The sequence below is a fragment of the Erinaceus europaeus genome, chromosome 10 (genome assembly GCF_950295315.1).
Source record: "Erinaceus europaeus chromosome 10, mEriEur2.1, whole genome shotgun sequence".
Taxonomy (NCBI): Eukaryota; Metazoa; Chordata; class Mammalia; order Eulipotyphla; family Erinaceidae; genus Erinaceus; species Erinaceus europaeus.
This window is the reverse complement of record NC_080171.1, coordinates 25,755,563-25,826,454: the sequence shown is the minus strand read 5'-3', so window position 1 is coordinate 25,826,454 and position 70,892 is coordinate 25,755,563. Positions and strand designations below refer to the sequence as shown.

The window sequence follows — 70,892 nt, the reverse complement described above, 5'->3', positions numbered from 1 at the left end:
AGAGGAGCTGGGCCTCTAGACCCAAAGCCCTAGTGGAAGCACTTCACTAAGAGCCAACTGGACACCTGAGCCTCAGGGAAACAGGGTAGAGGGTGCTCTCCACTGCAGGTGTCACACCCCAGGAGAGATGGCACCCTCAGGATGTGGAAGGGTCCCTACCTGCACCTAGGTAACTCCATGCTCAGGTGGGGAGAGCTACATCAGCCCCCCCCCCCCGCCCCCACCAACACACACACACAGGCCAAGGAACAAATGAGGTCACAGGAGTGCAGCGGTCTGGGAAGAAGGAAGCACCCCACTGCAGCGCAACATTATTAACTCCATCTATTACCGGGGACAGCCCTCACAGCCAATTCCATTCCAAAGGAGTTCAGCCGGGAAAATGCAGCAGAGAGTTAGACACTGGGAGTCTATGAGGCTGTGAGATTTGGCTTTAAGGCGCTGCTTTCAGTGACCTTCTTCCGAGGTCTGCAAGTCTGCCTGTGGTCAGTGGAATAGCGGTCCCCAGATACCAGACAGCTGATAGGAGAATTCAGATTCATTCAGATTCAGATAGCTGACATGGGAATTGGGCTGCTTACATTCAGGGCCTTTAGTGTGACGAGGGGTGCTAAGCTGCGAGGTGACCCTGGGTTATCCCAGAGGGTTCAAGCATCTCACGGAGCCTTAGAGGAGGAAGACAGAGGAGTGTTTGGCACAGACACATATGGAGAGACCTTGAGAAGGTAGAGCAGAGATGGAGTGATCAGGCCATCAGTCTAGGGACACTGGAGAGAGAGTCCCCAGGAGGCAGGAGGGGCAGGAAGGACTTTCCCTGAGAGTCTCAGGAAACAGGCCTGCTCACACCATAACTGTGATCTTCTTTTATTCTTGTTCTTTTTTTTAAGATAAAGGCAGAGAGAGAGAGAGAGAGAGATATCATAGCATCAAAGCTTTCTTCAGTGTATTGGGGTCTGGGGCTTGAACCTGGGTCCCAGAGAGCTATTTCACCTGCCCAATGTTGGACTTCCGACCTCTAGAGCTGGGGGATGGTCACTTCCTGCTATTTTAAGTCCTGCACCCTTTGTGAGAGAAGCCTCAGAAATACACACTATCTTGGGCTGGGCAAGTCTTGGGTGTGGGTGGAAAGTTCTCTAGCCACAATGACCCAGGGCTTCCCCACTGCAGGTGTGGATAGCTTGGGCATGGGGGAGGAAGGGTGGCCTGTCCCAGGTTTACTATAACTCTCAGGTTTATAGCTCCTGATTTGAACCCCCTGGGGGCCATTCTTGTCTTGCCCACTTCCTGAGACTTTGCCAGCATCTGAGAAGAGAGGGCAGCCTGCAAACCTGAGCCAGGGGGCTGGGTCCTCAAATAAGACCCAGGGAAGGAAAGTGGAGGCTCTGAGGGCCAGGTGTTAGTGCACCCAGTTAAGCAAGGACATATTACCAAGTACAAGGACTCAGGCTGGAACCCCAATCCCCACCTTCAGGGAGTCTGCTTTGCTAGTGGTGGAGCAGAACTAAAGGTAGTCTATCTTTCTCTCCTTCTCTCTGTCTCCCCGTCCTCTCTCAATTTCTCTCTGTCCTATCTAATAAAAATTAGAAAGGAAAAATAAGAGAAAAGAAAAGAAGAGAAGAAAAGAGAAAAGAAAAGAGAAGAAAAGAAAAGTGACTCTACATGGCTGCCTCTCCCTGGGAGCGAGTGCCTCTACCCACCAGCCTGAATGGGGTGACTTCAGTGGGCATCACGGGAGCTTGTGGGGCTTCCTGGATGTTGTCCAGGGCTGTACCAGCATCCACCCCTCAGCCTGTGTCCTGCACTGCCTGGTGACACTGTCCTAAGTCGACCTGTGTCATCCATGCCCCTTTCCGTTCTAGCAGGGCTGTGCCCAATGGCTGGGTTTCAGCTGGGTACAGAAAAGAAGGAAGGGACTCGGATGTGGGATATGAGTTAATGCCACGGCTGCCGGTGCTTAGGAGGCTGTGCTAGGGGGCTAAGCAGTGGTGCACCTTGTTGAGCATACACATTACCATGCACAAGGACCTTCAAGCCCATGCTCTTCACTTGCAGGGGGGATGTTTCACGAGAAGTGAAGCAAGTGCTACAGGCATCTCTCTGTCTCTCTCCCTATCTCACCCCCCTCTTTCAATTTCTCTCTGTCCTATCAAATAAAGGAGAAAAAGAAAGGAAGCTGTGAGGAAAGAGAAAGTGTGAGGCAGACATAAGCCTCACACTTTCTGCACACTCACTGGCCTAATGGTGGGCAGCACACTGCCCCAGGTCAGGGGGTTCCTTCTGTCCCCAAATGCCCTTACAGCCACCAGCAGCTCCTTCCATGGCACAGGGCTTATTCCTGCAGCTTTGTGTGGCTGTTAAGTCTCTGTTTCATGCCATGTGGCAGCAGGAGGGATGGCAGGGCATGGTGGGTCGCCTGGACTCTTTGAAGTCAGACTCCCCCTCCCAGGGCTCAGCCCCACAGCTTGTCGCTGTCCCTCTCTCTGGTTCCTCTGAATTCTGCCCTCCACCTAGTCTCAAGTCACCAGTGACCCCAAGGCTGGAGCGCTCTGGCCTCCCAGCCCACCTACCATCCCTCAGAGCTTTCAAATGCCATTAAAGGCACCCACCCCACCAACTTCTGCCCTTTTGAGCCTGCTGCCATCAGGGAGAAGGTGTTTAGACAGCCAGCGATCCACTGAGCATGAGTTTCCAACAAGCTTCATTCTCATGGGATGGATCCTGCACTTAGACCTCCTAAGCTCCAGAGTATGTCTGGAGGCAGCAAAGGATGGAGGACAAAAGACTGACTTCATTTTCTGCAGGTGCTCTTTCTTTTCTTTTTTTCTTTCCTGTTTGCGCAGTTGGGTCTAGGGCATGCAGAGGCAAATACAGTGATCATTGAATGCCGCTGGTTATAAGCCTCTTTCTTCCTTGGATTTCAAAGCCTTTTCAGGCTGAAATATGAGGTTTTCTGGGCAGATTGGGTGCTCCTACAGGCCATCCTTCATCTCCCCGCACTTGGAATAACAATAATTATAGCAATAAAGGTGATATTAGTTCGTGACTGTAAGGTGCATGATGGCTTCACATCCTTCAAGGTGTCTCGTTCCAGCAGCTGGAGACAGAGAAAGCAGACAGTACCAGTGTGCATGTGTGTGCGTGCGTGTACGTGCGCATGTGCGTGGGGGTGGGTGGGTGGATACTATTCCCAAGACTGCTCCCTGGAGTGCAGGGATGAGAGAGAGGGAAGGGGGCACTTGCTCCATCAGGGCAGCCCTCTCTAATAGCCTCAGCCTTGAGTGGGACATTTCCAGTGAAGAGAAGCCCTTTCAATATGGGTTTATTATTGGAGTACAGCCTCTAATAGTGCTGGTAGATTCCACTGGGGAACCTGGGGTGATGGGAACTGGGTGGGAAGTCTGGGTGTGCAGTCTGTGTCCTCTAACCTCCAGTCTCCTTAAACCAGAGCAGGCTGGTTGGTCAGTCTCCAAGATGCTCTCAGCTCTACAGAGAGGGGACATCCCAGAATATGGAGTCTGAAGGTCTGGGCCACCTGTGTGTCCTGCCTTAGGCTCACCTTTGGGGTGTCCCAGGAAGCCATGGAGGAGGGGGCGGCTCCCAAGCCAGAGGCTGGGCAGTGCTAGTCAGAGATAGACATGGCAAAATGCCCTGCCTGACAAGCACCCACACTGTCCGGGAGAGGTGCCTAGGCCAGACCTAACTGAGAAAGGCAATGACTGTGCATTAGCTTGGGTCTCTACTCCACCAGCATCTGCATTTCTACGCCAACCAGTTCATGTCAGCTGAGAGAAATGCATTTCCACAGGGTCTGATTGGGGATGAAATATTTCCATCTCACTGCCTCCCTCTACACACTCAGGTTTGCTGGGCTGCACCATCAGAGGACCTGTTTGCTTCTTCTGTTTGCAGAGAGAGAGCAAGCATGGGGCAGAAGGAAGGGAGAGGTGCATAGGGGAGGAAAGCCAACAGGCCTGCACCATGCAAGGTACCTGCTTCTCCCCCCCCAGTGAGGACCCAATAAAGAACAACATCTGTTAAAGGAATAAATACTCTTGTGTTGCAGCAAATGGGGATGGATTGACCTGCTCAGAGAATTGAATGGCTCAATCAATACTCTTTCCCTGTGACAAAGCACAGCCCATTGCATAAACCTGTGCCTGAATATGGACTCTGGACTTGGGAACTGGATCCTGGGGAGACATTCATGCAAAAACAAGCCTGGAAGCATTGTCGGCAAAAGAGAGAGTTGGCCATCCACACCCCCATCTGCATCTCTGTCTCCACCCTCATCTCTCTCCCACATTTCCTTCTCCATCTCTGTGTCTCAGTTTAGCTCAGACCTGGGTAGAATCATGGAAGGAAAGGAGTTACAACTCCATATCCAGTTTCAGGAATAAAATCACCCCTCTCTTCCACATCTAGCCCATAATGGAATGGTTAGGAAAAGAGACAAATAAGCCATCAGGGTCTTCAGAGGCAATTGCCTGGCCTGGCGGCACTCCTGAAATATCCCATAATTGCTAACACCCCACCTCTAGTTCTGGTTTGTGAGTAGTTTGAGAACCTTAAAACTCTCTGTAAGCAGAAAGCAAGAGACCTCATAGGCCCAGCAACTGAAGTGTTGTTGGTGACACAGGGGACATGTCTGGGGGGTGGCCACACAGACCTCTAGGACCCAGTCCTTTGCAGATGTTCCATTCATTCTGAGTCAGAAGGACCAAGATCAGATTCATGGTTTAAATGCTGTATTTTGTTGAACGGGCAGGATTCTGAAGGAACTAGTGACAGGAAAATCAGAATAAAGAAGAGACCATTTCTAGAGTTAAATCAAGTGGGGGAATGAATTTAGCACAGGAGAGCCTGGGGAAGGGGAGAAGAAGAATGAGGGTGCACTTAAGTGATCACACAAGTCTTGTTGTGAGGACAAGATGAGAGAGATACCCATGCCTGGTCCCTGGTGACTCACCATGTGCATTGTCAGAGGACATCTTTGTGACCCTCATGTGGTGAGTGGGTAAAATAAAGCAAATCAACACCATCTACACTAGAAGTACTCCAAGTATAAAGACAATATAGGTTGGAAGTAAGTGGGTAAAAAATAAAGATCATGCAAACAGTAAGGAGTGGATAGCTTTATTAATATCACATGAAATAGATTTCAAGACAACAAATGTCAGCAAAGATAAAGATGGACATTTCATAAAAATAATTGATCAAAAAGAAAAAAAACAACCATAGTTGTTTGTTTACTTAATAACAGAGCCTCAAAATACATGAAACAAGCATTGATAAATTTGACGAAGGAAAAACAATTCCACCATCCTAGTAAAGTATCTTAATGCTCCTTTCTTAGTTATTGACAAAAGAGCTGAAGGGAGAAAGGTCAATAAAAATGTAGAGGATTTGAAGAACACTATCCATCACATAGACATAATTGATATGTATTGAACACTGAACCCAGCAACAGAAAAATATACATGCTTCATAAGTGTGTGTGGTCTGATCACCAAGACAGAGCATATTCTAGGCCAAGAACAAGTTAGCTACATTGAAAATGACTAAAGGAAGACAGAGTGTATTCTCTGACCACAAAGGGGTAAGTTAGACATGAATAATAATGTGTTGAGAATTCCCAAACTTATGGATGTCCACAACATCTAAATAATCTATGTTTAAGGAAGAAATCATCAAGGAAACTAAAAGTACTTCACACTGAAACCTGATGGAAAGACAACATAACACAGTTAAAACTGCTAAGAGGTAAATTTATAGCTTTAGTTGGCTTCTTTCAGAAATAAATAAAGGTCAAAAATTGTTGGGTAATTGTGAGGATGTGTTTGAGCTTGGCAGGGCTTAACTTGAGGGGACATCCATCCTCTCTCTGCCTCACAAAGCACCCTGCATTCCTGATACTATGGCCTGCTCCCTTATTATCTACATAATCATAATCATTATTTTTCCGGAAAGATCCCCACCCATTCCATTCCTTTAATCTATCTTCTTTCTACCCTCAAGACCCTCCCTGCCTGCAGGGTATTACTAATCCTACCAGTTAAAACCCTAGCAACAGTTGCTAAGGAAGTTCCTACTTTTCCCAGCCCTTTTGCCTTTCTCCGCCCCTTTCCAAACCATGTCAAGCCATTTCCATTTCCGACTTGCCGCTTTCGTGTCTGACCTTAAAACGCCTGGACTCTCTGATCAATAGAGAACTAAATTGCCTCACCACCATGAGTCTGTTCCTGAGTCATCTCCCTCCTGTCACTGAGTGAGTAACAGCCCAGGCTGGCTCCGGTCACATTTTCTCCAACCCAGAGAGTATGTGTGCTGGAAGAGTCATACCCACACTAGCCCAGCAAAAACTCAATAACCTAAGATTCTGTCTCAAGAACTGAAAGTAAAGGAAAATAGATCCAGAGTAAGAAGAATGGAGAAAAAATAAATATTTGAAAAAGAAAGAATATTAACAGAAAAACAAGCAAAACAGAGAATGTTAACTAAGCTAAATACTTAATCTTTGCAGTGAAAAAAAACTGATAAAACTCTCCACTGATGAAGAAAATAGATGAAAAAGCACACAATTCATCATTAATATCAAGATTGGAATGATATTTCCTGGAGGCTTGGGTATGGAATAACAGTGGTCTCATTTTTCTCTTCCCAATCAATTAGAAAAAGCAACAAAAATCAGCTGAAATACAATGAGTACTTTTTCAGAAGCTCGCTAAGTCACAGATGAGTGCTAACATTTGCAGTTAGTGGGTGGAAAAGGGAAAGAAGAGATTCTCAGGACTCAAAAATCCATATTCAGCTGATGCCAAATTGGGATTTACCCAGTAGAGCACATGCTGATGGCAGAAAAGTAGATCTGGGTGCTTAACCTGTGAAACCAGGGGCAACAGGATATCGAACTGTGCACAGGGACCCACTAGTGTTAAAAGAAAAAATATGACTGAAATTAAAGATCTCTGGTAGGCTTAGACTCCCACAGCCAACTAGAAAAGTAAGTCTCAGACAACTTCCAGTGGCATGGCAAGTGATTAGCAGCTGAAGTCCATCATTGCAAGATGGAGTGATGAGTTGAAACAATTGTTTTTTTTTTAATCACCTAGTGACTTACCAACTTAACAACCATACTTCTTAAGTAACTATTTAACCTCAATTGGGTATAGGCAAGCTGATCAGGAGTGAGGGAGAGGGTGGGGGTAGATAGCACAATGGTTATGCAAACAGACTCTCATACCTGAGGCTCTGTCAAGTCCCAAGTTCAACCCCTGAGTCCTCACCTGCAGGGGGAAAGCTTCACAAGTGGTGAAGCAGGGCTGCAGGTGTCTCTCTCTGTCTCTCTCCCCCTCTGTTACCCCTTTCCTCTCCATTTCTGGCTGTCTATCTAATAAATAAAGATTTTTAAAATTTTTTTAAAGTTGAACAATAAATACAAAGCAGAACTTGGACTGAGTCTAGTGTATTGCAACAAAGTAAAGGACTATGGGGTGGGAGTGAGGGGTTCAGGTCCTGGAACACGATGGCAGAGGAGAACCTGGGGGGGGTTGAATTGTTATGTGGAAAATTGAGAAATGTGAACAGGGGTAGGTGGCATAATGTTTATGCAAAGAAACTCTTATTCCTGAGGCTCCAAAGTCTCAGGTTCATGGTGAATTCACCTTCTTTACCCCATCTTGGGTGGAGCTTGACAGAATCATGTTAAGTGAGATAAATCAGAAACAAAGGATGAATATAGGGTGATCTTACTCATAGACAGAAGTTCAAAAACAAGATCAGAAGGGAAAACTCTAATCAGAACTTGGACTGAAGTTGGTTTGTTGCACCAAAGAAAATGACTGTGGTGTGGCAGGGGGGTGGGGGTGGCAGAGGGTTTACAAGGTCCTGAAACATGATGGCAGAGGAGGACCTAGTGGGGTTGCATTATTATGTGGAAATGTTATGTGTGTAATATATACAATACATTATTGTATATAACTGTTGACTGTAAGCCATTAATCCCCTAATAGAGAAATGAAAAAAAAAAAAAACCACCTCTCCTTCCCCACCAAGTTATATAAGTAGAAAAATAAAACACCTTAGCTACAGCACCTCTTGCTGGCACAACAACAAAAAAGCTGCACTAAATATGTAAATGGAAATACACAGACAACAATGACAGAAACCCCAAATGACCAGATAGGCACAGATCTAGAAAGAAAAAAAAAAAAAGATAAATTTCAGAAAACTAATTATAAAATCAGTTAAAGAAACTAAACTTAATGTGGTCCGGGAGGTGGCACAGTGGATAAAGCATCAGACTCTAAAGCATGAGGTCCTGAGTTCAGTCCCTGGTAGCACATGTACCAGAGTGATGCCTGGCTCTTTCTCTCTCTTCCTATGTTTCTCATTAATAAATAAATAAAATATTTTTTAAAAAGTAGGAGAAACTAAACTTAGCATACAGACACAGACTCAAGAACTCAGAGATCATTTTACCAAAGAAATACAAAGTACAGAAATAGAACTCCAAGCAAAGGTGGGGTGTGTGAAGGACACTTTAAATGCAGTTCAGGCTGATGTAAGAGGCCTAGGAAGCAGAATAAATCATGTGGAGAAAAGAATATGAATGCTAGAAGACACTTCCACCATACTCTGTGAACTTAAGTATGTGGAGAAAAAAGCTTTAGGAAAAATAAAACATTTCTCCATGAAATAGCAGGCTCTATAAAAAAGTTAAACATCATAAGAGTTATTGGGGGGCCAGGTAGTGGTGCACCTGGTTGAGTGCACATATTACAATTTGCAATTCACAAGGACCCAGGTTTGAGCCCCCAGTCCCCACTTGCAGGGGGAAAGCTTCACAAGTGGTGAAGCAGTGCTGCAGGTGTCTCTCTGTCTCTCACTCTGTCTAGCTCTCCCTTCCCTCTCAATTTCTGACTGTGTCTATCCAATAAATAAATAAAGATAATAAAAAAAGATTTATTGGGATCCCTGGGGGAGAAGAGGGAGCGAAGAGTAGAGAACATATTCAGAGAAATTATAGCAGAAATTTTTCCACACCTGAACAATATTCAAAACATAGAAATATAAGAAACTGAACACACACCTAAATTCCTGAATCCAAAATGGCATTACCAAGACATATAGTAATAGTGAATTGTAATGCTTGTTACTGATCAATACTTCGGTGATCTCTCTGCTGAGCTATTTTTCTCATTACTGATATGATATGTATAGAGCTACAGGAATGTTACACCACAGCACATAGTGGATGTTTTAAGCTTAGTCAATAAGACCCTAAGGCCAAAGGTCTAGAGCTGCAGGCTGTGACAAACACCACCACCCCTCAGACCCCAGAATCCAGGCCTTGGACATAATTAATACCTACCACAGAGCCAGAGGATTCCATGACAATACCACAGTGGTCTGGCATTAACTGCCATAATCTGTGTACCCCTGCAAAGATGCTTTGGATGTCTCCTGTTCTATACTCTGATGTAATGAAGACATTTTGATAATAAATACTCTGTTGGAATTTCGGTTAGGGTCACACACAGCCCACTGCGGAATGAGTGTATGCATCTCCAGAACCATTGATTCAACTGGCAAGAGTCTCTGAAGCCTTACCTTTCAACCCTGAGATGGGGCCCAGGATGCTAATCTCTGATCTCCACTTTATCCAGCATAATATTTTGATAGAAGTCTTCGCTTTCACCCACAAGAACAAAGGACCCGAGTCCTGCCTCACTGCGTCCAGGTGGTGACCACTCAGGTCTTCCCCACTCCTATTCCCACATTCTGAGCAAGCTCCAAGGAGATAGGAGAGTGGAAGTGTGACCTCAGCACTGTCCCTTACGACACAGAAGCTTGCTAAGAGTCTGTGATTAGTCCTTCCCCTAGGGTCATTTTTCCCCCAGAGCACTGCTCACCTCTGGCTTACAGTGGCATATGGGGGATTCAATTTACAGCCCCAAGTATGAAGAAAGGCATTTTGCCTAGCCATTAAGTGCTACCTTTCCAGGCCCAGGTCATCTCTTCAAGAACCCTAAAATCTCCACTCCACATATAGGCACAGCATTTCTTAACTAAAACAAAAACTTTTTTGAAAGGAGGCACAGGTCCACAATGGGTGCTTCATTGCTGTGCTTAGGGGTTGCCAGTAAAGACCTTTAGAGGGTTTTTCCCTAAATAGTATATTTGGTATAGAATTTCAAGACTGTCTCCAATTTGGTTTTATTATTGTTGTTGTTGTTGAGTTGTTTTGGGGTTGTTTTTTTTTTTTTTTTTGCTGCTGCTGCATAGAAATTGATGTGTCGGGAGTCAGGCGGCAGCACAGTGGGTTAAGCACATGTGGCATGAAATGCAAGGACCGGTGTAAGGATACTGGTTTGAGCCCCCAGCTCCCCACCTGCAGGGGTGTCACTTCACAGGCAATGAAGCAGGTCTGCAGGTGTCTTTCTTTCCCCCTCTCTGTCTTCCCCTCCTCTCTCCATTTCTCTCTGTCTTATCCAACAATGACAACAATAACAACAACAACAACAACAATAAAACAACAGGGGCAACAAAGGGGGGAAGAAGCAAAAAATTAAAAAAAAAAAAAGAAATTGGTGTGTCCTGTTTCATTTTACCTTCTTTTCCCCCCCTAAACCAATGACCTTCACTGGTGCATTTACTAGCCTCTGGTCCTCTTGGCTTCTTTGGTCTCAGATTGTACCCTGGGGAGAGAGCTTCAGCCCTCTAGCAGAGTCTGCCTCTGCAGAGGTGTATTTGGGAGTTGAGAAGCCCCATCTGGGATAGGAAATGGAGGGGGGGAGGCAGTGGTAGACAGGGCAGCTTGGCAAGAGGAGACCCCAGCTCTGGACCCTGGGGGATTGAGGCAGTTCTGCCACTTCTAGACCCGATAACCCAGGGCCAGAGACTCCCTGGCTTCTGCCTCAGCTTCCCCACATATAAATGAGTCATAAACAAGAGACCAATCAGCTGGGAAGAGCCCATGGCCTGAAACAGATCAGCATTCTGCAAATAGACTCTTTTTGTCCTAGAAGCTCTCTTCTGAAGTGAGGGGGATATTCAGAGGAGGTTTCCAATCTGGAAAGAGAGAATAAGCCCCAACACCCAGCATAGTTAGAAGTCTAAGAGGGGCATTGGGCCCCCATCTGGGGCAGGATGCTCAGCGTTTTGACCAGTTTCCTCACCTTTTAAAGGTGGAAGCAGTGCAATTAAATATAGACATGGTGAGAATCCACTTCATGCACATGCAGGAGCTGGCACTGTGACTCACTGCAAGCTAATGATGCCCTCCTGCACCCAGGGTCTGAGAGGGCTGCAGATGGCACCAATCAGGCTCTCAGGCTCAGAAACAGGGTTGAATTGCCCCCACACCTGGAAATGGAGGACATGTCCCAGCCCAGGTCCAAGGATGGGAAGGTAGGGTCTCTCACTCAGCTGTACCTTGGTTCCAGAGAGCAGAAGGTCCAAATCATTGCCTGGGACCTGGGGTCCCCCAGCCTGCTGCCTAAGCTCTCCCAACATACTGGGGGCCATACAGTTTAGGGGAGTCCAACCCGTATAGCCAAAGGACTATAGCCTATGCTAGCCCTAGTGCTGTCCTCGGTCCTGGACTCTGGGTTCTGTGAGGACTGTCCTCTGCCCTCCCCTTCACCATGCTTCTCCCCAAGGTGGGGTGAGTGACTCACAGAAGGGACTCTATGACCTTGTCCCCACCTCCCTTGTCTGTCTCTTCCCCATATCTCCACCCAGAGCCCTGAAACACAGCTTCCCACCATCCTCAACTCCCAAGTCACCAGCATATCCTGTCTAAATGCTCTGGGAACAATGTGCCCCATCACATTGTCCTTTGGCTCTGTCACGCTCTCTGAGCCTGCCGTCATCACAGGACGTTTCACCCCATGACAGTCTCTCCTTGGTTCTCAGTTCTCCATAGAGAGCTTAAAATGTAAACCAGACACATTGCTTTCCTTCCTAAAACCCCCAGAGCCAGCCAGCTCCTTCCTATTGCACCTCCCTTTCCTACTCCTCCAAAAATCACAGTCTCACCGTACACATTTCCATGCACTTCCCCCTTCTCTGACTCCTGGGTGCACATCATCTGCCCCAAATGACCTCTATTTACCAGCTTCACAGCTCTTACACAATCAATATTTACCTCCTTCTTTCATTTCTTTCTTCTTTATTTTCTGCCCCTACCTTAGGCTAAATTAAATAAATAAATAAATAAAATAAAATAAAAACAGATTTCCAGAAGCTATTTGCATCCTGGCTCCTCAGAATATTCTTTTCATGAAAATAGGGTATTTGCAAATGTGATGGAGCTAAGGAATTTGCCAGGTGTTTGGAGAAGCTCCTAGACTCATCTGCTAGGAGGAAGCCAGAGTAGATCAGAAGCAGAAAAGAACAGGTGACAGAAGATGCTTGGCACACAGACTGGGGGGTGTGGCCACAAGCCAAGGGGAGCTAGCACACCAGGATGTGAAAGAAGCAGGACAGCCCCTCCTGAGCCTCAGGAAGGACAGCCTCAGACTTCTGGCTCCAAACCTAGGAGAAGAGAAACATCTATTCTTTTAAGCCCTGGCCTGTGGCAATTTGTTCTGATTATCCCCAGATGCTACTAAGCATTAAGACGACAAAAAAGCAGAGTCAAATGTCAGAAAGACTTGGGGTAGATGAGAGTCGGGGACAGGGAAGGCTTGCTTCCCTGGTAGCACTTAAGCTGATATTGGGTGTGTGTGTGGGGGGGGGGGGGTGAATCTGTGCAGGAGTAGAGACAAGAGGACTCCTGGGAAAAGAATGGGTGCACAATGACTTAGGGCAGGCAGGCTCTTGTGTGCCCCAGGCAGCAAGGAGAAGGTGAAGCTGGAGGGGCTGAGGACAGGAGAGTGAAAGGATAAGATTTGAAAGGTGGGAGAAGCTTCAAGGGCCAGGCCAGCAGTGCCCTCTGAAGGACAGGGCCTCTGTGAGGTTGATGCAGCAGCCAGCTGACTCAGGAACCTGGGAGAAGGAACATGAAGAGTCAAGGTGCAGAAAGCGGTTTGAATGAAAAACTAGGGAGGCAGCATAATGGTTATGCAGAAAGACTTTCTTGTCTGAGGTTCCAGGTTCAAGCCCCTAATAGCTAGAAGAAAGAGAATAGGAGAAGAAAGGGAGAGAGATGAAGGGGAGGGGACAGGAGGGAAGGGGAGGAGAGGAGAGAAGAGAAGGGAGGGAAGGGGAGGGGGAAGATGGGGAGGGGAGGGGAGAGGAGAGTGAAACAGGAGTAGCCATGACTATGGGCATGAACAGAGGCGGCACGGGGCAGGGGTGCTGGAAGGGGAAGGTCATGGAGTTGGAATGGGGGCTACAGAACTAAGGGTGGGAGCATCTCAGGTGGTAAGGAGCAGCTGTAGGACAGGAAGTAGCTATTGAGCTCAGGCAGCAGAGGCTGTATCACATTCATAGGGGGACAGACAGAATTGCTGGTCATGTTGGGGCTGGAGGAGGGGCCTGACAGCATGACTTGGGAGAGCAGTGCCCTCTACCACCTGCCTTCAGAAAGGGAGCAGGACTAGCTGAGAGTGTGAGGGACACAGAGTAGGTGTGAACTACAAAGGACTTCCCCCAATGAGGGAGAGATGTCTGCTGAGCACTGGATATGGCCCCTAGAAGTCACCTCTGGTGGTGGCAGCTTTGAAGAAGGGACTGAGGAAAGAAAGGAAAGCAAAGGCCTTTTTTTCTGTAAAGGAAGCCACTGATGCAGGAAATGGAAGTGGGGTGGGGGGGGTGGCAGCAAACTCTACCAGTAGACACATAGAAAGGTCACTTGACATGCTGCCATCCTGGCAGAGGTGGGGTCCCCTGGAGTGGGTGGAGTGCCTGTCACCTGAGATCTGAACCGAAGGAGAGAGAAAGCACTGGAAAGTCATGCCATGAGCTGGGGATTGGGTAGTGGGAAATGGCAGGACCCCTGGGAGCCCTGGGTACCCTCTCTGGGACATGTCTACACTGGAGGGACTGCTGGAGCTGCTCGAGGTCTGGGAGCAGGAAGGCGGTGGGGAGAGGACAGAGCTGGGCACAGGTGCAGTCTCTGAAGAAGACGAAGAAGGGTGTGTGGGGGGAGTCGGGCTGTAGCTCAGCGGGTTAAGTGCAGGTGGTGCAAAGCACAAGGTCGGCATAAGGATTCCGGTTCGAGCCCCGGCTCCCCACCTGCAGGGGAGTCGCTTCACAAGCGGTGAAGCAGGTCTACAGGTGTCTATCTTTCTCTGCCCCTCTATGTATTCCTCTCCTCTCCATTTCTCTCTGTCCTATCCAACAATGACAACATCAATAACAATAATAACTACAACAACAATGAAAAACAACAAGGACAACAAAGAAAATAAATAAATAAAATATAAAAAAAAGAAGGGTGTGTGGGAGGAAGAGTAGTATGGACCAGCGTGGAACCCCCAGAGCAGACATGACAGAGCACAGCAGTGACTCTGCCAGGGAACAGCTTCCACTAACCAGCCAGGCCACAGCCTATAGGGCCCTGGTGCCAAGGTACATGGCAGACACACAGTAGGACTACAGATGGCAAGCAACAGTGAGTTCTCCATAGCCATTGTGCCCAAGCCCACAGTGGCAGGACCCAGTCGGTACCCAGTCCAGAAGCCGAGGCAGCTCCCAGGACCAGCTGCTTTTCCAAGGTTAGAAGCCTGGGCATACTCATGACCACAGAATGCGAGCTCATCCCCATAGGACCTTGCCCTCAACTTGGATCAACAACGATAAAGAATGTTCCATCCTCTGAAGGGAGACTAGACAACATACTCTATGCTCCACCTGAGAAGATGGGTCCTGAAATTGGGGCAGTTTGGAACATTCCTACTCATGACCATAGAATGTGAGCTCAGATCTACAGGGATGCAGAGGTCATATAGGCTTCTAAATTGAATATGGGCCCCAGATCAGATCAAATTGATGAGGTTTACAGTCAACAATATTTATGCATCTTTTCCATATTTAGGAGCTACTCTCTTCCCTGGTCAAGCTTTCTGGTTCTTTTTCCAGTCATGACATCATCTCCCCAGACAATAACTTGGATCCACCTGCATATCAGATTTCAGGCTCGGGGGGGAGGGGGGGGAACTAGCGTAGTCATGGCCCTTTGGACTAGAACTAAAATATGCCTACTAGCTATTTACAAAATGCTGACCACCCCCCCCAACTCTTCATCTGCACTATTCCAGCCTTTAGGTTCATGATTAGTCAACAATTTGTTTGGCTTTATATGTTAGCTCTCTTTTCAGCCACCGGTTCCAGATCCTAGCATGATGCCAACCAGACTGCCCTGGACAGACAACCCCACCAATGTGTCCTGAAGCCCCGCTTCCCCAGATCCCCGCCCCACTAGGGAGAGAGAGAGACAGGCTGGGAGTATGGATCAACCTGTTAATGCCCATGTTCAGTGGAGAAGCAATTACAGAAGCCAGACCTTCCACCTTCTACATCCCACAATGACTCTGGGTCTATACTACCAGAGGGATAAAGAACAGGAAAGCTATCAAGGGAGGGGATGGGATACAGAGTTCTGGTGGTGGGAACTGTGGAGTTGTACCCCTCTTATTCTATGGTTTTGTCAATGTTTCCTTTTTATAAATAAATTTTTTAAAAAGTGAGCTCAGATCTACAGGGATGCAGAGGTCACATAGGCTCCTATGGAGAATATGGGCCCCAGATCAAATAAATGGGGTTTACAGTCAACAATATTTATACAACTGTCCCATATTTGGGAACTATTCTCTTCCCTGATTCAGCTTTCTAGCCCTTTTTCTATCTATGACATCATCTCCCCAGACAATAACTTGGATCCACCTGCATATCAGATGTCAGGCTCAGAAAAAAAAAACTAGTATAGTCATGGGCTCTATGGGATACAACTAAAATAGGCCTACTAGCTATCTACAAAATGGAGACCCCAACTCTTCATCTGCACTATTCCAGCCTTTAGGCCTACTAGCTATCTACAAAATGGAGACCCCAAATCTTCATCTGCAATATTCCAGCCTTTAGGTTCATGATTAGTCAACAAACTGTTTGGCTTTATATGTTAACTCTTCTTTCAGCAACCAGGTTCCAGATGCTACCATGATGACAACCTGATTTCCCTGGACAGACAACCGCCACCACTGTATCCTGGAGCCCCGCTTCCCCAGAGTCCCACCCACTGGGGAAGGAGAGAGGCAGGCTGGGAGTATGGATCGACCTGCCAATGCCCATGTTCAGCAGGGAAGCAATTACAGAAGTCAGACCTTCCACCTTCTGCACCCCATAATGACCCTGGGTCCATACTCCCAGAGGGATAAATAATAGGAAAGCTATCAGGGGAGGGGATGGGATACGGAGTTCTGGTGGTAGGAATTGTGTAGAGTTGTACCCCTCTTATCCTATAGATTTTGTCAGTGTTTCCTTTTTTTCTCCTGCTTCACCACTTGTGAAGTGATGCCCCCCCCCCCCGCAGGTGGGGAGCTGGGGGCTCGAACCAGGATCCTTGTGCCAGTCCTTGCACTTCGTGCCATGTGCGCTTAAGCTACTGTGCTACTGCCCCGGCCCCATCAGTGTTTCCTTTTTATAAATAAAAATTTTAAAAATAATAATAATAAAATAAACTGAAAAAAAGAAGCCTGGGCATTGAGCACATGAATACTCAGTGCCAACACAGATGCACCCTCAACCCTGAGCATGAGTCCGTCATGAAGGCTGGTGTCCACAGCCTCCCAAGGAGGCCCTGTCTGCCCAATCTACCTGCCACACAGAGGAATCTCCATCCACACCCACTGCTCCATGAGATTCAGCTTAACAGAGAGACCTGCATACCCCCTGCCATCCTCCCAGAGGCTGGTAAGGGAGGAAGGATAAGCAGAGCTCACGGGGGAGGCTGTGTGGGGTGCTGGGCACAGAGCCAGGGGTGAGGGAGCCGGGCATCCTGCCGGCTCTGAGCACAGGCGGCTGGACAGCTCGCGTGCGTCCGGGCCCCATTTGCTAGGAAATTTGCAGAAGACTGGAGAGTTAGTGCCGTTGCCTTGGCAACTGCTCTGTCCCGTTCTAATGAAGCTGGCAAAGGAAGGAGGCTTGTCTTAAAGGAGCACGAAGCTTATCAATTTTGCCGAAGTCTCAAGAAGCCGCATTAGGGGGACAACAGGAGAGGAGATGGGGACTGGGGCACCCCATGGCTCTCTCTGCACTAAACCAGGCCCTACCACTCCCCAGGGACTCAGAGCTGGATGTGGGGAACCAGATGTCTTCCCAAAGCCAAAACCCCAGGTTCCATGCCAGCCTGTATGTCGGGTCACAGCTCTAGGGTTACTTTAGGGTTCACAGATGGGAAGATGAGTCTAATGAGGAGAAAGACAAAGCTCTAAATTGGTCAGCAGAGGCAGCTCACTGTCTTGTATAGCCATCAACCCAAAAGGAAGTGGATCAGCATGAGAAAGTTGGGAAGAGCTTGCTGGTGATATGCAAGTGGCCAGAGCCACTGAAATCCAGAACCAGAGGTGCAGAACAAGAGGCTTGTGGTTGCAAAGCGACTGTCGATTCCACAGTATGGCTCAGGAGGTGGCACAGCAGAAGAACACAGGATGTGCATTGCCTGGGGTCTCGGGTTCAATCCCTAGCACTGTATGTATCATAATGATGGCTGTTTCTCTCTCTCTCTCTCTCTTTTTCTCTCAAACAGATATTTTTGTAAAAAAAAAAAAAAAAGAAAGAAAGAAAGAAAGAGAGAGAGAAAGATGCAAGGGCCAGGTTGTGGTGCACTTGGTTGAATGCATACATTGCAGTGCACAATAACCAGGTTCAAGCCACATCTGCAGGGGAGAAGCCACATCTGCAGGAGAGAAGATTCATAAGCACTGAAGCAGTGTTGCAGGTACATCTCTCTCTGTGCATCTCTCTCTCTGTGTTTCTGACTCCCCTCTCTATCTCCCCTTCCCTCTCAATGCCCCTCCATCACTACCCAAAACAAATAAAATCTTTCTAAAAAATGCTTTAAACCTTGATGACTTAGAAATAAGCTGAAATTTCTGAGCTGGGAAAGGAAAAACCAGAGGAAGAGACAGTAACAGTCGCCCCAATGACAAGGTATGCTGACACAGTCCACATAGGTACAGGATCAGAAACAGACAGTCAGACTAGAGGAATAGCTTACTAGGATAGTGTGCTGCTTTGACATGTGCAAGACCCAGGCTTAAGCCAGGCCCCCAGCACATTGAAGGAAGTTTCAGTATTATGTTTTTTACATTCTTTCTCTGCCTCTATAAAAAGTAAATCACATTCTCCAAGTCTGCAGATGAGGCAGGGCAAATGAATTTTAAAAAATGTTTTTACAGGAGTAAAGTGATATCTCATTGTTGTCTTTATTTTCATTTATCTGATAATCAGTGAATGAGCTTTCTTTTTTTCCCACGGCTGTTGGCTCTTTGGATCTCTTCTTTAATGAACATTCTGAAAGAACAGTAACAATGAATGTTGGAGAGGTTGTGGGGGTAAAGAGACTTTTAAAATATTTATTTATTTATTTCCTTTTTTGCCCTTGTTTTTATAGTTGTAGTAGTTATTATTGTTGTTGATATCATTGTTGTTGGATAGGACAGAGAGAAATGGAGAGAGCAGGGGAAGACAGAAAGGGGAAGAGAAAGATAGACACCTGAAGACCTGCTTCACCACCTGTGAAGTGACTCCCCTACAGGTGGGGAGCCAGGGGCTTGAACCGGGATCCTCATGCCAGTCCTTGCACTTTGTGCCACATGTGCTTAACCCACTGTGCTACCGCCCAACTCCCTTAAAGAGACTCTTTTTACACTACTAGTGGGAATGCAAATTGATTCAACTCCTATGGAAAGCAAGCTGGAGAACTCTCAGAAGGCAAGGAACGGGCCTACCCTAAGACCTGGCAATTCCTCTCCTGGGAATATATCTTAAATAAATAAACACACCCACCCAAAAAGATCTGTGTATACTTATATTCATAGCAGCACAATTTACAGTACCTGAACCCTCCCCCCCACCCCAGAGTCTGACTTTGGTTCAATACACCAACTCCAGTCCAAGTTCTGCTTAGTGTTTTCCCTTCTGATCTTGTTCTTCAACTTCTGTCTATGAGTGAGATTATCCCAAATTCATCCTTCTCTTTCTGGCTTATCTCACTTAACATGATTTCTTCAAGTTCCATCCAAGATGGGGTAAAGAAGATGAATTCACCATTTTTAGTAGCTGAGTAGTATTCTGTTGTGTATATAGACCACAAGTGGCCCAGCCATTCATCTGTTGTTGCAGCCCCAATAATCTTATATACACAACATAAAAATCCCCATCATAGTATGGACTGGCCTGTCAATGCCCATGTCCATCAGAGAAGCAATTGTAAAAGTCAGACCTCCAGCCTTCAGCGCACCATAGAGATCTTTGGTCCATACTCCCAGAGGGATAAAAAATGGGGAAGCTTCCAGTAGAGGGGACTAAATATGGTCCACTGTTCATGGGAGTTGTGTGAACTGTGTCCCTCTTATCCCACAATCTTGTCTACAAAATCACTAATAATAATGAGAGAAGCTGAAAAATAAGAAAACACAAAGCAGAACTTGGACTGAGTTTGGTGCATTGCATCAAAGTAAAAGACTCTGGGGTGTGAGGGGGAGGGTTCAGGTCCTGGAACATGATTGCAGAGAAGGAACTAGAAGGGTCTGAATTGTTATGTGGAAAACTGAAAAATGTTACACATGTACAAACTACTGTATTTTTTCTGTTGACTGTATACCATTAATCCCCCCAAATATAGAAAAAAAAAATCCCCATCATAAGTTTACAGTTACTCAGCATTAACTACATTCACCATGTTGGGCAACAATTGCCACTGTCAATTTCCAAAACCTTTTCAGTAACCTGCCGGGATAGCCTGAGGGTGCTTCTTCCCGAGCAAGTGCTCTCTGGGTTGGAGAGAACTCGACTGGAGCCAACCTAGGCTGCTGCATGGGAGAAGGATCAGGAACTTGTGCTGGGCTAGTGTCGCAGGAGAGAGACTATGGAACTCTCGGAGCTGGAAGGCAATCCCAAGTGTGTTAAAACAGAAGAGAAGCTGTATATATACTCACCAAGTAGGGTGGAAACAGGATGTGATGTAGAGAGGGTGGAGCGAAAAGAGACTGGTGGAAATCAGGGTGACTAAGAGAGGGGGCAGAGCAAAAAGACATCATGAACCAGTGGGGATTAAGCCAATGCCCTGCAGGCAGGGAGGTTCCTAGGTAACTGGTTATGTAAATAGACCGCAGGGATAAGCAGGGGGAAGCTGGTGTACTGCCCAACAGTAACCCAAACAGAAATCCTCTACAACTTAAGTAACCTATCCTCATCCTCCTCCTCCCAGCCCTGGATGTCTCTAGGAGCCTAAGTAAGTGGAAACCCTACAGGATATATCTCTCTAAGTGTCTGACTTATTTCCCTCAGTGTCACACCCTTGAAGTGCACCTCTGTTGTAGCATGTTAGGATCCCTTTATTTTTAATGACTGAATAGTATTCCACTGTGTGGGTGGATCATGTTTAGTGTATTGGTCTTCTGTCAGTGGACACTTGGAATGTTCTGCTTTTGGGTCGTTGTAGGGAGAGTTTCCCTTCCAGATCATTCTTGCATTTCATCTGGGTAGATTTCCAGGGAGGTGGCTCAGTGGTTAGAATGCAACACTTGTATGTGTGTGTGTGTGGGGGGGTGCATGCATGTGTATGCATTTTAAAACCAAAACAATCTTTGCTCTCAGGCCACCCAAAAAATATTAGCATAGCCACCCTCCTTAGACCACAGACCATAAATTCCCATCCCAGCCCTGTAACTGTCTGATCAACTGAAGCCCAGCCCCAGGAAGGATGTTCCCAGGGGGGAAGGGATCACAATGGAGAGCAGGACAGTTGTCCCACAGCCAGAGCTTCTCCCTGTCCTCCTGGGAAGGCATTGCATGTTGGGCCCTCCTGTTCCCTTGCTCTGCATGGGGGAGAGGGTGTGAGCCTGTGAGGGTCCCCATGGGTATGCAGTGGGCTGTGTGCACAGGATGTTGGCATGGGGAAAGCACACAGCTCTGTCTTGCCCAAATGGGAATGGTACTCAGAAATGAGTTTACAGGTCAGGCCTTGGGCTTCCAGAACAGACTGAACATGCTCTGTCCTCTTACCCCGAGTCAGGAGATCCATCCTGCAAACTAGTTTGGATGTTTCCTTTCTTCCTCCCTGTTATGCCATGTCACTTATGCTCCCTCCTTTTGGGGTTACCACTGGCTGGAGGACCCCTCTCGGCCCGTGGGGCCATACCTTCCACTGACTTCCCCCACTTGGGGACAGGGGGAGACATTCTCAGGCTCCTGTAAACTCATTTCTGAGTACCATTCCCATTTGGGCAAGACAGAGCTGTGTGCTTTCCCCATGCCAACATCCTGTGCACACAGCCCACTGCATACACATGGGGGCCCTCACAGGCTCACACCCTCTCCCCCATGCAGAGCAAGGGGACAGGAGGGCCCAGCATGCAATGCCTTCCCAGGAGGACAGGGAGAAGCTCTGGCTGTGGGGCAACTGTCCTGCTCTCCATTCTGCATCATTATTATTGTTGTTGTTATTAGTCATTTAATATTGACTTACAAAATTGTAAGATAATGGGGGTATAATTCCATACAGTTCCCACCACCAGAGTTCTCTGTCCCATCCCCTCCATTGGAAACTACAATAGTTCTTTCAAGGTCACTGATATGGACTGATTCTATATCTGTGAATATATACATGTATATATATGTACATATATATATGTATATATATATTTATATTCTCCCCACTTTGTTCAATTGTCTTACCTTCAATTCCTTTCTAAGTCACCCCTACACTTATTACTACTTGCAGGAGTCTTCCCTTTTCCCCTCTTCTCTCTGCTAAGAGAAACAGTGCCTGTATTCCTCTGGTGTTTTTCAGGTCCTGGTGAAATGGAGGTTCAGAGCCCTCAGGTCATCTTTTATCATTTGCTCTGCTGGGAATATGAACCAAAGTTTCTTTGGGGGTGCAGAAGGTGGGAGTTCTGGCTTCTGTAATTGCTTTTCCACTGGGCATGGATGTTGGCAGGTCAGTCCATACCCCCAGCCTGTCTCTATCTTTCCCTAGAGGGGTAGGGCTCTGGAGAGGTGAGGTTCCTGGACACACGGGTGAGGTTGCCTACCCAGGAAAATCAGGATGGGATCATAGTAGCATCTGCAACTTGGTGGCTAAAACGTAGTAAAATGGAACAGCTTCCATTCTAGCACAACTCCCCACAACCTCCCCCTGGAAACATCCTCCCAGGAGATGAGCCTGTTTCTCCGTGTCTCCTGGAGAGTCTTTCATCCCAGGAGTCACGCCGCCCCCATCTACACTCCGCAGCCCACGTCTGTGTCCAGAGGCCCGGGAGCCCCAGTACCTGCCTTCCCTGAGTCGGGATCCCCCATCCCAGGGAACTGGAGCCCCTGCCACCACCGAGGCTGGCCAGGATGGAGTTTTCTCTCCAAGTCAAATTTCCCCCGCCTTTTTGATGTCACATCCTGTCCTAGCCTGCTTCTCCCCGACCCCACCCCAGCTCCCGCCGCCCTCCAACCCCACCCCACCCCCACCCCGCTCCCCAGCTAGAGCGTGGCGCCACCCCACCCCCACTCCTTCCCCTGCAAACTTTTGGCACCCGCAGCAGCCTGGAGCGCCTCGGGACGCCGTGCCTGGGAGAACCGCAGAGCGCTCCCCGGAGCCGGCGCGGGGAGCCTCCGGGAGGAGGGGCCATAAGGGGCCGTCCCGCCCCGCCCGGCCGGCCCAGCCCTGCCCGGGAGGCGCGCGCCGAGCCGGGACGCGATCAATATGCAGAGCGGAGGCTCCGCGCAGCACACCCCGCGCGCCGCCTGCTCCGGGTGCTGAATCCGCCGCCGGAGCCAGCTCCGCCCGAGCGCGCCCGCGTCCACGCAGCCGCCGACCGGCCCGCACCCTTGCATGCCAGGACGTTGGAGGTGGCCGAGAGACATGCAACCCGCCCGGAAGCTCCTCAGCCTCCTCTTCCTCATCCTGATGGGCACCGAACTCACTCAAGTACGTGCAGCCAACGCCATTTTCCTCCCTGCCTGCCGCCTGCCAGGCACCTGCCGGGCCCGGAGCCCCGCAAAGTCAGGAGCTGAGCCCCCCTGCCCCGGCTGGTTGGCTCGGGGTTGGCGGGGAGAGGGGACAGCGCCCACCGCAGCCCGGGTAACGGGAGGAGGGGTGCAGGCTAAGTGAGACTGGGGCTGTCACACACCCTCAACGCCAGCCCTGGCCCAACGGGGCTGCACAGCTACCCTCTCTAGTCTAAGCCCCCACCCCATCCTCAATCTATATTGAGAAGTTCCAAGGGCAGCACCAGGGGTTCCTCTGGCTGCCATTGTCTTGGGGTGTGGGGGTAGCAAGCGGGATGTCCAACCCCCTGGCTTTTCCCCAGGTAGAGAGACCTAACCCTCCCCCCACACCCCACCCCTCCCTCTCTGTGCTTATAACGCTGCCCTTGGGGCTTCGCGAGCAGACGGTGGGAAAGGTGTCGCCGGGAAGGGCGCTGTGTGCGGATTGGGGCGCATTGTAGACTCTGCGCGTAGGGCCTGGGGGAGGGGAACCGGGGCACATGCATGGCTTGAGGTGTGAGTGGCAGGCCGCCTCTGTGTGTGTTGGGGGGGACCGGCAGGCATTTTAAGCGGGCTCGGGCACCCCCACGCCCCAACAATGTAGCTAGAGAACACTGGTCTCTGGCTGGTATTCTCCATTTTAAAAATCATTTTGTATCTGGCAGGTCTATGGGGAGGAGAAGGGCTGGCCGCCTGTGAGCAGGGACTGGGGGCGGGGGGGGGGTTGCTTTGGCACCAGGGTGACCAGCAGAGCCTGCTAGCTTCAGGGAAGCAGGCTGCTTGAGGGTGACATTAAAATGCCCTTTTTGTAGTGCCGTTGTGCCACACTTTGAGCTGAGAAACACTGGCCCTTTGGAGTCTGGACAGTGGGTGGGGCAGCCAGCAACCTGACTTGAGCACCCGCTACCACCCCTGTTCCTGACCCTCTCCTGCTTCCCCACTTCCCTCTAAGAATGAAAGAGAAAACAAAAGAGAAGGGAGAGGTGGCTTACGGAGAGAAGGCTCTGGAACGAGCTTTCCTTGTTTTGCCTTGAAGCCTTGCTTGCTGGCTGGCTGTACCCAGAGAGGGCAGCTCCAGTATCCGCTCCTAAGGGGGAGGGGGGTCTGCTTCCTACCTGCCTTCAGGTGCCACTAGATGAACCCACTGGATCGCTGGCTCCCCTGGAAAGCGTCTACTGTTTGACTGGCAGGGAACTTTTCCTGGTAGCAGGGAGGGCTTGGCTAGGGTTGAGCTTGTGCACTGTGGCTGGTCATTAACACACACACACACACACACACACACACACACACACTCACACTCACACACATGCACGCATGCACACACACTACAGACCAGATTGTGGAGCGTGCACTGGCAGAAAGGAGCCAGGCAGGTGCTGAAGAGTACTGTGTGCCTTCTGTAGACATGTCAGAAAAGAGGTGACTGTCCCTGCATGGTCCTAGATGTGGCTGCCTAGCTGGGCCTCTCAACCCTACATGACCATCTTACTGCTAAGCACCCCAAGCCAATGACTCCAAACCATAGTTGTTTTTCTTCCTGAGTCTCCTCGAATAGTTTGCACAATTTCCCTATTCTTAGGGGTGGGGTGGGGTGGGGGGACTTTTGAGGCAACTTCAACGGAAGCTTTGTCTTGGGGGTAGAGAGTGTGCCCTCCCACCTAAAGTTGCCCCTGCCCACCTGGATCCCACAGGCCCTGAACACCCACTCTGACCCTCGTTTTTAGTACCCTGGTCAGCTCCCCTGAGCCAGGGAGGAAAGTTGTTTTCTTTATGAGGTTCTTCCCCGCCCCCTTGGCTGTGGGACCTCCCCAGGGAGTGTGTCCCTGGAGGCAGCAGCAGGCATGGCCTTCCCCTCCCTGGGCCGGCCTGGCCTCTGAAGCTGTTCCTTAGGCATCTTCCAAGGGAATCCCTTTGCATATGGGACGTTAGAGCAGAGGCTCCTCCAATGGCTAAAATCCCTCCCACTATTGCAAGTCTGTGAAGGGGTTGAGACTGACTCTAGCCCCAGAGACCTCAGCTACTCCAGCCCTGCCCAGGGGACCCATGGGGTTGTACCAGGTGCCTTTATCCTCCAGCTGTGACCTCTGTGTAGTGGGGGAGAGGGTGGAATTGAGAAGGGGATGTGGGTCCAGGGAGGGGCTGCTCTGAATCTGAGAACTGCTTGGGTTCTCATCTCACCCTAAGAATCTTGCTTTCTAGATCCCAAAGGGATGGGATCCCAGGAAGCGTCCTGAATGATATGATGTCTTGAGTTGTACAGTCTGCATGTGTCCCTGGGCTTCCGGGACCAGAGGACAGCTGAGTGGAACCCCCCCCCCATCATTTCCCCACATGGCGTACACTGCTTCCAGGCACACAGGAACTTTCTAGACCACCCACACACCCTCACCCACTCAAGGGCCTTGGATCCAGGTACCAGGCCTACTGTGTTTATAAATTCACAAGCACGTGTCCAAAGGGGAAACCACACAGAAACATATGGCTTTCTACCTGCACTTCACAAAGTGCTTTGGGCTGCAGGCAGCCAGGCAGGGAATGGGGGCAGGGGAGGAAGGGTTCAGCACATGGTGGCCCATCTGTTCTCCTGACAGCTCACTTACGATGAGCCACTCAGTCAAATGCCAGCGTGTGATGTGATGGAAAGCCTACTGTGTGCCAGGCTTGTAGGCCTCAATTAACTTTGTTGTCCAGACGTGTAGTGTGCACAGTCTTGTCCTGCGGCTTTCAACAAAAGCCTGGTGTGTCTTGCGGCTGTGCCTTAGGGAGCTGCTTTCTTTTGTCTTGGGGGAGGTGGGACAGCCTGGAACTAGCTGGCGATGCTCACCTGCTCTGGGTTTTTAGATGGAAACTGGAGCCTAGGTTTGATGGCCTGAGGGAGCAGCGCCCACCTCCTACCCAGTCCTACCAGCTGCAGCCTGGGTGACCTTGAGGAAGGCTCTCAGCCTCTCCCTACCCAGAACATCCACCTCCGGACAACAAGGAAGCTTAGAGTGAATTAGTCTCAAAGACACCTCCCTGCTGTGAGCTCCATTCTTCTTACTCTTTGCATCTCTCATTCCCTTTGGCTAGCAGCTCTGAGAGGCCAGCTGGCTGGGTTTAAGTTGGTCCAGCCTGGGCTGGCCATCTGACATCTGGGCACCTTGCTCCACGAAACACTCAAGGATCTGTGTGATTTTCTGTTGGGATGCCAGAGGGCTGTGGAGCGGAGGCAGGAGCAAGTCCCCTCCAGCACTCCCTCACCCTCAGCTGCAGACAGAAAGCTTTGGAAACTGGGAGTGACCAGCATTGGGGGGGAACACCATCCCATCTGGGCTCAGCAGTGAGCTCAGGGCACAAAATCGGGGGACAAACAGGCAGACAGAGAAATGGAGGCTACTGCTTGTAGGAAAAGCCTGGAAACCTCGGCCCTCAAGTCATAGTGCTCAGTAAATGTATAAGCAAGAGTTTGATGTATCACAGACAGTGAAGAAAGGTTCTTATCATGAGCCATGCAAACCCTAGCCCCGGCTGGCTTTTCATGGCAACAGAACACCCCCAATACCACAGGCACTTGGATCTGTAAGTTGACATAGACTGCTTGAGTGCTATCTGGTCCAGTGGTTGTTGCCCCTTCAGCTTGATGGAGTGACTGGTGTGTGGTCTCTTGGAGTGACTGGTGTGTGGCATGGAGCTGTTAGCTGACTTCCAGCTGTTCTAGACTGTGTGTATGTGTGTGGGGTGGGGGTGGGGGGTCGTCACTGTGATAATAGTGTCACTGGGGAGCTGTTGCTGAGTTAGTTTTTCCACCTAGACCCATCACTTGCGCTCTGTCCTCTTGGCTTTGGATCCAACTCATTCCAAAGTGGCAGTTTCTAAACCCACTTTGAACACAGTTACAGAGAAGAAAACAGCTAGATTATGTCAGCTGCTTGAGCCAGATGAGCCAGCTGACTTCCTTGTCCCCTGCCTGGCCCCTCAACTCCCGAGCACCCCACCCCCAATTTTAGCTCTACACCTGCCTGGGGCATGCTTACAAAATGATAGTGACTTTAGGGGGGCTGAGTAACACTGTGGAGAGGGAGGGAGTCTTTTCCTAAACCAGTTATTTCAAGATGCAAGGCATTTCCTTTTTGCCCAGTCCTTGGCCACTGCCTGAGTAGGGAGTGTGGCCAGAAAGAGCTTTGGGCCTGAAGTTGGCCAGTCCCTAATCGAGGGGTTCTCCTACCTCCCCCCTTCTGGTCCAGGAGACTCCGTAAATCCTCCGCATGAGGCAGCTGCTGTAGCTCCAGCTCCGAAAGCAATTTGCTCCTCATTCCACTGACTCCAGCCTTCCCCAATAAAAGGAAAGGTAATTTTCTGCCTTGGGTTGTATTTATTACTAAAGTTATCAGGCCCTGTAATCAGTATTAACATCACCGTGTAAAGTAATACAAAACTAATTACTAGCTAAACTGAATTAGATACATGACAACTGTGAGCGGCTGGCAGGGACGAAGCCGATTTTCAGCTCTGAGAGATGTGCTGTGGTGGGTGCTCCCCACCGGAACCCCCCTCACACCAGAGGGGACACTCCCCCTCCCTCCACAGGGCTGCTCTGGCAGGTCACGGAGGGGACTGTGGGAGCAGTAAAAGGAAGATGAAGATGCACTTCTTTTATTATTATTATTATTGATTTAATAAAGATCAACAAGACCATAGGATAAGAGGGGTACAATTGTACACAGTTCTCACCACCAGAGTTCTATATCCCATCTCCTCCATTGGAAGGTCCCCTACTCTATCCCTCTGGGGCATGGGCCCAGGAGATGTACTTCTTAGTGCACAAAGAGAAAGGAGATGGTGCTCAGCTTTAAAAAGAAGAGTCATTTGTTTATTTAGATGGGAGGGAGAACAAGCCAGAGCATCACTCTGGCTCATACAATGCCAGGACTCGAACTCAGGACTTCATGCTTGAAAGTCCAATGTTTTCTCCACTGTGTCACCTTTCTGGACTGTTCTTTTTTCAGATTGCTGCACATCTCAGCAACTCACCAAGTGCTTCAGGCACTAGAGATAAAAACCAGTCACAATGGGTAACATTTTCTGTGTATTTATTTTTTATATTGCCACCAGGATTATCACAGGGGATTAGTGCCTGCACTATGAACCCACCACTACCATTTTTTCTGGGTTTTTTTGTTTGTTTGTTTTGTGTGTGTGTGTGTGTGTCTCCAGGATTATCACAGGAGAGCTCGGTGCCTGCACTATGAATCCACTGCTCCTGGAGGCCATTTTTTCCCTTTTGTTGCTCTTGTTTATCGTTGTTATTGCCATCATTGTTGTTGGATAGGACAGAGAGAAATGGAGAGAGGAGGGGAAGACAGAGAGGGGGAGAGAAAGATAGGCACCTGCAGACCTGCTTCATCACTTGTGAAGCAACCCCCCTGCAGGTGGGGAGCCAGGGGCTCGAACCAGGATCCTTACGCCTGTCCCTGCACTTCGAGTCATGTGCACTTAACCCGCTGCGCTACCTCCCGGCTCCCTCTTTCTGTTTTGCTAAATAAGACAGAGAGAAATTGAGAGGGGAGAAGGAGAGAGAGGAGAAAGAGGGACACCTGCAGACCTGCTTCCTCACTCATGGTGCTGTCCCCCTGCAGGTGGGGAGCAGGGGCTTGAACGTGGATCCTTGCACATGCCAATGTACAGAAGGGTAGCATTCTCAATGCACATCACTCCCTACCTGGAACTTTATCTGGAGACTGTTAGGGTGGCCCCAACCACCTATATTACTGTCCCCCACTTCAGAATGAGGACACTGCTTGAGTGGGTGCAGGAACTTGCCCCGTGGCCTGCTAAGTAAGTGACAGACTCTAGATGTCACCTGGGCTCTGTCTAACACTGAGACACCGAGTTCATGTTCTTGTTAAGACACAGAGAAAAAATCACTGGGAGCGAAAACATCTCAGCATCACAGAGTCCTGGTGAAAAAGGAGGCTGTGGGTGCCTCCTCGGCCTCTGCTGACACAAGGTGGGAGCCAGCTAACCAGGTCTCCAGCTGGGCTTCCAAACACCCGCCACCACCCACCCCACTACTGCCCCACCACCCACCACTGACCTTGGCTCTGAGCTTTGCAAAGGGGGACAGCAAGGGCCAGGTGGGAGCGCTGGGTAGAGTGAGAAGCCTGGCTGTGGTTCCTATCTGTCACTAGGGCAGGATGGCCTCTTACCCCGGGAAGTGGCAATGTTTGCATGAGTGCACTCAGTTCATTCCGGTGGAAAATGAGTGTCCCAGCATTTGCCCCACGATCCAGGGAGTAAGGAAGAGGACCCCGACCTCATTGACAGGAGTGGGGGTATAACTTCTGAGCTTCTTGCCCACCTCTGGTTTTATGGCTCTAGCCCTATGCAGGTGGCCGTTGGTGTATGGTTGCCCCCCACCCCACTCCAGGGAAGGGAACACACTCAAGGGAAGGCTTCTTGCTGGCAGCAGTGCTTCACAAGCTAGGTGGCAGTTGGTGAGGTGGCTCCTGTGGTCACAAACAGCACTGGGGAGACGTGGGCTGGCCCATCTGCCTAGCCTGCAGAGGTGTCCCTTGTCTCAGCAGCAGGGGTCTGGCCAACATCCTGCACACACTGTTTTTTTGTTTGTTTTTTTGCCTCTGGAGCAAAGCTTGGTACCAGCACTACAGATCCACTACTCCTGGCTGCCATTTATTTTTATTTTTTATTTTTCCTATGTCATTCAATAGGACAGAGAGAAATTGAGAGAAGTGGGGAAGATAGAGAGGGAGAGAGAAAAAGAGACACCTTCAGGCCTGCTTCACCATTTGTGAAATATCCCTGCTGCAGGTAGGGGAACGAGGGCTCGAACCCCAAGTTCTGGCACAGGTTCTTGCGCATAGCACTTTGTGTGTTTAGCTGGTTGTGCCACCGCCTGGCCCCTGAACACACTGTACTATCAGCAGGGACAGGTGACTGTGGAGTCTGGAGTGGGGGACACACTGAACCCTACCTAGCCTTTGCCCACATCGCGATGGGCAGGTGGACAGTGCTCGCCCAGGAGATGGTCACACAAGCCCATTATTTGCCTGCAGTGCTTTCATGAGTACTCAGGGTGCTCCCCCTGCCCCCGTTCAGTCCTCCCTGCAGACTCCTCTAGTATGTGCGAGATGGCCCCCGTGGGTGGCTCTGAAAAAAAGTGACTGGAACACAAGGGACTGAACATCACTATGGGATGTTTCTGGTGCCTGAGGGCAGAAGAAAGACATAGGTACATTCCCCTACCACCACCTTTTTTTCTTTTTAATTATTGCCCTCAGGGTTATTGCTGGGGGTTAGTTCCTGCAAGTCAAATCCACTGCTCCTGACAACCTTTCCTTTCTTCCTTCCTTCCTTTCATTCATTCTTTCTTTCTTTCTCTCTTTCTCTCTCTCTCTCTCTCTCTCTCTCTCTCTCTCTCTCTCCCTCTCCCTCTCCCTCTCCCTCTCTCTCTCTTTCTTCCTTTCTTTTCCTTTTATTTGATAGGACAGGGAGAAATTGAGAGTGGAGGGGAGACAGAGAGACACCTGCAGTACTTGATTCACCACTCTTGAAGTCCCCCCCCAACCTCCACAGATGGGGACTGGGAACTCAACCCCAGGTTCTTGTGCATGGTAATAGGCACGCTCACTCAGGTGCACCACCACTGGACCCCAGAGGTGCATGTCTAACTGCTATACAGAACTTCACTCCGTGCCCAGGGTGCAGGGTGCAAATCTGACAGTGTAGGAAGATGCATAGTCCAGGGTTAGCCACACCTTGCGATTTGGCTGTGAGGCTGGGGGGGGGGGGGGGCTCTCTGTGCCCCTGTCCTACCCAGAGTACCCACACATGCCCCTACTCCCTGTACAGCCCAGCCCCTGATCCCAGTCCTATGGACCCAGCTGCAGAATTGGTTGTGACTGGCATTTAGGGAAAGAGCATCAGCAACGTGGCACAAGTAGTACAGGGGTCTTACAAAGCAGGGGACTCTGCAGATATTGGCATCCCCTTTGCTGGAGGTTGCCAGGGTTCTGAGCCCTAGGCTCTGTGGGAAGAGGGTCCCATTCAGTTTAAGATGGAAAAGATAGTGCCCGGGGGGTAAAGTGTTTCATCAGAGGGACAATGTGTGAAGCTACGTCATAGTCCCTTGCTCTCAGCAGATGTCCATTCTGTGGGTGCCCAGAGTTGAGTTTCCAATGGTTGTAGAATGATGCCCCCTTCTCAGTTATTTTCACATCTACTGATTCATGTCAAGACAAGTCACTTATTCCATGGAGATCTTTCCCAACTAATTGTGCTTGGAGTGCAGTCATGGGGCGAGGGAGGAGTTATGGGGTGAGGTTATTTTATGGTGCTGAGTTATTTGTATTTTTCAGAGTGCACCTTAGAACTAGAACCCACCTTGGTCATGCCTCTAAGTTTCCTGGAATTTTTCTGAAGTTGACATGGAACATTCTGGAGCAAGTGCAGAGGATATAGGAGGGGACCAAGGTGGGCAGGGGTAGACACTCTACTTCCTGGATGGACAAGGAGCCAGGGATACCATGCTCTCCTGGCCACAGCTGCAAGGCAGCAGAATATCTACCACCCTAGGAAGTGACCCCTGCATCCCAACACAAGGAGGGAGTCCGAGTCTGTGTGGGAGGTAGAAATGGGGCATCCTGGCTCAGCCTGCACCCCCCAACTATGAGGACAGCCGTGACACCCTCCTTTCTCCAGCCCTCCCCTACTCTCCCTCCCCCTGCTTTTCTTTATCTTCCCTCTTCCCTTGCCTCTCCTCTTACCCTCCCTTCCTCTTGTCTGCTCTTTCTCCTCCTTTTCTGCAACCCTCCATCACCTCTTATCCCTCCTCTCTCTGTCTTCCTATCATTGTCTCCCATTTGGTCTTCCTCCTTTCTTCCTCTCCCCCTCCTTTGCTCTGTCCCCCATTTTGGGGCAAGTAGCAGGTGGAATGTAGGTGTATTTTTAAACAGCAAAAGAGCACCCAAACCTTGTCCCCGGCAGGTGGGGGGTGTCTCTTTGTTGAGGAGCCTGGGGACTTGAGCAAGTCACACCCCAGGACCTCAGTGTCCTCCCTGTGGAACAGAGGCCACCTGATGTGCCAGGCCCCTTATAGACCTCCTGAGATAATGTAGAGTACCCCCCTCCACTAGGCCCCATGCCCACCCTTTGCAAGAAGGCAGCTCTGGGCCAAGAAGAAGCGAGAGCAGTTATGTAACGCTGCCTGCACTCTGGGAGGCAGGCAGGGAGCAGGGGATGTGACTGAGGCTGCCTTCTCATTTCTCCTGTGCTGGGGGCTTTGGGCATAGCCCACCCAAGTAAGTACTGCTGGAACAGACCAGCAGGAGGACAGACACCCAGCTGGTTCAGCGTGCTGGGACAGGTGACCCATGAAGCAGGCCAGAGCCCTGATTCCTGCAGGAAGGGGTTGTCTGCACTGAGACTGTGGTATGGCCAGCAGCGTCCAGGACTGCTGTGGGAGATATGTCTCCGCTCAGTGTCATGCATGGCAGGACTGTGAAGGTGGCAGAGGGCCCCTGGTCACGCAGATCATGTTGTTCTGGGGGCCCCTGGAGTGTCATGGTGCCTTCCCCCCCCCCCCCCAGAAAAAAAAATCCTTGTTCTGAAAGCCTTCATCCCAAAGATGAAGGTGGTGGAGTCTCTGACAGTGTGTCTGCCCTTGTGAATGAAACTAGTGCCTTGAGATGAGGCTGGGAGGGCTTCCTCATCCCTGCACCATGAGGGGACCCAGCCAGACAGCCCAGCAATGATAACAAACCAGGAAGAGAGCCCTGACTAGGGGGCCACCTGCCAGCACCTAGCTCTCTGACTCCAGCCTCCCTGAACTGTGAGCCGTCAATTTCTGTCGTGAACAAGCCCACCAGTCAGCAGCATTTTGCTAGAGCAGCCAGCTGAGACCCCCTGATGCCTAAGAGATGAGAGGTGAGGGCCTCCTTTCCTGAGCCGGGCACTGGGAGCAGCTTCTTCACCACTTAACCTTAGGTGGGTCAACTTCTAACCCAGAAGCACCTCCTGTGTGAAGTGGGGCTGAAAACTGCCCAGCTCTGCATCCTCTGGAGGATCAAGGGCATCAGGCACTTAGCCAGGAGTGTTGGGGTGTCAGTCAGTGCCAGGAATCTGAGGTGTCAGGCACAAGTGGACCTTCAGAGCTACAAATGTAAGCTGCCCTCGCTTCCAGGGAAGCCCTGTGGGAAGCGGGATTTAAACTCTCCCTTCGGAGCGCCTGGCGTGGCTGAGGCCATGTATCCTTTAATCTCAGTGCCTGCTTTCCTCCACAAGGCAATTTGCTTTGGGAAGCACCAAGTAGCAGCCTTCTAAATCAACTTACACCAACTCAGGCATTCTTGGATGATCCTTTGGAATATGTTCAAAGCAGCAGCATCTTCCCTAGGCTCTCAGGTCCCAAGCACTGGAGAGAACTTGGGTTTGGACTGGATGAATTAGAAGCGACTGACCTCAAACCTCCCAGCTGGGCAGAGCAGCAGGGGGTGCAGGAAGGGGTGTAGGGGTGCAGGACAGAGCTCCCAGCTGGGTGGGGAGCAGAGCTGTATGCAGGTCACACCCTGTCCTAATTGGTGCCTGCTGTCTGGGAGGGCCGAGCACGGAATAGTACCAGTTCTTGAAATGCGGAACAAAGATGCTAACCAAGGTTTGAAGGTATCTGATAGGGGGGATTTGTTTTTTCCTCTCCTCAGTCTCAAATTCCTTGGCCTCCAGATCATGTCAGCCCCTGGGAGCTGTAGCATCTGAGCAGGGTCCATGCTAGCCCCTATGTGAGTAACCCACAGCTGCATTTTCTTTTTTCCTTCTTCCTCTTGTCAACAGCACTGGAGCTATGCACCTACAAGCTTCCATTGTTCTTGATCACTTTGTATTTTTCTAGGCAGGAAGTGAGACACAGACAGAGACAGGAAGGGATGGGGTGATAACGTGATGATGATGCAAACAGACTCTCATGCCTGAGGCTCTGAGGTCCCAGGTTCAATCCCCAGCACCACCATAAGCCAGAGCTGAACAGTGCTCTGGCTGAAAAAGAGTGAGAGAGAAAGAGAAGGAGAGATGCCAAACACTGCTCCACCACTCACAAAGCTCGCCCTCCCCCCAAGCACAGGCACTTGCATGTGGTGGCTGGGGGCTCAAACCCTTGTCTTTGTGTATAATCACTTGCATCTACCAGCTGAGAATCTCTTGGACGCCACAGCTGCATTACCAAACCACGGCTTCTCATCCACTCTTTGGGAGGCTACTCTCCAGCATGTCTGCCAGCTCTGCAGCAACATGTGGGTCACAAAGGGTACGAAGCATTCATGGGGCACCCCCTGAATCCCCCAGAAAGCCCTGCCTCCAGGCCTCAGAACATGCTTGTCCTTAGGGGTGGGGGTGGGGGTGGGGCAATCAACTCCCTGCATTTCCTTTGCTTGCCTGAGAAGCCCAGCCAAGCTGTCGGGATTTCAAATTGAGAGTACCAGTTGTAAATCCTATTGTAAATGTCCCTTATGGGACATTACTGACAGAAAATCAAATCCAAAGTTCTTCAGGCCCAGGGGGTTTCTTTCTTATTTTTCTGTGTCTGCTTGGCTGTGGCTCACCTGCTGAGATTGTATACCTGGCTATTTGTGGTCGCTTCTATGTCCAGCAGTCCCTCCATGTCCATACGCACAGCATCTGTCGCCCGTGGTCTTTTTTGTTTTTTAATTATTGGATAGAGACAGCCAGAAATCGAGAGGGAAGGGAGGGATAGAGAGGAAGAGAAACAGAGACACCTACAGCACTGCTTCACCACTCGTGAAGGTGGGGACCAGGGATTTGAACCTGGGTACTTGCACATTGTAACATGTGCATTCGACCAGGTGCACCACCACCCAGCCCCTTGCCTATGGTCTTTAACCTAAAGCTACTCTTTTTTTAAAATTTTTAAATATTTATTTATTTATTTTCCCTTTTGTTGTTGTAGTTGTAGTTATTATTGTTGTTATTGTTGTTGTTGTTGTTAGATAGGACAGAGAAATGGAGAGAGGGGGAAAGAAAGATAGACACCTGCAGACCAGCTTCACTGCTTGTGAAGTGACTCTCCTGCAGGTGGGGAGCTGGGGACTTGAACTGGGATCCTTACACAGGTCCTTGTGCTTCATGCCATGTGCGCTTAACCCACTGTGCTACTGCCTGACTACCACCTAAAACTAATCTTAATAGAGCTGGCAGGGACTGGACAGTGGTGCACCCAGTTGAGCACATGCATTACCACGTGCAGAAGGATCCAGGTTTGAGCTCCCCCCTCCCTACCTGCAGGGGGGAAGTTTCACTACTGGTGAAGCAGGTCTGCAGGTGCCCTATGTTTTTCTTTCCCTCTCTACCCCCCCCCCCCGCCCTCTCAATTTCTCTCTGTCCTATATAATAAAAAAGAAAGAAAGAGAAACATTGCAGTTGGCTCTGAGCCAGCACATTTCAGCTCTGTAACTGTCACTGTCACTGCACCCAAGTCCTAAATATGTTTTGTTGTCTGCTGGGCAGTGGTACCAAGGTCTGGTGCCTTTTCTGGGTGCCAGCCTGCACCTGCACTTGCTCACTTAATCCTCACATCCCACTGCAGAGAGAGGTTAAGCCCCATTCTACAGATGTGGAAACAGAGGCACAGATGAGCAGATGATCTCAGTCAATTAAGTTCCAGAACCATGGCTGGAACGCAGAGTCTGACCCTAAATAGCCCTCGCAGGATGCCTACAGCATGCATGTAGCTGGTTGCAAGAAATTTTCGCTCGTGACTGATGTCTGGTCATGGAAAGTGCCTGGGAATGTGCTACCGTGGTCTTTTTGAGCTGTGTCTGTCCTGGGGTCTACAGCATGCTGTACCCCACGAGTGGAACTTGAGCTGAGGTCTGCAGCACATTGGGCACCTGGAGCTTAGTGAATGTTCAGTAATTAATATTTACAGCTTCTGAGCTGGCTGGAGATTTTTGGAGTTGGGTCACGTTTGATTTGCAGGTGTCCCAACAAAACCAATGATGGCTGCCCCTCTGCAGTAGTGTGAGTGATGAGACCAGGCCGAAGAACTTGTGGCCTGAGTGGGTGTTGATATTTACTGAAAGGGACACTGAGCGGAGCTTTCGCTGTCCTGAGCGCTGTCTCCTCTGCCCAGTCTGTGCTGTGATGGGGACCAATCTAACCTGCCGCCTGCCTGCATTAGCGAGTTTGAGCAGAGCCTGCAGTTCCAGCAGGTACTGGGAGGTGGCGCCAGTCCCCAACTGTTGAACTGTTCTGCACGCAACCCGGAGACATCCGCTCGTAATCCCGGTATTAATCGCGAAGACAAGTCCGAGGAATCCCAATGGCTGGGGGCCTCGCAGCCCACACTCAGGCCACCACCGTGAGCCTGTAGTTAAGTCCCCTCTTCACGTGGAAATGGGCCAGAAAGAGACCGCCCAGGCAGGTGCAGTCCCATTTTAGGTGAACCCCAAGAGTCTTGGCCCCTCTTTCAAATCCCCATCCGGAAAGGTTGAGTGAGTGATTTACATCCAGGCAGAAAAGAGTGAATGGGGGATCTGGAGCAAAGGGGGTGGGGGTGGGGACCTAATGGGAGGCTGGAGGGAGCGTCTTTCATCTCCACTGAGAACCCTTCTGCGAAGTCGAAAGCCCCATTAAAGTGTTCCACCAGGTCCAGCCTGCACTTCAGAACCCTACTTTCCGCCTGTCAGCCTGCCCTGCCCCCTCACTGGGGTTACCCCGTGAAAGGGAGCCAGTGAAGGCCCCATATCACACTAGCCACAGACCCCAGCCCTTGCACTGCCGGGAGCCCAGAGCCCAGAGCCCAGAACCCTTCCTCCCATAAGCCTGGGGAGCCGGGGCGCGTCCCAGGGTCTCGCTGCCCCCAGAGGATCTGGGCGCTGTGAAGGGGGGCGGCTTTAGAGTGCTGGGGGGGCCGGTGCCGCGGGTCTGCCTCTCCCGCCGCCACCCCGGCAGGGTCCTGGGCGGGCCGGGGCATGCAGAACTCTCCGACCGCAGCCAGGGGGCGGCGGGGAGCCGGCGCCGAGAGGAAAAATCCACCCATTTCCTGGGCAGATTGCGTCGGCCGCCGCCCGGCGAGTCCCCGCCTCCCTCGCTCCCTCCCTCCCGCCCGCGGCCCCAGCGCAGCCCGCGCAGCGCTCAGAGCGGGGCGGCCCTTCCTTCCCCGCGGCTGGCGCTGGGCGCAGCGAGGACAGCGGAGGGCGGCGGGCGGGCGGGCGGCGCCACTCTCTGCGCCCGGGGCGGCGCGGCCATGGCCGGGGCGCGCGGGGCGGCGGCGGGCGGGCGGCGGCGGGCGGAGGGGGCGCGGGGACACGGCCAGGCGCCCCTGCCCGCCGCGGTGCCCGCCGCCTGAAGGAGGCTGCCCGTGGGCGCGGAGCCGGCGCGGGCGCGGGAGGCCACTCGAGGCGCGATGTCGGTGCCGCTGCTCAAGATCGGGGTTGTGCTGAGCACCATGGCCATGATCACCAACTGGATGTCCCAGACCCTGCCCTCGCTCGTGGGCCTCAACACCACCCGGCTCTCGGCGGCCAGCGGCGGGACGCTAGACCGCAGCACCGGCGTAAGTGCGCCCGCCGAGCGCCCTGGGCCTCCTCCCCCCTGCACCTCGCACCCTGGGGCGCCGGGGCGGCGGGCGAGGGCGGGTGCCCCCAAGCCGCTTGCAAGGGGCCCTCCGCCCCTTACTCCCCAACCTCGGCCGCTCCTCCTCGGCCCCCACCCTGAGGCCACGCTTCCTGCCTTTGCTAAGTCCCCTAGTGGACCGGGGCTCAGCCCGGGAGCTCGCTCCGAGGCTCGGAGTCCTCCTTCAACTAGTAAGAAGTCCCTCGTGGGTCAGGCTAGGAAACTGAGGCAACGGACTTGGAGACTTTGCCAAGGTCACTCAGCAAGGAAGGGAGAAGACTGACCTCGACCGTCCAGTCTGGGTTCACTGCGCCCACCCCACTTTGCAAAAGGCAAAGCTGGACCCGCCCAGAGTAGGAGCCTGACAGGCTGTGAGCTGTCCTCTCTGTACCTTCCCAGTGTCCCCAGGTGCCCGCCCCTCCCTGAGGTCCGGAGGAGGAGGAGCAGGGTGCCCAGGTGGTCAGGGTGAGGGCCATGGGCTCCACTTGCTATGGAGCTGACCACCTCCTTCAGAGCGCCTCACCCACCCGCCTCTCAAATTGCTTTTCTCCTCCAGGCCTTGGGGTGGGGTGGGGAGACAGCTAGCCAGCAGCCAAGGCCGCTTCCCGGCAGAGTTCAGTTAGATGATGGCTAGTTGCTGGAACCTGGGCTGGTCCAGAAGGTTCTTGGCAGGATGCTGAGGCTCTGAGGAAGGGGCTCAGCACCTCAGACCTCCCGTCCTCCTTGGAAGGAGAGGTGAAGGACACCAGTCTCCTCTCCCGGCTCCCTTTGTGCCTCCAAGGACACAGAGCTTCGCGGGAGGTCTCTGCAAGGCCCTTCCTAAGCAGAGGAAAGAGCACTGACCAACTGCACCTGCTGTTTGGAGATTTGCATGTGCAGGGTTGCCTGCCAAAGGATCCCTTCCTGCCTCTTTTCCAGCTTGGGGATTGGGATTAGGAATGAATGAAATGCAATGTATCCTTGCTACTATGGATTCTCCCTGCCCAATTCCTCCTCCCCATCTCTGGCCTAAAAATAGCAAGCAGGTGACCTGAGGCAACTGGGCAGGCTGCAGGGGCCAGCTGGAGCAGGAGGGCTTGTGGCCGGGAGTGTTTTCCCAGGCCATGCCTGCCAGGTGTGGCAGGTGTCCAAAACACCCCACTGGAGTTTCCCGGCAAGGTGATAGCAGCCCCATGTAACTCTAGGCTCTTGTGGTGGTGGTGGGGGGGGGCAGTTCTCAAGCAAACCTTAGGGCTCTGGTTGGGTGTGACCCCTGCACTACATGTCACCAACAACTTGCTGACATCCACCAAATGGCTGGTGGGTGGCAGCCACCATGGAGTTGGAAGCCTGGTGTTTGCTTGGGCTGTCTTAGCCAGCCTGACAGTGGGAAGATTGCCGGCACTCAGGGACTCTGGGCTGATGGGCTGCCTTATGGCGGCTGTTATGGGTGCTTTAGTGTCAGGGAGGAGAACACGGCTGTGCCAGCCTGCACTGCCTGTCTTGCGGGAGGAAGAGATCTGATTTCTGAATTACATGCCTGCTGGGAGTCAACCAGCCACTTGCCCTCCTGCCTTACCTGCTCATTGTCCAGCTTTCAGCCTCTGGATGCCACTCCCCTCTCCCCAAAGTGACAACCTTCTTAGTAGATGCCCAGATTCCTCATACCCCTGGCATTTAAGGAAGAACTTTGACAACTGTCAGAACTGTGCCTGTTTAACTCCTCTCCAGCCTCAGGGACTCCTGATTGGGTACTCCTTTCTCCCCCATAGAAAGAACATGTCCCCTTCCTACAGGGCTTGAACGAGGACAGTTGCTCAGATTGTCATCCCTGGTATACTGCCTTATGCTATCACTTTCTCCCCCTCCCGTCTCCTCACCCCCCACCACCCTGTCTCCAGGTGTTGCCCACCAACCCTGAGGAGAGCTGGCAGGTGTACAGCTCTGCCCAGGACAGCGAGGGCAGGTGTATCTGCACAGTGGTTGCCCCCCAGCAGACCATGTGTTCACGGGATGCACGCACCAAACAGCTGAGGCAGCTACTGGAGAAGGTAAGTCTGTGGTAGCGTGTGTGTGTGTGTGTGTGTGTGTGTGTGTTCATGTATATGCCCACACCAGCACCAAAGTTTGAGCCTCAGAGTTCATCCCAGTTCCACGGCCTCACTCTTTTCTTTTCTGGGTGTTCTCATTCATTATATTTGTGAATAAATTGGAATGTGACTGGATGGTTGGATGGATAGTAGATAAATGGGTGGAAATTGTAGATGATGCACAAAGGGTGAATGGATAGATGGATGTGTGGATACCTATGTGGATGGACTGGTGGATAGATAGAAGAGTGAATGGATACATGGGAAGGTGACTGAGTAGATGGATGATGAATGGATGGGTGAGTGAATAAGTGGGTGGATTTATGGCTATGGATGGATGGATGAGTGAGTACATGTGAATGTAAATGGATTAATGGTAAAAGGATAGCTGAATGGATGCATGGATTCATGGGCAGCTAGATGGATGGATGATGAATGGATTTATGTTGAGTGATGTGGGGCCTTGCATAAGCTGAGGTCAAGCATGACGCGGGCTATCCAGGGAGAACCCCTGGATGTCTGGGAGGTAAAGGCCTTCTGTCAGTCTCCCCAGGGGCTTTTTGCCTCTATGGGTTGAGCAAGAGGGAACCTGCCGAATGGGTCCCAGCTTCCCTATGAGTCTCCTTCATGCAAGGGCCCACTGTACTAGCTGGCGGTTTTCGCTTCCTCATTCTCCAAACTAGCTTGACCACTTACCCAACGGTTACTGGGAAGACCCTCATCATGTCTCTATCCCCTACTGTCTACTATAAGGTATCCCTTATCATTCCTGACTATATAAGGCTAGGCCATAGTCGCCTTGTTCTCCCCCACCCCCAACCCCAACCTATAAAAACTCTTGCTTGCCATGCAATAAATGTGCTGTTTATGGGCAAATAGTATCCTGGGGTGATCCTTGGCTTCTTGTCTCTTGCCACAATGCACAGGGAAAGACCCCCAGCTCATAACTCACCCTTGCTGCCTTTGATTTGACCCTTTCAGCCCCCTCCTCTGGTGTGCAACAGAGTGGGTCAGCTGACTCAGTTGGATTTAGAAGCGGGGTCCTTCTCAGGACCCCAACAGAGTGGATGGATGGATGGATGATGAATGGATTTATGTTGAGTGGATGGATGGATGATGAATGGATTTGTGGTGAGAGGATGGATGGATGGTGAATGGATTTGTGGTGAGAGGATGGATGGATGGATGGATGGATAGATGGAAAATGGATTTATGGTGAGTGGATGGATGGATGGATGGTGAATGGATTTATGGTGAGTGGATGGATGAATGGATGGTGAATGGATTTATGGTGAGTGGATGGATGGATGGATGGTGAATGGATTTATGGTGAGTGGATGGATGGATGGATGGTGAATGGATTTATGGTGAGTGGATGGATGGATGGATGGTGAATGGATTTATGGTGAGTGGATGGATGGATGGATGATGAATGGATTTATGGTGAGTGGATGGATGGATGGATGGATGGATGGTGAATGGATTTATGGTGACTGGATGGATGGATGGTGGATGGCTAGATGAATGGATGAATAGACGCATTAGTACATGGATGGTAGATCGACAGGAGTGGCTCTGTGGCTGCATTAGTAGGTGGATGGCTAGGCCATGAATGAACGGACGGTTCAGTAGATATGGGTAATGGGTAGGTAGACAGGTGGGTGAAGATTTCCCATGGGTGGCTCAGGGAGAGCTGAGCAAACCGCCTGCTCCCTCCGCTCCCGCCCCACCTCTCTCTGAGTGTTGCCAGAGAGTTGTCTCCAGAGGGCTTGGGGCTACCCAGCCGGGTGACTGGTCTGTGCAAAAGCCTTTCACAGCCCACCTGGGAACAGCACTGTTCAGTCTACAGACTCATTTCACCCAAGATGGCCACTCCATCTTTACAGGAGTCATGAAACATGAGAGGCCACCCCATTTCAAGCAGCGGGAATTTGGGTCCAGAGAGTTGACTGCCCCCAACCAAGCCACCTATAACTGGGAAGCAGCATACTAACTGCAGGCCTGAGCTGCCCTGACACCCAGTTTTCATGCTCCCTGCTAAAGCTGCTTTGCCTCAAGATCCTCCCTGTAACCCAGGCTTCTAGGACAACTTGAATATGAAAAGCCCCCAGGAGAGTTGCTAAGGGAAAAAAAGAGGTTCCACTCATCACCCCCCCAAGGGAAAGCAGGTATTTTTTATGCAGGAGAGAATGGGGCCACACTGCACCAACCTTGTGTGCAGATACACACATACAGACCAGCACAGGCCACACCTTGATGTACTGCACACTTGATTACACATGCCTACACACAAATATGCACAGCTCACATGCCCATACTAAACCACACAAGACATGCATACACACACTGCAAAATAACATATCACACACATACTTCACATGCACACACACACATACACACCACACCATCAGTAAAATCAGGTCTTTTTCATCATTTGAGGCTATAGGTGAATGAAACCTTTGTGGAGGGCCACTGATATAAGAGGGTGTGCCCCAGCAGCCCACGAGGGTGCCTCAGTTCCTGCCCAATTCCACCTGGCTTGCCTACCATGGGCAAAACAGCTCCCCACACTTGGACAGTTTTCCAAACTGTACAGTGAGGGTATGTGAGGGGTTATGGGAGCACCCCAGCAGCATGGGACCCATGAGATGAGGCTCCAGATGTGAAGCAGCCACACAGGTGGGAGCATGTGCACCCCCCACCCCCAGAAGGAACACGGGGCACTCTTTGTCCTGCCATGCCTAGCCGGCCACCCAGCAAATCATTTTAAAAGAGTTCAAGGCAAATGCAGTTAACCGGCTCCACAAACATTTATTAGCACCAAACTAGACAGAAGCCTAATTGGAACTTTAATTATTCAGAGTCAGGGAGGGAGGGGGTGCAGCTCAGAGGCTCCTCAGGGACTGCCAGGGGCGAGCTGGGGGTGTGGAAGCCCAGGACCCTCAGGGTCTGGGGAGAAGGCATGTGGCAGGAGACGGAGAGCCGGAAATGGGTTCTGGAAAGCCGAGTGGGCCCCTGGGGATGCAGCCCTCACAGCTCTCCTTGCTGCCTGTGCAACCTCAGTGCTGCTGCTGAAAAATTTACAGCCCTACTTTGTACCCTGGAGCGCATTCTGTTTGCAGAGGGCAGGGGCCAGGGCAGAAGGGGCCTCCTCTGAGAAGCCCATGGAAGGGCTGGGACTGTGCAGTCTTCATGCCCAGACACCTTGCAGGTCCTGGTGGCGGGAGGCCATGGGGTTCAGTTCCAACCCACCCTCTGGCTCCATGTTGCTCCTGTCTAACTAGTTGTTAAAACATGCCTGCATTTGAGCTGCAAGGCAGAAGCTGGATTTTTACTGCTGCTGATCCCTTGGGAGGGTTATACTGGCTGTCAGAGCTTCCCCAGGGTCCCCCTCCCCCATAGCCAGACTTGGAGACCCCTAAGGATCTGGGTTGGGGGGAGGGTGACAGGTTCTGTCTTCTTTGAAGTCATGTACAGCCAAGCCCTGAGTTTGAGAGGCTGGGCTTTGGAGTCAGGTCAAGCCTTGAATCGTGGTTGGCCGCTGTGTAACCGTGGATAAACTAGTTGACTTCTCTGAGCCTTGTTCTCCTTCTGCACCAAAGGGACTCCACATCGCTAACATGCCCATCCTGGCATTTTGTAAAGGTTACATGAGATAAGTAACATGAAAAGCTCAGCAGAAAAGTATTCCATAAATATTAGCAATTAGGCGCTCCCTCAAGGCCAGGTGTGTCTGCCTCATGTTGTTCGTACCCCTCCCCCTTCTCAGCGCCTGCAGCCATATGGAGTGGGTTAGGGGGGGTCTAGGCTGTAGCTATGTGACCTTGCGTCTGTCAGGTGACTTCTCAGTGATGAATCCTACAGGTAAGAGAATAGAGGCATTTGGAGGTCACAGACAAGATCTTCCTAGAGGGTGATTAGACCCTGCAGGATGTATTAGGCTCCCAGGAGCCTCTGCTTCCTGGCTAACCAGTACTGAGCATTCAGGGTGGAAGGACTCACTGAGTGTCCACTCTGTTCCGGCCAGGCCCAGTACACCTACCCTCACACCCAGGAACTTTCTGGACAACCCAGTGGCTACAACAGACATGTCAGTTAGTGTTGGGGGATATTTCCAGGCAGAATGCAACCACTTCCAGTATAGCTCATCAGGGAAAGCTTCCTGGAGGAGGTGGCATTTGGGTTGGGATTTGAAGGATGAAAACAAAACCAAAAACATTATACCTTTTCTCCAGAGAAGTGTTGCCATTCTTCAGAGCTGGCAGAATGAGCCAGTTGATGGGGGAGCAGGGAGACATAAGGCAACAGAGCAAATATATTTCCGTTTCCCCTGAAATGTCCATACAAAGATTAGAGTCAGGGCCACTCACCATGCTTTACAAACATGACTCTTCTTTGTAAAGTGTTACTTATTCTTCATGAGAGTGAGAACAAAGTAGTGTTCCATCACAGTGATGCCAGGGGTTGTACCCAGAGCCTCATGCATGTTTACTCACTAGCCATCTCCCCAGCTGCACAAGCTTGAATGTTCAAACTGAGTCTGTGCATGTTATTGTCAAATAACAAATCCCAGGTACTCTGAAGTGCTGAGAATAGCAATGTTGGCAATTTTGTTGTTGTTTTCTCTTACCAAAAAGCCTTTCTGTTACTTTCATTTATTATTTTATTTTATTTTATTTTTTTCCTTGAGTAGAAGCCATTCAGGAAAAGGAAAAAAAAAATAAGCAGAAACCACACCATCATCTCTCCTCTCCACAGACCAGGGAAAGCTGAGCCTCAGGCCCAAATGATTGTGTTCCTAGAAAGGGGAGGATTTTCCAATTCAGCAGGAAATCAGAAGTGAAGCTTTGTGGTCATGGAGGTAGCCTCCTTCCTCCCTTGTAATGGAATTAGGTTCTGGGGAAATAACAGGAAGGCTCCATGCTCCCACCACCACGTGGAACACCTGTGTAGGCCATGCCAGCAAACTTCCTGACAATAAAAATGTGCTGGCAGGAAGTTGCACTAAAATTGTTTTTCTTGTGAGCTCTCTAGAACCCTGTTCATATTAAAGTTCCATCTGGAGACTAGACTCCATTCAGACCTGCCTGTAAAGATGTAAAACAGCGATTCTTCATTTGCTGGATGATTGATTTCTGACGCCTTATTCGGAATGTACGTGTCTGTGGCACGTCATCCACTGTGATACTGGGGTGGGGGATGGGGATTTGTGATGGATGGCAAGGCAAGCGCCATCCGGGAGCAGGCTGCGCCCAACCTCTGGAGAGGAGTCCCTTCTGCGCATGTGCAGGCAGCCTGTGAGGTTTAAGCTGAGTGAGAATCTGTACTAGGAATGGGAGACCTACCCGTATTCATTGTTACACCTGCCTAGCCGACTTCATCCTTCAAAACAGTAAAAGAAAAAAAAATGGAGACACTTAAAACTATAATCCTGGAGTTATCAGGAGTGAGGACATGGCTGCTTCTGGGTCCTGGACCCGCATCCCTGTTTGCAAGAACACTTGCTGGGAGATGGTAGAGGGAGTGTTTACCAAACCAATTTGCTCTGTTTGGAGAGTTCTCGGTCATAACATTCCCTGATGCTGGTGATTAACTAGTAAATAATGCATGGGGCTGCTTCTGGTTCCCAGCGCGCTGGCCATTCAGAAAAGGTCACTGCCGTGTATTAGGAGGCAAATAAGCTGCTCTGGCTCCCGCCGCAGCTCTTTCCTTGAACCTGTTGCCTTTTTGACAGGTGCAAAACATGTCTCAATCCATAGAAGTCCTGGACAGGCGGACTCAGAGAGACCTGCAGTATGTGGAGAAGATGGAGAACCAGATGAAAGGTCTGGAATCCAAGTTCAAACAGGTGGAGGAGAGTCATAAACAACACCTGGCCAGGCAGTTCAAGGTATGTAGCTGCTCTTCTCCCCCACCCTACCCTCCGCCCCTGTAAGATTGCCTTGTTTTCCTTGGCTGGTCTGGGTGGGAGTGAGGGGAGGGGGAGTAGCAAGGATCTCTTGCCTTACAAATAAATGGCTGTTATTCATGGGAGCCCTGAGACACCCTGACCCTGCCCTGGTTCCACAAAAGACACCTTGGGGTGGGGGTGGGCTTGAATAGTAACAATCAGAGCAGATTAGCCTCTGAAACCAGAGGACCCAGGTCCCAAGCTTCTGGAGCCAAGTTGCCTATTAACTGAGAAGGGACATCATTGGTCCTTGTCATTTCACAGCTGCTGCAGGTAAATCACATTAGCCAAGGATTAGCTTCATTGATTAGAGCCATTTGTGAGCAGGGATCACTTCGGGCAATTTTTCCACATCTGACCTAATTTAGCTATGACAGGTCATACATACTCTAGATTTGCAGGGGAGAGACACCAACATCTTGCCTACTCTGTGGTAAGTGTTCCTTTCATCTCGCTAACTCAGGGTCTTAAAGCCCTAGTTTGATCTGAAAGGATATATACATATGTACAGATATGTATAAATATATACACACATATATGCATATATATATGTATATACATATATACACCTATAGTTTACTCAGCTTAAGAATGACTGAACTGAAAAATTATATGCACCTTAATTAAGGGCTACATGCATGTTAATTAGAAATCCAGCCCAGATGTAAATGAGCAGGTCACATTACAAGGCCTCGCCTGGCTAGAAATCGCTGATGCTCTGTCTTCCTGTTCTTTTTATGCTAATGTTTTTCTTTGATGTGCTCCCTGCATGAAGCAAGAACTAATTCGCTTTTAAAAGGCGGTGCATTATATAGATGCAATGGCTAGCTAATGAAGTTCTAAATCTGTACTATAAATAAAATAATAGCTGGCCTGGTCCTGTCACCAGAGGAAAGAGCCCATCCCTCCTTGGGGGTAATTGGACGTGTCCTTGCTCCTTACATTAATTATCTCGGAAAGAGATTGTGAGCTGCCTGGCCAGAAAAAGTTTGCGTGTCTCCTTGAAGAGCCAAAGCTCCTTGCTCTGGGGTAGACTCAGATTGCTCTAAAGGGTGTCTGCAGCCGCCAAGGACTAGCTCATCTCTGTAAGCACTGTTCACTCAGATGTCTCGCCCAGTTCCCAGATGTGGGGCATTATGGCTCTAGGGGAAAGAAGGAAAGCAGTCCCTTGCCTTTTACCATGCTTTACTTGCATTAAAAAGAAATTAAAAAAAAAAATGATTTCAACAGGAATTGTTGTGAAGGAATCTAAATAACTGTGAAAGGCGTGTGCATTGAAGTGTGATTTTTTTAAAGTAATTTGGAGATGATTTGTCTATGGTTGGCTAAAGGTAAGTCAGGGTAGTGAGCTAGTTCTTCAACAGTTCTCATTTTCTTGCTTGCAGGGCTAACTTTAAAGAGTTTTTTCAATGCCGCAGTGACTGGAGAAGCAGTCCACTCCCATGTAACCATGAAAGAGGGCCAGACAGCTTTTTGCACCATGCATTTTTACTATTATTTTCCAGTCCTTAGCACCATAATACTAAGGAGCCTTGAATACAACCAGGATTCTCTTTTGCATGCGACTGTAGAAGCATTTCATGAATAGTTTGAACCCTTGTCAATGCGTTTTTTGAAAAAGAAAAAAAAAAAAACTTTGTGTATGTGATTTAAAGCATGTAACCTTAAGATGTTGCATTCAAAACTGACAATAAAGACCTTTCCCAAATATGTTGGTGTTCTGAAGACTGTTTAATATGTTCTCCTAACTCATTTGGGCCAGAATAAATAAATAAGGAAATCGAGAATAAATATGCACATTTTCCTCTCACCTAGAGAGCAGCCAGGCCAAGACAGGGTGTGACAAGTTTTTGCACGCATAGCTCTGAACCCAGCTTATTTTAACCTTGCAGGCAATAAAAGCGAAAATGGATGAACTTAGGCCTTTGATACCTGTGTTGGAAGAGTACAAGGCCGATGCCAAATTGGTATTGCAGTTTAAAGAGGAGGCCCAGAATCTGACGTCAGTGCTTAACGAGCTGCAAGAGGAAATTGGCGCCTATGACTACGATGAACTTCAGAGCAGAGTGTCCAATCTTGAAGAAAGGCTCCGTGCATGCATGCAAAAACTAGGTAGGCCCAGAACCCTGCAGGGGCGTGGTGCTGCACAGCCCACCTCCAATCACACACAGGCTTAGGGAGTGGTGCTGAAGTGGACAGCGCCCACCCGGCTTTAAGAAGCAAGGCTGCATTAAGAGTTCCTAGGTAGAGCTACTTGAGAGAGAAGAGAGACAGCAGGTCCACCTTAGGGCTTGTCCATTCCTGTGCTAAGGCCAGCTTACAGATCTCACTAAGATTCACATCTGAAAATACATAGATGTCATCTGGTATCAGATCTGATAACTGATAACAGATGTTACGCACCATTTAAAGAGTGTGTGTGTGTGTGTGTGTGTGTGTGTACACACATACGTGTGTGCTGGGGTGAATTTTCAAGACACAGATTTAACAGAGCCAGAAACATCCATTTCAGATTCCCCTCCACATTGAGAACAAGAGCTGAGGAAAGTCTTCGAGAGATTGAATCGTGTTGTTTGAATTTAAAAAAAAAAGAAAGAAAGAAAAGAAATTCAATCACATCAAAGTAGATTTGCCATTCACAGCGAGTATGGGAATCCCTCCTGACAGGGTGGAACAGTGGAAGCTGGAGGCTGCCAAATTCCAGGCTTCCGTGGATATTCTCTAAGAAGGCACCCAGTATGGGTGTTGCACCCCTTTGAAGTCTCTGTTCCTGATGGAATACCCACATGCCTTGTCAACTTTCCTGTTGATCACTTTAATCCTCCCAGGTTAATATCTGAGTTCAATTCTAAGAAACATATTTTAAATCCCAAATCTATTTTTAGGCTTTCTTAGTAGATATTAACTAGTCCTCTTTACAAGCTATTTTTCAGTGTGAGGCCAGGGCATAGTTTCACTTTTCCTGGCTGCTTTTTCATTCATGTAGACAAAGAGACAGAGAGCGAGAGAGACTGGTAAAGAGAGGGATGGCAGGTGGTGACACGCCTGGTTGAGTGCACATGTTGCAATGTGCAAGGACACGGGTTTGAGCCCTTGGTTCCCACCTGCAAGTGGAAAGCTTTGTGAGTAGTGAAGCAGTGTTGCTGGTATCTCTGTCTCTCTCTCTCTCTCTATCACCCCCTTCCCTCTCCATTTTTGGCTGTCTATATCCAATAAATAAAGATAATTAAAAAAAAAAAAAGAAGAAAACACTTTAAAAAAAGAGAGAACCACTGCTTCCCAGCCACCAAAGCACCTCCCATGTGACACTGGTGTTCAAATCTGGGCCACATGCATATGTGCATGACAAGGCATACACTCTACCCAGTGAGATATCTCTCTAAATCATACTAGGTTTTTGTATTTTTCCAGACCAAGGCTCAACTCTAGCTTATAGTGGTGTTAGGGATAGAACCTGGATCTTTTTAACCTCAAGCATGACAGGCCTGAGAAGTCTTTTCTGCATTCAACCATTATTCTGTTTCCCCAACCCTGGCTAGTTATGTTTTTTTTGTTGTGTTTTTTTTTTTACACAAATGTTACTCATTTTCACAACATAGACCTTTTAGAGTTATGTTGGGGTAAATTTCCTTTATAAAGAAGTTTCTTTAGTTTTTTTTTTTAATCTGATATTATAACTTAGTTCCACTCCTCACCCCCTACCCCACCCCAACATACACACATTCCAAATGACTTATTATAAACAAACAAACAAACAAACATCCAGGAGAGCAAATAGTTTTAAAACCATTCTTGGTGCTATTCATCAAGTGGAAGGGAGACTCTTCAGAAGGCAAAGAAACAGAGTCAGCCAGTCTTTTTCTTTAAACACGTTCCCATCTAGGTCATTTTTAATAACACAGCTCTAAGCGTACTAGTAAGGTATGAACTTTTAAGTTCCCCAGTCCCTGCTGAGAAAACAATGACCTATGTGGGGAGTTTAAGAATGAATCCATTTTGGTACGTATGCTCCACTGTAGTCTGACAGATTGTCTACAGTGATTTTCAGAGATGTGCCTTCAGGGATCTGTCCTGATGTGTTAGGACTGGGTGAGTGTGGCCAGACCCAGATAGTTGGACTAGCTAGTCTACCATCTCTTCCCATTTGCCTCATCTTCCAAAAAGCAGCATGAATGTTGGAGACATTAGTGATGACAGGGCTGTGTTAATCATCCTGGGACTCTAGGGAGATTTGGATTGTACAGCTTTGAGGGTTCTGCCCATGATGCCCCAAAGCTTACCACCCTTGAGACCCTGCAAACACCCCCACTTCCAGGCTGTCTCAAATTCTAAAGCAGCCAGGGGAGGGGTGTTATCTGTCATTTATTTCCCCACGAGCAGTCATTCCCTTCCCAGGATACACACCACATGGGACAAACCAAGACACAAGTGAAGGGTCCAGGTTGCAAAGTGGAAAGAAATTCTGAGCAAAAATGCCAAGTGTTGTAGTGTCAAGGGCCTTTCCAAGCTCGGCGCCATCCCATTTCCCTTCAGATGAGCAAATGTCTCATTTGTTTTCAGTCTCTTCTTAGAAGCCAAGTGAATTTATTCTTATGGCTTGAAATTTGGGAGCTATCCCCTGGCTAACCTGGGGCCACTTAAAAGTTTGATTTGGGAGTAAAGAGAGACTCAGCAGGCCACCCAGAGATGATGCATGAAACAAGAGTATGGGCTGGGGGTATCCCATCTGCATCGAATCCACAACAGATAGATAGACCCAGTGCACCCCGGTCTGCAGTGAAGCCCAGTGATCTGCATTTAACCACACCCCCCTGATGACTCGGCTTTGCAAACCCTGAGAACCTCACGTGAGGGAGGCATGTCAAAAGCAGGAAGTGCCTCTTGCTAGCAGTGTAACTCTCCTGGGAGTTCTTATTTCCAGTGTTAACTACCTCTTCGTCTGCAGAACGGAGCTATAGGAGTCCCTGTGTCACCGGTGCCTCACTGAGTCAGCAGAGTCTGTAGTGTAAGATAGGTGGGTAGATGGATAGTAAGAAGGGAGACAGAGGTAGGCAGATAGACATGAAAGAAGAATTGCTAATAATAGACTGGTAGATAGGTTTTTAAGAGAGATAAATAATAGTTGCCACTTCTCCTAGTTTATCATGCCCCAAGTTCAGGAACTCAAAGGCCAAATTAGTGTCCTGTGGCTGCTAGATTTGGTCTTCAGTTTAACTTAAATGAGGCTTAGGCATCATCTCCATGCTGTCTTAGTATCCCTTGCTTGGAGGTTGTGGGTGACAGGAATTCAGACCATCCACCTGCATCCACAGCCATTGTGGGTGAGGGGATTCTGCAAGCTGTGGTCGTTGTTGCTGATCCTTTTCTCTCCTTCCTACCTCCCCTTCCCCTTGGTTCCTAGGGTGAGTCTCACTCGTTGGTGCCTTGTTCGAGTGAACAGCATCCCAGTTACTTCATTTATATCTCAGTGAAGGGTCCCCAAGAGCCTCTTAGTTGAGTCTTTCCTAGTTACCTCCCTCTTCAGGTCAATGTGACTGATGGTCCCTGGCCCTTGAGCCTACCCTGTGCAGGAAAGGATCAAAGAAAAGACCATAGGCTGTACTTGCTTCCCGTTTCCATTTGGAAGGAGTCCTTCCTCCATGGGATTGTATGTATTTTCCTTAGGCCCAGCCAGAAGCTGAACCTGAAACTTCCTTCTGGCTGAAGCTCAAGCTGGGCATCTCCAGCCAACTCCCATTGCTACCCTGGGACTCCTCTTGTTCCCTGGAAGGGGAGAAGCAGGACCACCCCTCACCCTGTCCTCAGATCCTGGGTGTGGATGTCACTGTGCTCCAGGAAGAGAGAGCCTAGATAGTTAGATGCCCCAGTGGCTGGCCAGCTGAAGGCAGAGACCTGAGATGCAATGCCAAGTGTCACTGGGCCCTGCCATCTTGTCCTGGGAGGACCACGTGCCTGTTGGCTACCTCTCTTCTTCTTCTTCTAGCGTTTGCCCTTCTTCCGTAGCCAGTTAATGGCTTTGAAAGTGACTGGGATCCATGTGGATTCAGTCGGCTAGGAAGGATCGTCAGTTTCCCCAATGAATGGGTACTCACGGGATGCACCACGGGAAGGTCGATCCAATGCATCCCTACCTCTCTGAGGACCCACCTCTAGGGCTCCTTCCTCAGTTATCAGGTCCTCTCAATGCTAAAGCCTTCCTCACAGGGATCCCTGAGATAGAGAGACTGGTTCTGCCCAGGCAAGTGGATAAAATAGACATGTTGCCTTCTGTAAAGGACTGAGCTCGAAGTTTACATGCCTGTATCTGCCAGAGAAGCCACTGGAACAACCAGGTGGGGGAATCCAGATTCCAAATGCAGCTCATACACATTGACCTGGCAGTCAGGCTCTCCCTCCTGGGCCCCTTCCAGAGGGCATGAATGTATGTGGCAGGGAGTCTCCTGGCTGGTCCACCTCTCTGTTCTCAGGTGAGAGCCTGTGGCCTGTGGGGAGGCTGCTCAAACTTCAGCGCATTTTATCTGCAAGGATGTGGCTTTGTCCAAGCTCCTAGCTTTACAAACTCTTCCCAGGTTTTTTTAAAAATATTTTTAAAGTTTTATTATTTATTTAAATACTGAATAGAGACAGAGAAATCAAGAGAGGAGAGAGAGATATAGCTACACCTGTAGCATTGCTTTACTATTAGTGAGCTTCCCACCCTGCAGTTGGGGACCGGGAGCTTGAACCCAGGTCCTGGTACATTATAACATGTATAATGCACTTAATACGGCACTACCTAGCCCCCTTCCAGTTTTTTTATTTTTTTATTATATTTATTTATTTTCCCTTTTGTTGCCCTTGTTTTTTATTGTTGCTGTTGTTATTGATGTCATTGTTGTTGGATAGGACAGAGAGAAATGGAGAGAGGAGGGAAAGACAGAGAGGGGGAGAGAAAGACAGACACCTGCAGACCTGCTTCACTGCCTGTGAATTGACTCCCCTGCAGGTGGGGAGCCGGAGGCTCAAACCGGGATCCTTACGCCTTGCATCCTCCCAGTTTTTAAGGCATAAACATTTAGAGGCCTGGACGCTGGAAGACAGTACTAGGGACCCAGTCTGCCAGCCACGAGGGCACACAGCCCTCATTCTGCTCTCTGGGTTTGTTCTTTTGGCAGACATGACCCCTGGGCCTGTGGAAGAGCGTCCCCCACCCCCTGTCGCTGACTGCTGTGCAGAAGTGCCGTCCTTCTAGGAATAGCGTGAGGCAGATGGCTCCCTGCTGGGTCTCAGTGCCTAGCTCCTCACGGCACGTTTTCTCCCTCCCAGGCAAATGAGCAAGCGAGACCTGTCCTGGGTTCTCCAAGCCTTCCAGCCCTCCCAGTGGGGATGCTGCCCTCCCTCCTTGGAGAGGCCCTCCTCCCCCACTCTCTGCTCCCCTCCTCAGCCCCCTCCCTGCCCAGCATACATCGCGAGCACTCGTGACAAGAGAGGGACACTTCCCTGAACTGAATGTGCCAAGACTCAGCTGTGGGGCTTTTTTAGATCTTGTCAGTTGCTGAGGTCTTGGCAACACCCGTCTGGATGGAGAACCAAAAATAACTCCCCGACTCACACCAGCCGGACAGTGCAGCCCTAGTGGGCTCCAGAGTGCGTCCACAGCCCAGAGTTGGAAGAGCAGGTCTGGGGCCGGCAAAGCCTCCCCTGCCACTCCAGCCTGCTAAGTCTCCTCTGGGGATGGAAGGTGAGAGAACTCACCCCTGTGGGCTTGCAGCCTGTTCCCCAAAGGGCCACAGGTCCTAGGATGGACAGAATGCATATTTGGCTGAGGGACTCCCCCTGAGCACTAGCCAGAATGTTCTAGAAGCTCTCCACTGGATAACTGCCTTAATTCCCACAGTTCCTGTGAGGTGGGTGTGACTGTGCCTGTAGACACTGTGAGGTACACCTGCCTTACCTTCTCTGCACACACAGTGAGGCAGTAGACAGAATACTAAGTAGCACTACCTACCTTGTAGTACTAAGTACCTGAGTGTTGAGCCATTTCTTTATCCATTCATTCTTTTCTTTCTCTTTAATATATTATTTGTTTTGGATAGAGACAGAGAGAAATTGAGAGGGAAGGGGAGAGATAGAGAAGGAGGAAGAGAGACACCTGCAGACCTGCCTCACCACTTGTGAAGCTTCCCCGCTGCAGCTGGGGATAGGGTCTTGATCCTGGGTCATCGAGCACTGTAATGTGTGAACTTATCTGGATGCACCACCATCATTCACCTTTTCGTGGACAGCACACCTCCCAAGCTGAGTGAGTCTCACAGCTTCTTGTTTGTCTGTGAGCCCCTGAAAGTGGCTTCCAGTAGCCATCAGTGAGGACAGGGTGGGGGACAGCAGGAGAGGAGGTCTGCAGAGGAGGCACAAGTTGGGGTCACGCAGGTGGAAGGCAGAGGCCTCTGGGTGAGGGAACAGCTAGAGCTAGGTGGGGGCAGACGGGGGATCATGCTAGGCTTCTGGGCTGAGTCAGGTGTTGGCCACTGTCCTCACCTTCTGCATGTGATGTGGAGGACAGGATCTGGTTCCCTTCAAAAAGCTCATCCCTGGAGAGTCCTGGCTGCCCAGTCTCTGGAAACAGACTCATATGAGTCCATGTCTTAAGGCCAAGTGTGATCTGGTGTGCCCTTCACATATGCCTCCAGTGGAAAACTAGTGTGCTTTCCACCAATGTTGCCTAGGCTGTTCTGTCCTCGGGGTGGTATGCTTTGAGGCCCGTTCCTCCCAGGGGCTGTCTGCTCCTCCTTGCTCCCCTATGGCACAAGGCATTTTAGCAGCACTGGCCTCTGGGGCAGCTGGAAGGGGCTGGGTACAGCCCCTACAGCTGTGGATGGTGAGAGACAGCCCTGTTCCCTGGCTCCTAGATACCCCTCACTTCAGAAGGGGTTGCTGTCTCACTGGGGTGGCCCAGGGCCTTAGAGCTCTGAGGACATAGCCTCAGCTGTCTTTACTCTTCTGGTTGCTGCCCTGATGGAACCCCACCCTGACTCCTCCCCCTGCCCCCATGAAGCTGTTGGGAAACGGAGTCTTTCTCCTGAGATTTCTAGAACCCGCCTGCCATTTTCTGACTGGTAGCCTCAGCAGAGCCTGCAACCTTCTGTGAACCTCAGGGTCCCCTGTCCCCTGCCTCTGTCCTCCCATGGGGGGCAGGAAAGGGGTTCAGGGATGAGGCAGACTCTCTTGATTATCACTTCTCAGGTTGCTGTGGCTGCTGTTGGGAAGCCTCAGGCTAGGATGAAACAGAAAAGGCAGAAGGAGTAAATATGGAGAAGGAACAGGGAGTTAAAATAGCAGGGGCGTCCCTCTCAGAATCTGACCCAGAGGCAGTCCTGGGAGTAGAGCAGCTAGGAGCTGAGTGCACAGCCCACCCAGCCTCAATTCTAACCCCTATTCAAAGTCCTACCCGCCTTGCCCAGATCCCGAGCTCTTGCCAAAGCAGTGTAGTAAGAACACCTGGCTGGCTCTGGCCAGGTGACGCCAGGCCTTTCTTATAGAAGAATGCTGCTGGTGGTAGACTGTCCTGATCTGAGCTCCCAAGGGACAGAAAATGACCCAAAGCCAGTAGAGGGTGAGAGTAGGCTGTCCCAGCTTCCCACATCTGCTCTCTGCTCTGCAGGATTATCTTGGATCAGCCACATCCCAGTGAAGTCACTGGCCATCTCCTGGAAGCACCTGAGCCTGAGCTTAGGTGTCCTTGTGGTGTTCCAAAGGTGCCCTGCAGACCTGGAAGTGACTTGCAGGCTGAGGGTTCATGCTCAGAGGCCTTGATGGCTGTTCCCACTAGGGAGACCCCCCACACCCTCATCCAAAAGAACTCTGGTGGTCCAGGAACATTAATCCTTAGGGAACTGGCTGGGATTTATTCTAGAAGATGGGTGAGGCTGTGCACACTGGCTGATGTCAGGGGAGGCTTAGAGCCCCTGCTGGAGACTCCAGGCTTCAGACATGCCTATGTGTGTGTGTTGTGTGAGTTCATACACATGGCGCCCAATCACACTCACCGCCCCCTCCATCCCAATACCCTCTAACCTGGGAGTGATTCTAGGCATGGCCAAAGCCAGAAGAGGCAATGTCACCCTTGGTGGCAACTAACTGGCCTCCCAGCAGGGTATAGAATGGAAGAGCACTGACCACCCCCAGGGGCCTGTTTGCTCCAGGCACAAAGCAGACCTCATGCCACACCCAGCACTGTGCCCATTGCCTGCCTGGCACAAGCTGGGGTGCAGAGCCTACTCCACCCCCCACATAGGACAGTAGAGGCCGGCTGAACTACTCACTGCACTTTTACTCTCCCTGCTCTCTTCCAGCCTGTGGCAAGTTGACGGGCATCAGCGACCCTGTGACCATCAAGACCTCTGGCTCAAGGTTTGGATCCTGGATGACGGACCCTCTGGCCCCAGAAGGTGATAACAGGGTAAGTGCCTCCCCCCAACCCCCGACTTCGGGGTGCTGAGCATGGGCCCTGTCTCCATCCTCAACGCCAGTGCCAAGGTGGCAGCCTGCTCTACAAACCACTGCAGAGGCCATGGGCAGAGTCCCCAGGGAAGGGGTTTCCAGACAAACTTCAGGAGGGAGACCCAGGTTCCTTATGGGGGTGTGTCTGCAAACCCAGAGTCTCGGGCCATAGGGGCAGTCAGGACAGGAGGATGGCAGTGGCCAGAAGGAACAGGTTGGTCCCTGGATGCCCCACCCAGCCTAGCTCTGTCCTATGAGCAGACAGGTGCCCATCTCCCACTAAGACCTTCCTGGACTCTTCACTCTGCCCAGCTCTAGGAGGAAGCTCTGCGAGCTGTTTCTTGTTTTAATGACATCTCATTTGTATTTCATTTGCCATTCCTTTCATGGCTGATGAGAACTCATGTTCCTTTTTGATTTAGAGAAGAGGCTGTGTTCTTTTTTTTAAGACTTGTCCCCCAGGGTAAAAACTCAGAAAATGAGAGAAACAAGCACTACAGTTATCTTAGACCTGGGTGGGGGTGGGACTGGGCTGTGCTGGTCTCAGGCCCTTGTGAGTTGGGGAGGGAAGGGATGGAACATGGAGAGTGGGAGTTGCCTGCCAACCCCGACCTCAATGGCAACATCATCTAAAGCCCCACCCCGTCCCAGGCAGGCTCCTCACTTGCATCTGACAGCACTTCTTAGCAGCCTATCTTTCTCCCTTTGGGGACTGACAGGACATTGAGAAAATACACACTTAAAAAAAAATTATAGTGCCAACAAAATAGTTCACTTGGATAGTGCTCTGCTTTGTTATGCACGCAACCCAGGTTCAGGCCCGGCTCACTACATTGAATGAAGCTTCAGTGCTATGGCCCCTGTCTGTCTGTCTGTCTGTCTGTCTGTCTGTCTATCTATCTATCTATCTACCTGCCTATCTATCTATCTACCTGTCTACCTATCTACCTACCTACCTATCTACCTATCACCTATGTATCCATCTATCTTTAAAAAGAAAGATTTAAAATAGCCTCAAGTCCACCTTCGCCACATTGAGAAAGGTGCTTAGAAACCAGAGGTCCTCTGAGCCTTGTCTGGTGGGAATGGTGGAGTCTTGGTGGAAACGATGCACCATTCCCTCGCCTGGGATTTCTGGTCGCTGTACTTCCTCCCTCCAGAGACAACAGGAGTCTCGGTAGGTGGCACACCTCCTGGGAGGAGGTGTGGGACCAGGGCTGTGGAGCTTTGCAAAAGCATCTACCTCTGTCTCACCATCCAGGTGGGAGGAGGGGCCTGTCTTGCTCCTGGAACAGGAGGACATCATCTCTAGACTCTCCCCCAGAGTCTGCTGGCAGAGTCCTACAGGGACTGGTTGCAGCCTGGAACCTGATGGAGTCCTTTGGGAAAGGAAGTTGTCCCTGCTTTATTTCTGAATCATAGTTAACTGAAATTGGCAAAGTCTCCTTGCAGTAAATTGTCCCCCACCACTTCATGTCACCTCTCCCCCACCCACCGCCACCATTATCCTACCTAGAAAGCCTGCCCTTCTTGACTGGGTAGGAATGTGCCCTAAGTGCTGGTGACAAGTGACAACAACAATAGTAATAATAGCTCAGAAAGGAAACAAGACAGTGATGGTAGCCAGATAGCAGGTACATGTGTGGGGCTAGGCCATGTGTGGGGCCAGGCCATGTGTGGGGCTAGGCCATGTGTGGGGCCAGGCCATGTGTGGGGCTAGGCCATGTGTGGGGCCAGGCCATGTGTGGGGCCAGGCCATGTGTGGGGCTAGGCCATGTGTGGGGCCAGGCCATGTGTGGGGCTAGGCCATGTGTGGGGCTAGGCCATGTGTGGGGCTAGGCCATGCTTTATTAGCCAGTGTCCACACTGAGCCTCCCTGTGGCCCGCAGTGGTCCTCTCCCTGCTCCCACCTACAAGCTTGCCACCCCAGAGCATACCCTCAGACCCAAGCAGCAGACTTGTGTGGTGGGTTAGGGACCCAAGAGATCTGGAGGATTTGCCCAGCATCTGAGTGGCAGCTCTGCTCTAGACCCACAGCCCGTGATCTGCTCCCCAGATCTCTAGTCTCAGGGTTCCTAGAGGGCCCAGCTGTTGCCTTTTGGAGTGTCGGCAGAGCTGTCAAGGAAGTGATGGATGCTTTTGATAATTAGACATCTATTTTCTGCTTGATGCCTTGATCACCCTCCAGGAAAATGAAGCCCCAGTGATGGACAGAGCATGCAGAGCAACGGGGAGGGTGGGAGGAGGAGCCTTCCCCAGGAAGGGAAGAGGGGGAAGGGGGAACAGACTGGCGGGCACTGGGGGGGGGGGCAGTTTGCTCTGAGGCTTCAGGCACTTGTCGGTCTCCACAGGCCAGGCTCCCAGCCTGCAAGTGACTCCTCCCAGGTGCTGCCATTGATCTGGAAGGACCATTTGTTTGGTTTTTTTTGATGCTTTCCATTCTCCCTTCCCATCTGAAGGCACACGCAGGAGACCAATAACTCTTCCAGAAGGAAAATACAAAACAAAACCAAAAGATCAATGTGGGCTTCAGCTTAGGCTGCCCTGGAGCCTGTGGAAAGAGGGGTGTGGCCAGAGATCTCAGGGGCCAGGAGAGCTGCCTGGACCTGGAGTAGAGCCCATCTGGGGGTCCAGAGGAGCTAGCACCATCTTGGGTTCCTTTGCACAGAGAGCAATGTTGACTCCAAATACCTTTGCATTGCCCTTCTTGGGCTCATTTATTAAGCACCAACTGTGTGTCAGGTGCCAGGCACTGTCATGCCTAAAAATACTGCTAACCATCTCACATGTGGCTGATGACACCGGACCCCATCCCCAGGCCTCCCCTGGTGCTAGGCTCTCATACCCCGCCCCCCCAGAGGAGGCCTCATACACTCCAGGGTCTCGGTTCTGAGACACATCACCCTCCCAGCTCAAGGACCACCGAGCTCTTGCTTTACCCACCTGCTTCTCTCCAGAGTGTCCCCTGGCCAGGGATTTTCAGTCACCATGGAGGGCCCCCAATTCCCCCCAGGAAGTTCATGATTATCATGAGCAGTGGGCTGGCATCTCCCCCACAGCAGTGAACTTGGCCTGCTGGTTAAAAAGATGTCCCTGTCTTCTGAAAAGTGTCAAAGCCCTCCAGACATCGTTAGCATTACAGAGACTTCATCTTCTGGCAGGTAGATTGTCTGAATGTGGTAGATGGTGAGCTGTACTCAGTGGTCAGTCAGCATCTGCTCTGCTGGGTATGCAGAATAATCTTGGGACCCCTGAGCATGGCCAACTTACAGGGAGCTCTCTAGCGCCCCCATTCCTCTGCATCCCAATAGCTAGTGGCTCTTTTAGCCTCTTGCCCAGCAGCCTGACCATTAGCAGTTAATTCAGGACTTGGGGCAGGTGCTGGATAACCTGAGGAGGACAGACTGACTGCTACTGAGCAAAGTCCCTTGGGCTTCACAGACCCCTCCCTTGCCTTGTTTCCTAAGGCAGTGCCACCAGATTCTGTGCTAGAGAGCTGCCAGGAGCCCTGCCTTGAACCGCACTCACCTCCTCACTGAATAGCAGATGCAAGTAATAGAGACAGTTAAGACAATCCCACGTTCCCAATAAACTCCCCCATGGGGGACCTGACTGCTGTCAAGATGTAGGAATCCTGTCTTTTGGATGAGCCTATTGGCCTCATCTGCCCAGAGCATGGTATTTACAAGTGAGGGAGGGAGGGAGGGAGGGAGAGAGAATATCAGCTGGCCATACACTGGGCATGTGGCTAGAGCTAGTGTTTTCTTCTAGACTGGGACATTCCCTGAGCAGAGATTTTAACATTTGGGGGCCTAGGTCACCGTTTAAAGCAATTGACTGAGAGTTGTGGGGCCAGGATTGAGAGAGCAGTTAAGCCCAGAGGAAGGGAAGGGTGTCCTGCTGGAGCTCAGACACCTGTCCAGCTGCCCTAGAAGCTTTGCTACCCCCCCCCCCCCCAAGTGGCCTAGAGTCACTGTTCTGGATGTTCCCAGGAATACCAGGTGGCAGCCTGTTTCCCTGTCTCTGGGCTCAGATTCAGCTCCCGGTGCTTGGGGAGGCATATGGAGGGAGTGGCTTTGTGCTTAGCCTCAGAAAACAGCCACTCTAGCTTAGAACAGAGAGAGCAAGTGCAGAGCCCATGGTACAAGATGGAGTCTTATCAGGGCCTCTTACCTCAAGGACCTTAGGGACACTGATGTCATTACTGTGTGCTTCTCTTCTTCCAGAGACTTCTTGCTGGTGACTCAGCCCTGGGCGGGGGTGGGGAGGCAGGGAGGGGAGTTTGACAACCTGGAAGCTGACAAGCTCTAAAGTAGCACTGGGTGCAGGGCCCTGTGTCCAAGAAGGGACATATGGCTTATAAATACACAGTGAGAAGAAAAATAAAATTAAATAAATAAATACACAGTGAGGGCCTACAAGACAGCTCACCTGCATCGTGGTATCTACTTTGCCATGCACACAACCCAGGTTCGAGCCCAGCCCCCACCACACTGGAAGAAGCTTCAGTGCTGTAATTTCCTTACTTTTCTTTCTGTCTCTGTCTCTCCCTGTCTAAAAGGTCAGACTGAAGCAGTGAAGGCATAACAATAAGGGGGAAAAAATCCATAGTATTTAGCAGCCTGCTAGGGTCCCCTGAGTCCCCCACAGCCCTCCTGACCTATCCTAGCTGTGATCCAAGTGTTCGAGGGTTGATCTGCAGAGGCCAGGGACATGAAAAGGCTTGCATGAGACTCAGTTGGAGAAAGAAAACACACACACACACACATATACACACACCCCTTATTAAAAACAAAAGGCACATCTGCCTCTAAGAATCTGAATGATGTCTCAGGAACAAGGTTATGAAAATTTTTAATTTTGGATGTGTGTGTGATGCCGGCGAGGAAGGCTCAGCATCCTTAATCTCCCGGGTGGCTCGAGCACGGGTGGGGGAGACAGCTGTCTCATCATCACAGGGCAGCTGCACCAGGAGCCGCATGCAGGCCCCACATCTTCCTCTGACTGAGCGCCTGGCATTCTCATTTGTTCCACATTGGTGGAAAATGACTCAAGACTTTCTGTTTAAAGTTGAGACCATTTGCCAGTGACCTGGCATTTAAGAGAAGACTGGTGGGGCCAGGCAGTGGTGCACCCAGTTGAAAGTACAGGTTACCGTGCGCAAGGACCCAGGTTTGAGCATCTGTTCCCCACCTATGGTGGGGGAAGCTTCACAAGTGTTGAAGCAGGTCTGCAGGTGTCTCTCTTTCTCTCTCCCTCTCTATCTCCCCTCCCTCTCAATTTCTCTCTGTCCTATTTAACAAAATAGAAACAACAACCCAAAAAAAAAAAAATGGCCACCAGGAGTGGTGGGTTTATAGTGCCAGCACCAAGTTCCATTGATAACCCTGGTGGCAATAGGAAAGAAAGAAGGAAGGAAGGAAGGAAGGAAGGAAGGAAGGAAGGAAAGAAGGAAGGAAGGAAGGAGAAGGGAAGGAAGGAAGGAAGGAAGGAAGGAGAAGGGAAGGAAGGAAGGAAGGAAGGAAGGAAGGAAGGAAAGAAGGAGAAGGGAAGTGAAGGGAAGGGGAAGGGGGGAGGAAGGGAAAGAGGAGAAAAAGAGAGAGATGAGAAGGAAATTAGTCAACGACTAGAAAATTCCCCCACCCACCCCTCATCCTTATACTTGACCACTCCTGGGTTATTGTCTTGGTTGCTATGGACCCTTGGAGTCTTCCTGGGACCTCACATTCTCCTTAGAGAGGCACTGTCCCCCCAATTTTGTGATGAGACCACACACATTCGCAGCACTCTCCCCCCACCAGTGCCAAATAAATAACCTCCCGAGCACCATTTGGGATGATTTACTCTGGACCGTGATGACCCAGTGGAATTGGCCTCACAGAGGCACCCGTGGGTGTGGGTGACCTTGAAGTGGGACCCAGACTGCAGACCAGAACTGCCTATGCCCCAAGCCTCCAGCCCTGGCCACGTCCTTGAAGGCGTTTCATGAGCTGGAGGAGTTTCTTGCTGCCCAGGAATGTGGCCTGGCCTACTGCATGCCCAGGGCAGAGCTGCAAGTGTGTGTGCCCACCTTTCTGAATCTCTGTGAAGGTGTGTGGGACCCAGGATCAAGCCTTCCCCCCACCCTACAACACACTGCAGGAAGCTTTGGTTCAGTGGTATCTTTCCCTCTCCTCTGTCTCTCTGTCTCCATCTCTCTAAAAAGGTCAGTTGGTGAAACCCAACAACAAAATAAAACAACGAGCAAAAAAAGGAGCTGTGTCTCCTGCCCCCATGCCAACCCCATCCCTGGCCACATCCCCAATCCACCCCCCACCCCGCAACTTCCCCACGGAACCCCTAACCAGATCTGCTCTCCCGGCAGGTCTGGTACATGGACGGTTACCACAACAACCGCTTTGTCCGAGAGTACAAGTCCATGGCGGACTTCATGACCACGGACAACTTCACATCACACCGCCTCCCACACCCCTGGTCAGGCACGGGCCAGGTGGTGTACAACGGCTCCATTTACTTCAACAAGTTCCAGAGCCACATCGTCATCCGCTTCGACCTGAGGACAGAAACCATCCTGAAGACGCGCAGCCTAGACTATGCCGGCTACAACAACATGTACCACTACGCCTGGGGCGGCCACTCGGACATCGACCTCATGGTGGACGAGAACGGGCTGTGGGCCGTGTACGCCACCAACCAGAACGCCGGCAACATTGTCATCAGCAAACTGGACCCCGTGTCGCTGCAGGTGCTGCAGACCTGGAACACGAGCTACCCCAAACGCAGCGCCGGCGAGGCTTTCATCATCTGCGGGACCCTCTACGTCACCAACGGCTACTCGGGTGGCACCAAGGTCCACTACGCCTACCAGACCAACGCCTCCACCTACGAGTACATCGACATCCCCTTCCAGAACAAGTACTCCCACATCTCCATGTTGGACTACAACCCCAAGGACCGAGCGCTCTACGCCTGGAACAACGGCCACCAGATCCTCTACAATGTCACGCTCTTCCACGTCATCCGGTCTGACGAGTTGTAGCTGCCTCCTCTCACATGCCCCTCCCCCCCACTTCAACACACACACACACACACCCGGAAGTCCAGGGTCCAAGTCCTCACCCACATGGAAATTTCCAGTGAAAACAGCTGCCAAAATACTATGGACCACCAGGCTTGAGATCCTGATTTGGAAAACTAAATAAACAAATGAGTAGGAATCATCAGCAGTGTGGCATTTGAACCCCTCTCCTCTTCCCTCCCCTCCCCAGTCACAGCGCCCCCTCCCAACTCCTTTTCTGCAGTGGAAGCCGGAGAGAAGACCCCCACCTCCCTCATTCTTTGCAGCTGGAACTGCACTCTGGGGCTCCTGGTTCACCCCACCCCCTGCCATGGCCCCCTTACTGGTCAAATCACATCCTAAGACTAAGGCACTGACTGTTGGCCCACTCTCGCCGCTGTTAGGACTGCATGGACACTTCCTTAGATGGTGGTCAGCACCGGTGGACGTGGCCGTTCCGGGTCACTCGGTCGCCATAGGCTAGTTTACCTCGCCCCCCACCCCCACCTCACAGCTGTGTGTTGTGTCTTAGATTAACCAAGCTGAGAACCCAGAGTAGACCGTGGACCGTGTCTAGCACCCCCTCAGCAATGGTGGGAGCGTGTGGCGTGCACAGCTGCTGTACCCACCTCCTCCCTGGTGTTTGAACTCTTGTATCCTGTAGGTATCTCGTGCATCTGTTAATTCCTTGAGGTGGTAACTTTCGTCCGTTCGGTTTATGCAATGAACTTTGTGAATGCAGTGCCGTAGTTATGGTTCATACGTGGATGGGGTTTTGTTGTTGTTGTTGTTGTTGTTGTTGTTTCGCAAAAGAAAAAAAATCAGTGTTCACCCTTATAGAGAGATAATCAAGTCCGTGTTGATAGTGATCCAAGGAATTCTTCTTTTCTTGTTACAATTATCTGGATGATGTAACCACGAGTGTAAAGGGCTTATCAAGATACACGTTGGTTTCCAGTGGGGAAGGAATGTTCCTGAAGGCACCTGTGTGTGGAAAGGATGATTTTTTAAGTCGGAGAGAGGGAAACTTTGTACTCTCCAGTTATCTAAGGAACAATAAAAATGTTAGGAGATGTTTTTTTTTTTCTTTGCCGTTCATTTTCAGAGGGCTTTAAAAAGATGGCCACATCTACAGCTTTCATTCTAGCCCAGTGTTTGAAGCGGTCCTTTAGGAAGAGGAAGACGAATCACGTCTTAGATGTGTTGCCTTCTGTGTTTCTGACACCTGCCCCTCACAAGCAGGATCCCTGAAGAATTAATGGAGTCCCCTCTCCATTGAGTTCACCCTAGGTCTGCACCACAGGAAGTCTAAGCCCGGCAGGGATGGTAGGTATCTGCCCAGCTCACTTGTAGTGAACACCCTGGCCAAGACTAGGAAATATTTGGAGAAGCTCTCTGATTCTGCTCCCACCCCCTTCTGGTCCAGTGGCAAAGTAAAGCGAACCACTGGCTAAGTCGCACCCCTTTCTATAATGGCATGGCATTTCCTTAGGCTGTACTCAGTTCCCCTGGATGAAAATGTGATGGGGGAAGTCGGGCAGTAGCCCAGCAGTTTAAGCGCAGGTGGCACAAAGCGTAAGAAGCAGCATAAGGATCCCGGTTCGAGCCCCCAGCTCCCTACCTGCAGGGGAGTTGCTTCACAAGCAGTGAAGCAGGTCTTCAGGTGTCTCTCTGTCTCTTTCCCTCTCTATCCCCCTCCCTTCTCAAATTCTGTCTCTATCCAGAATAAGTAAAATAAATAATAAAATAATAATAAGAAAAAGAAAATGTGATGGGTAGGGGGAGTGGGAGAGACCCTGATGTACCAGGTGAGGTGGGAAGGAGACAAGGACACTCTGAAAGCTGCTGGGAATTGCCCACCTTGAGACCTGATGCAGAGCACAGGTGGGCAGCCGCCCTATGTGGCCCTTGGTCACACCTGGGACACTTCCTCAGCAGCCTGGGCCTGGCTCTGTGGGTCTCACCAGGGGGCTGCTGCAGACCTGGCCCAAGTCTTGTCATGTGTACAGCCTCTGGAACCCCTGTGACCCTGAACCCCCTCCCCACTTTCTGGAAGCTTCTGATGCCCTATCTCCAGGGGGATGCCTTGCTTATTCCTGCCTTCAAGTCCTTCCCCACTCTCTCATCTCCTTCTTCCCCTACTCCCCCAGTGTCTGTAATTCACTCATACCCTACATGATCTCCAGGGTTGGGAAATTTTGAGGGGGGAGGTATTTACCAAGACAAAAAGTGACTCCTTTTTTTCCCTGCCTTCCCCTCCCTCTCCCCCTCCCCTTTCCCCCACCTCTCGACTTTGCAGAACCTTTCTTCCTCCCACAAGCAACAGGGAGACAGATAGGCTGAACTGTGCCATGGGGGGGGGGGGTGTCTAATCCATGATTAGAGCCTCATTAGCTGGAACTTGCTCTTCAAGCAAGACAGCAAGCTCGCAATGAGAAATTCTAAAAGAGGAAGGCATCCTTGCTTTTATGTCTACAGATGTTGTTAGAGAGATAGCATGTACATCCTCCCAGTGGAGAGACACCAAAGCCTGGCCTTTGGATCCAGGCCCCACCACTTGGGGTGGGGGGTGCTGCAGGCTGATTGCTGATGAGGTGGAAGCCCATCCAAACACAATCAGGCAGGGATTGTTCTGTAATTACAGCTGCAGTGGCGGGCTGATGTCTCCCTAACTTCCCCCTTAATGGCAAAGGAACAAACAAGTGTACATGCACATTCCTTTCCTGAGCCACCAGAAGACAAAATAATGACCCTGTGGGTCTGGAATGGATTCACTATCTCAGACTGAGGAGTTGCTGGGGGAAAATTGTCCTCTAGGATATTAAATGCACAAGAAAAGTGCTCCCACCCAGACAGCAAATAAAACAAATGGCCACCACGTCACCTCCCATATCCCGGGGGCTGAATATATTGGCTGATGGCAGAACATCTGTGAGTGAATTTTCTTGATGAAAAGCTTGGTCTGGAATCAGAAAAACCCAGTAATTCCTAAGGACCATTCAGAGGCCAGCACAGGTTACATTCCATTTTCTGTCCTGCTGCTGAGTCTCAAATTTTCCTAGTTTCTATGAGTTTCCTCTTGTTATTTTTTATAGATATACAAAGCAAAAGATGCAGAGATAAAGAGACCAGAGCACTGCTCAACTGTGGTTTATTGTAGTCCTGGGGGGTTGAACCTATAACTTTGGAGCCTCAAGCATGAAAGTCTTTTCAGTTTTTGTTTGTTTGCTTTGGTTTTGCCTTCAGGCTTATCGCTGGGACTTGGTGCCAACTTGGTGAATCCACTGCTCCTGGTGGCCATTTTTTCCATATTATTATTATTATTATTATTGGATAGAACAGAGAATTTGAGAGCGGAGGGGAAGAGATAGAGAGAGGGAGAGAAAGATAAACATCTGCAGACCTGCTTTACCACTTGTGAAGCGACATCCCTCCCCACACACACACCTCAGGCAGGGGCTTGAACCAGGATTCTTGCGTGGGTTCTTGTGCTTCATGCTATGTGCACTTAACCCAGTGCACCACCACCTGTGCGTGTAAATCCAGAAGACAGTCAAAACCAGCAGGTGAGCCCAAACTCTCAGAGGCCCTGGAGAAGGAAGCAGGGTGGAGGACCTGAGCCTGAGGCCTTGAGTGTCATGGTTCTGCCTGGTTCTTCCTCACTCATGTCACCAGAAACCCCCAGGGGCAGCTCTAGCTCTGAGGAGCTAGAGACCACACTGAGGGGCAGCCACCCATGTGGGCGTGGCCCAGAAACTGTGTGGCAATTTTCACTGAAAGAGACATGCATGGGCCAAGCTATGGCACACCTGGTAGAGTGTATGTCTTGTAGTGCTCAAGGACCTGGGTTTGAACCCCCAGTCCCCACCTGCAAAGGGAAAGCCTCATAAGCAGTGAAGCAGTGCTGCATATGTCTCTCTTTGTCTCTCCATCTCTACCTCCTTTTTCCCTCTCAATTCCCCACACATTTCTCTCTCCAGTAAATAAATAAATAAGTAAATACGTACATACATACATAAATAAAATAGATGTCATAGTGACAAATTTCCATGTGTCTCTAGGCCATGGGCAATATTTCTATGGCTTCCCCTTTCCTTATGTCCCTCTGTCCAGATGACTGCTTTTCTCCAGATAAAAGTGAGGTGTCTCTTCTCCACATTGTGGAACCTTTGAGGTCCTGCAGACTGCAAATACAGCTCTGTCATTCCTCTCTTGGCTTGGATTTTGGTGGGATGTTCTTAATGGAGAAAGTGGTTGGTCATTCTTCTGAAGGTCTAGAGTTTTGCATCCCTGTGGGCACAATGTCCCTTTGCTCAGGTGACAAGGAAGCTGCCTATCTACTTGTTGGTGTTAGTAGGCAACACTGCCCCCACTGAGAAGCTTAGCACCTATGGGCGTTTCAGAGTGTGCAGTGTGAGTCTAATTTTGTCTTTTTCCAAAAGGCTGTCCCTTTTCTTTAGTGAGTGGGACAATTTTCCCTGGTGGCTGAGTCTGGCATCTAGAGGCCCATTGCGTGGATCTGTTCTGTGTTTGTTGTTGTTGTTGTTGTTATTTGTTTGTTTGTTGCCTCCAGGGGCTTGGTACCAGCACTTCATATCCACTGCTCCTGGCAGCCATTTTTCACTAGATAAAACAGATAATTTGGGAGGAGATGAGGGAGACAGAGAGAGAGAGGAGAGACAGAGAGACAACTGCTGACCCACTTCACTGCTTGTGAAGTGACCCTTCTGGACATGGGGAGCAAGGATCTCGAACCAGAGTCCTTGTGCAGGTCCTTGCTATGTGGGCTTAACCCAATGTGCCACCACCAGGCCCCCTGTTCTGTGTTCTCACACCAGTGTCGCTTTCTTTTTTCTAATCCATCTATTTATTTGTGATTAATAGTGGTTTATATGATTGTAAGATTATAATGTACAGTTAGTTCCACACCACACTCACCCCAGTCCTTCCAACAGTAACCACCGTAGTACTCACACAAAGTCATAGACAGTTTGTTTACTTCTGTTTCCTTTTCTTTTTGCAAGTTCATGTGTTTCAGTTCTCTAGATTCCACATATGACTGAAACCATCCAGTATTTGTCTCTTACCTCTTGTTTCATTAAGCATAATCATCTCCAGTATCATCTATTTTGCTCCAAAGGACACAATATCATCTCTTTTGATTGTAGGGTAGTAACATCTTCACCCAGTGAGCATTTAAGCTACTCCCACTCTTTGGCTATTGTGAATAATACATAGGAGTGTGTATGTCCCTTCAAATTAGCTTTACATGTCTTTTGGATAAATACCTAAGAGTGGTATGGTTGGATCATACGGAAACTCAATTTTTATTTAAGGACTGTCCATAGAGTATTCCAAAAGAGCTGTATCAGTTGACATTCCCACCAGCAATGGAGCAGAGTTCCTTGCCCCCCCCCCACACACACACACACAACCTCACCAACACCTGTCACTTTCTGTTTGATGTAGGCCATTCTCACAGTGCACCAGTGTGTTTGTGTTCATTCTGACACCCTAGTCCAAGGTTCATAACCTCTCTGCTGTGGGTGCTTTCTCTGTGACTTTGTGAAGTAGGCATAAGGTCAGGAAGATAGTTCAGCCTGGTAAAGCACAGAACTTCTATGCCTGAGGCCCTGTAAATTTCAGGTTTAATCCTCAGTACCACCTATGCCACAGTTGTGTCTCTCTCTCTCTCTCTCTTTCTCTCTCTCTCTTTCTCCTCTGTCATTCTCTCTCTTATACTAATCTTTTTTTCTCAGGAAGTGGTATTTAAAGGTTCATGTGCAAGAATGTCTTACTCCTGTGCTTGTGAAGGGATAATTACAAAATCCGAGTGGGAATTTCCCTTCACCACTTTTGTTGGCTCAGCAAAGATGAAAGCGGTTTCCGGATAATGTGCCTTTCAAGCAGCTCTCTGTCGTCCTAACAAAGTGCCCAAGTCTAGAGAGCTTGCCAGGTCCAACAGCCACTTAGGGCCTTTCCCTGAAAGGGCTTTGAGAACCCCCTCCTACTCCACATGCCACTGACTGCCTCCACCTGCCTCCTGCTGACCTGGACATGGCCCAGCAGCCAGAACCCAGCCCTGAACCAGGGCTGCAGGTCGAGTCCTGGGGCACAGACGGATGGCCTGTCCTCCAGCGGGTGAGTCACCGGATGCTTATTCATCCCCCAGCGGGAACAGGAGGTGCCAGCACGTTGTGCCCAGCAAGGACTGCAGCTCCTCAGGAGATGGTGAGTCAGGGTGGCCAGGTGCTGAGTGGGGCAGTGGGGAGAGACAAGGACCTGGCCAAGAGAAGCCAAGGGCTGGCATCCATCCCAAACTCCACCCTCCTAGGGCAAGCCAGCAGGCAGGGAAGGGACCTGGCTCTGGGAGCACTTCATCCTGCTGCCCCCAGCGCGCGCGCGCACACACACACACACACACACACACACACACACACACACGTTTATGCTGTGCAGATAAAAGCAGGTGCAGGCCATCAAGTGGGCCTTAAACTCGCTTTGCTGTTCCTACACCGCTTAACCTCTGCCCTGCCTGCTTTCTGGAGAGACTTCTGCTCTTAAGTTTTATTTTGTGAGAGGGTGGGTGGTAGCACATCTGATTAAGCACACACATTAGCATACATGAGGGCTCAGATTCAAGCCTCCATTCCCCACCTGCAAGGGGGAAGCTTCACAAGTGGTGAAGCAGGTCTGCAGGTGTTTATCTTTCTCTCTATCTCCTCTCCCCCCCTCAATTTTTATCTGTCCTGTCAAATAAAAAAGGAAAACATGATTGCCAGCAGTGGTGGATTTGTCATGCAGCCACTGAACCACAGAGATGAGCTTGACAGCAATAGAAGGAAAAAAAAGTTTTATTTTGGTGTTATTATTATTACTATTAATTTAAACAGAGCACTGCTTAGTTCTGTGTATGCTGGTGCCAAGGATTAAACCTGGGACACTGGGAACTTAGGCTTATGTTGTTTGTGTGTTTTGTTTTGCATAAATCCCCTGCTATCTCTCAGCCCTGCCTATAAGTCTGTATACCACTAGCCCTACCCCCTTAGGCCCTCCAGTCTGCCCCTCTCCTGTGCCACCACTGCAGGGGGAACTGTGAAGTCACCCAGGTCAGCTCCAACCCTATCTCTAGTGTGTACCACCTCACTGCGCCTCAGTTTCCCTGCCTGTCACCAGACTGCAGAAGAAGAGGCTGGTGAAATAGTCTATCTCAGGCCAGTAGATGGTCCCCAAACATAGGGCAAAAGTGGGGGGGTGCTGTTCTGTGATCCCTCTGCTGACACCACAGGAGTGACGCCAGGCCACTATGGGGGTTCTGGACTTGATGCAAAAGACCTTTGGCCCCCTCAGCCCTCCCTCTCCCAGCTGGCAAACTGTATCCGCGGAGGTAACCTAACATCGCTCTGTTCTGTCCCAGGGAATGCTACTAACCTCCCCCTTCCCCCCCCCCCCCCCGCCAAAGCAGACCAAGACAGTGAGGTCCAGGGAGACGAGTTAATGCCTGGGCAAGTCAGTGATTCATTAGTGGCTACCTGAATGGGGCCCCATGTGCATTGATGCCTGCCTTTGA

General features: G+C 50.4%; 1 protein-coding gene across 2 annotated transcripts; it reads left to right on the top strand.

Moving 5' to 3' along the window:
- The first annotated feature begins 22,726 nt into the window (after nucleotides 1-22,726).
- OLFM1 (olfactomedin 1) lies at nucleotides 22,727-64,400 on the top strand. Of its 2 annotated transcripts, none has more exons than XM_007521419.3 (6): nucleotides 22,727-23,089; nucleotides 39,648-39,797; nucleotides 45,571-45,726; nucleotides 47,679-47,898; nucleotides 56,118-56,224; nucleotides 62,630-64,400. In XM_007521419.3, exons 1-6 carry the CDS (start codon nucleotides 22,994-22,996, stop codon nucleotides 63,302-63,304), a joined length of 1,404 nt encoding a protein of 467 aa, XP_007521481.1. In that variant the 5' UTR covers nucleotides 22,727-22,993; the 3' UTR covers nucleotides 63,305-64,400. The 2 variants fall into 2 exon arrangements, with proteins under 2 accessions (XP_007521481.1, XP_007521479.1); XM_007521417.3 differs by lacking the exon at nucleotides 22,727-23,089 and adding an exon at nucleotides 37,275-37,708.
- The last annotated feature ends 6,492 nt before the right edge of the window (nucleotides 64,401-70,892 follow it).

What these genes read in the sequence shown, in the direction of transcription:
- OLFM1 (XM_007521417.3), top strand. Translation starts at nt 37,559, where the DNA reads ATGTCGGTGCCGCTGCTCAAGATCGGGGTTGTGCTGAGCACCATGGCC. An exon ending in ACCTGGCCAGGCAGTTCAAG is followed by an intron (nt 45,727 to 47,678) that starts GTATGTAGCTGC and finishes TTAACCTTGCAG; the next exon opens with GCAATAAAAGCGAAAATGGA. An exon ending in TGCATGCATGCAAAAACTAG is followed by an intron (nt 47,899 to 56,117) that starts GTAGGCCCAGAA and finishes GCTCTCTTCCAG; the next exon opens with CCTGTGGCAAGTTGACGGGC.